This window comes from Pelodiscus sinensis, unplaced genomic scaffold (assembly GCF_049634645.1).
Source record: "Pelodiscus sinensis isolate JC-2024 unplaced genomic scaffold, ASM4963464v1 ctg40, whole genome shotgun sequence".
In the NCBI taxonomy this organism is placed as follows: domain Eukaryota; kingdom Metazoa; phylum Chordata; order Testudines; family Trionychidae; genus Pelodiscus; species Pelodiscus sinensis.
This window is the reverse complement of record NW_027465932.1, coordinates 1,301,402-1,355,137: the sequence shown is the minus strand read 5'-3', so window position 1 is coordinate 1,355,137 and position 53,736 is coordinate 1,301,402. Positions and strand designations below refer to the sequence as shown.

At 49.8% G+C, this 53,736-nt stretch overlaps 1 protein-coding gene and 1 pseudogene across 4 annotated transcripts; one reads left to right on the top strand and one right to left on the bottom strand.

Annotated features, from left to right (window-relative positions):
* The first annotated feature begins 5,526 nt into the window (after positions 1-5,526).
* Positions 5,527-7,709, top strand: LOC142825175 (GTPase IMAP family member 3-like; annotated as a pseudogene).
* A 15,958-nt stretch (positions 7,710-23,667) lies between these two features.
* Positions 23,668-39,783, bottom strand: LOC102446835 (GTPase IMAP family member 2-like). Of its 4 annotated transcripts, none has more exons than XM_075916905.1 (5): positions 38,918-39,783; positions 37,493-37,563; positions 33,698-33,754; positions 25,505-26,401; positions 23,668-24,863 (listed from the first exon to the last, which is right to left on the bottom strand). In XM_075916905.1, exons 4-5 carry the CDS (start codon positions 25,566-25,568, stop codon positions 24,079-24,081), a joined length of 849 nt encoding a protein of 282 aa, XP_075773020.1. In that variant the 5' UTR covers positions 25,569-26,401; positions 33,698-33,754; positions 37,493-37,563; positions 38,918-39,783; the 3' UTR covers positions 23,668-24,078. The 4 variants fall into 4 exon arrangements, with proteins under 4 accessions (XP_075773020.1, XP_075773022.1, XP_075773021.1 ...); XM_075916907.1 differs by having other exon boundaries at positions 26,365-26,401; positions 38,918-39,781; XM_075916906.1 differs by lacking the exon at positions 33,698-33,754.
* Positions 39,784-53,736: the final 13,953 nt, after the last annotated feature.

Below are 53,736 nucleotides of genomic sequence, written 5' to 3'. Positions count from 1 at the left end.
CAGGGCCAGAGGCACGGGGTTCCTCCTGCAGCCGCTAGATGGTGACGCAGCCTCACACTTCCCCTTTCTCCTCATACAATTTTTGTTTTCATAATGCCCCAATTTCCTATGACCAATGGGGCTCTGCTGTGTAACAGGTGGAATGGCCAATTGTGTTGGTATTTATAGTGTTTAAATCATTAATAGGAACAGCTCTTTAGCCCAGGCTGAAGCATCTTCTCTAGCTTCTGAATCACCGCATCGCGTACGTGCGAATTGGGACTCTGGCTAGATAAATCAAAGATAAATCGGAACTTCCAAAAGAGACTGGGGCGGCCATTTTACAGCTTCCCCGTTAGTCACTGGGGAAAGGTTCAGCCTGCCTTCTCCCCCAATACTGCTGCTAGAAACCTCCCCCCACAGCCGCAGCCCCTGCCTTGCTCTGGCTGGGTGCAGTGTGTGTGTGTCTGTGGGGAGAGTCTGAGCATTTGAGCTGTGTCCCAGGGGGACTGAGAGAGGAGTAATTTACCCTCACCATTGTGCCACACAGCCCTGAGAAACACGGCAGCCATACAAAGCGTGACCATTGTGCCACACAGCCCCGAGGGAGAGGGAGTCCATACAAATCACTGAATCATAGAATCCACTTCTTGTCAGTTTCCTTTCTATGTTTAAGCTCGCCAAGGATTTCACTGCTAAGCCAAACTGGTCACCTGCCATATTTGTTTCTCCTACTGCCCATCAGGATGTTGGCTCCTGTGGCTTCAATAAGGCTTCTTAATACTGCCAGCTCTCCTGGACTCCTTTCCCCTTCATGGGTATGTCTACACTAGCTTGTTAATTCAAACTAGGTAGGCAAAGCAGACGACTGGAGTTGCAATGAAGTCCGGGATTTAAATATCCTGGGCTTTATTTGCATGTTCCCGTTTGGTCGCCATTTTGAAATTCCACTAGCCCGAAGTAACTGCCGTGCGGCTACACGCGGCAGGGAAACGGTAAATCGAACTAAGTCCTTAGTTCGAATTAACTGTTACTCCTCATTCCATGTTACTCCTCATTCAGCTGTTACTCCTCTTTCCCTATTTAAATCCCGGGCTTCATTTGCAACTCCCGTCACCTGCTTTGCCTACTTAGCTTGAATTAACGAGCTAGCGTAGACATACACCTTGTTAGCATCCCAGGGGATCCTGCCCATCAGTTCTCTGAGGGAGTCACAGGCTGCTCTTCTGAAGTCCAGGGTCTGTATTTTGCTGCTCTCCTTTCTGCTTTTGGTCATGATCCTAAAATCTACCCTCTCATGATCACTGCTGCCAGGGCCGTAACAAGGGTGGGGCAAGTGGGGCACTCTCCCCAGTTCGAACTAGGAGGGTAGTGTAGACATACCCTAATAGATTAGTAAGACAGGATTTCCCTTTACAGAAACCATGTTGATTTTTTTCCAACAAATTATGTTCTTCTACATGCTTCACAATTTTATTCTTTACTATTGTTTCCACTGATTTGCCCAGTACTGAAGTTAGACTTACCGGTCTGTAATTGCCAGGATCACCTCTAGAGTCCTTTTTAAATATTGATGTCACGTTGGCTGCCTTCCAGTCATTAGGTACGGAAGCCGATTTAAAGGCTAGGTTTCAAACCACAGATAATAGCTCAGCAATTTCCCATTTGAGTTCTTTTAGAACCCTTGGATGAATGCCATCCGGTCCCGGAGATTTGTTAACATTAAGTTTTTCTATTTGTTCCAAAACCTCCTCTAATGACACTTCAATCCAGGACAGCTCCTCAGATTCATCACCCACAAAGGATGGTGCAGATTTGGGAATCTTCCTAACATCCTCAGCCATGAAGACTGAAGCAAAGAAATCATTTAGTTTCTCCGCAATGGCTTTATCGTCCTTGATTGCTCCTTTTATCTCTCGATCGTCTAGGGTACCCACAGGTTTTTTAGCAGGCTTCTTGCTTCTAATGTACTTAAAACAACATTTTGCTATTTGTGAGTTTTTGGCTAGCTGTTCCTCAAAATCTTTTTTTGCTTTTCTTATTACATTTGTACACTTGATTTGACAGTGTTTATGTTCCTTTCTATTTATCTCGCTAGGATTGGACTTCCACTTCTTAAAAGATACCTTTTTGTCCCTCACTGCTTCTTGTACGTGGTGGTTAAGCCATGATGACTCTTTTTTAGGTCTCTTGCTATGTTTTTTAATTTGGGGTATACATTTAAGTTGGGCCTCTATCATGGTGTCTTTAAAAAGTTTCCATGCAGCTTGCAGGGATTTGGCTCTAGTCACTGTGCCGTTTAATTTATGTTTAACTGTCCTCCTCATTTTTGTGTAATTCCCCTTTTTGAAATTAAATGCCAGGGTGCTGGACTGCTGAGGTGTTCTTCCCACCACAGGAATGTTGAATGTTATTATATTATGGTCACTATTCCCAAGTGATCCCGTAACGGTTATCTCCTGAACCTGATCCTGTGCTCTCCACTCAGGACTAAATCGAGAATTGCCTCTCCCCTTGTGCCTCCCTCCTTGTGCTGGGATGGCTAGAAGGGCAGGCTGAGAGGAAATGGCCATTTTGTTCGGGGTGACACATAAGTAGGTACGTTCCTGGCCGAGTCTCTGGCCTGTTTCTAGCTGCAGTATGAGAGCTGCGGGAGGGTGGTGGTGGGGGGAAACGGGGGGGGGGGGGGGGCGTGTTACCAGCATAGTGCTGGTCTCTCTTGGCCTTCCTGTGTGTGCAACTGTGATACATCCTTGGGAACAGATGTGACAAGTTGTGGTCACCAGCCCCTGCTGCTGAGGTTTCTGCTCCCTCCCCCGAACCAGCTGTAACAGTTGGTCTTGCTGTTTCTGATGCTCAGAGAAGTTTTCAAAACCCATAAGGGTGTGTGTATGTGTATGAAATCTGTAGGGTGTTTATGTGAATGCGTTACCCACACTGAAGCACACTGTGTCTTTCCCGCACTGTCTCTGTACGGGAACCATGCAGTCATTCCTTGAACATGGGGTTTGGTTTCTCCTCAGCTTAGCAGCTGCCTCCTTTGGTCTCCATGCGGGTTCTGCAAGAATTGTAGTTTGGAGTCAGTGTCGCCCCCAACATGAGCTTCAACCTGAGTCCTCCATCTTGGTCAGGTCCCCTCAACTCCCTAACAACAGCCCCCTGCCCCCCTCAGCTGCCCTTGGAATGCCCCTCGGCCTCTCAGTGTGGGTAACACACACACACGCACAAACACGCACACGCATGCGCACAGCCTGCAGATTTCGCCAGTGCTGCAGACAGAGAGAGGCTAGTTTCTCTTTCTCTTTCTGAGAGTGGGACACAGCGAGACCGGCAGCAATGGCTGGTTCAGGCGAGGGAGCAGAAACCTCACAGAAGGTGGTGAACACAACGTTTCACAGCTATTCCCAGGCATGTATCACAGTGACACACACAGGAAGGCCCAGAGAGGCCAGCTCAGTGTGAGTGACTCGCTCACCCCCCACGCCCACCCCCACAGCTCTCACACTGCAGCCAGAGACAGGCCAGAGACTCGACCATAAACATACCTACCCACGTTTCATCCCAAACAAAATGGTCATTTCCTCTCAGCCTCCCCTTCCAGACACCCCAGCTCTCTTATGGCAGGGCAGTTCTGATAATGGGGCTGATGAGTCTGAGGGGACCCAGTGGGTGGGGTGGGGTGAAGAGGCGTGAGAATCTGGGGTGTCTGAGGGGGTCCAGTGAGATGCTAACATGAAGGGGAAAGGAGTCCGGTAGAGCTGGCAGTATTTTAAAGAAGCCTTATTGAAGCCACAAAAAGAAACCATCCGGATACGTAGCAAGAGAGGCAAAAATGGTAGGAGACCGGATTGACTTACAGGGGAAATCCTTGGTGAGCTTGAACACAAAAAGGAAGCTTATAGGGAGTGGAAACTTGGACAGACGACTAGGGAGGAGTATAAATACTTTGCTCGAGAATGCAGGGGAGTTATCAGGAAGGCGAAAGCACAATTGGAATTGCAGCTGGCAAGGGATGTGAAGGAAAACAAGAAAGGTTTCTACAGGCATGTTAGCAATAAGAGGGTGATCAGAGAGGGTGGGGGGCCCTTACTGGATGAGGGAGGCAACCTAGTGACAGATGATGTGGGGAAAGCTGAAGTACTCAATGCTTTCTTTGCCGCTGTCTTTACGGACAAGGTCGGCTCCCAGACTACTGGACTAAGCAGTATGGGGAGGAGGTGAGCAGCCCTTGGTGGGTAAAGAACAGGTTAGGAACTATTTAAAAAAGCTAAACGTACATAAATCCATGGGTCCAGACTTAATGCATCCGAGGGTACTAAGGGAGTTGACAAATGTCATTGCAGAGCCTTTGGCCATTATCTTTGAAAACTCGTGGCGATCGGGAGAGATCCCGGATGATTGGAAAAAGGCAAATGTAGTGTCCATCTTTAAGAAAGGGAAGAAGGATAATCCAGGGAACTACAGATCAGTCAGCCTGACCTCAGTCCCCAGAAAAATCATGAGGGGATCCTCAAGGGATCTATTTTGAAGCACTTGGAAGAGGGGAAAGTGATCAGGAATAGTCAGCATGGATTCATGAATGTCAACTCGTGCCTTACAAATCTGATTAGCTTCTATGATGAGGTAACTGACTCTGTGGATATGGGAAAGTCAGTGGATGTGATATACCTTGACTTTAGCAAGGCTTTTGATACGGTCTCCCACAATAATCTGGCCAGCAGGTTAAGGGAGTATGTTTTGGAGAAATGGACTGTAAGATGGACAGAAAACTGACTAGACTGGTGGACCCAATGGTTAATGATCAATGGCTTAATGTCAGGTTGGTGGTCAGTTTCTAGCGGAACGATTCAAGGATTGGTTCTATGACCAGTTTTGTTCAACAATTTTATTAATGACTTGGATGAGGGGATGGATTGCACCCTCAGGAAGTTTAAGGTGACACTAAGCTAGGGAGAGAGGTAGATACCTTGGAGGTCAGGGATATGGTCTAGAGTGATCTAGACAGATTAGATGATTGGGCCAAAAGAAATCTGATGAGGTTCAACAAGGACAAGTGTAGAGTCCTGCACTTGGTAAGAAAGACTCCCAAGCATTGTTACAGGATGGAGACCGACTGGCTAATTAGCAGTTCTTCAGAAAATGACCTGGGGATTACAGTGGATGAGAAGCTGAGTATGAGTGAACAGGGTGCCCTTGTAGCCAAGAAGGCTAACGGTACATTGGAGTGCATTAGGAGGAGCATTTTCAGCAGATCTAGGGAAGTGATTATTCCCCTTTATTCTGCACTGGTGAGACCACATCTGGTCTCAAGTTACAGTGGGAAAGGTCTAGGTTGGACATTAGGAAAATCTATTTCCCTAGGCACGTGGGGAAGCACTGGGATGGGTTTGCTAGGGAGGTGGTGGAATCTCCATCCCTAGAGGTGTTTAAATCTCGGCTTGTCCAAGCCCTGGCTGGGATGATTGAGTTGGGATTGGTCCTGCTTTGGGCAGGGGATTGGATTTGATGACTCCTGAGGTCTCTTCCAGCTCTATTATTCTCTGATGTTATGAATCCAAACTGGGAGCCCGGGCAGTAACAAGAGTTTGTGGATCTGGCTGAAGGGACTGTGAGGGGAAGAAGATTCTGGTGATTGATACGCCTGCAATTTTCAATCCCTGGAACCATATCATGGAAGCTTATAGAGAGATCGGCGGCTGTATCATGCTCCCTGCCCTATGCCCCCACGCGCTGGTGCTGGTGACCCAGCTGCACTGTTACACTGCGGAAGACCAGGAAACCATGAGGCAAGTACAAGAGATTTTTGGAAATGAGGCCATGAGGTACATGATCATCTTGTTCATCTGGAAGGAAGATTTAGGGGTGGTTCACTGAGTGACTATGTGATCTACTCGGATAATAAAGCTCTGCGGACTCTGATTCAGCAGTGTGGGGGCCGATACTGCACCTTCAATAACAAAGCATCTGGAGCAGAACAGACAGAGCAGGTCCATGCGCTGATGGAAATTGCTGAGAGGATGGTGAGGGAGATTGGAAACGCCTATTACACAAGTGAATTATACGTTAAGGCCGAGGTGATGCTCCGTTATGACAATGGAAACTCTGAAGAAAAATGCAGAAATTTTGGAGAAAAAGTGAAACAGCACATGAAACCCCAAAAGAAATGCAAGACACGTGGGGTATTAAAGAGCATGTTGTAGGCTTACAGCTTACCTGTGGGAATTTGTGATGTTTGTGATTAATGTATTTAGGAGAGGATGGAGGTTGCTGTCTAGGCCACAGATGGTCTTACTCGAAGCACATCGCCATCATCTGATCTGAGCCCTTCTCTCAGGGCTGTTTCCCAAGTGCAGAAGTGGGGAACCACAAGAGACCTTAAAAATACCCTCTCTATAGGCTTTGACTTAAAAACTCCCCCAGGTCACAGATTTAATGACTTTGGGAGGCAGCTGCCACCATCAAGTGAAACAGAAGAACCCCTTTTTTCTTGCACCCAAGAAGAAGCACTTGGGCTTAGAATCATAGAATCACAGACTCATTGAATCCCAGGACTGGCAGAGACCTCAGGAGTGTAGCCAAACAGGAACCCCCCATCACATCCATCTTGCTTGCCCCTCTCAGGTGCCTGGGGCACACAAGACACAGAGAGCAATACAATCAGTATAGTCTTTGATGCCTTGATAGAAGCCCCGGATATGCTGGCTCATCATGACCCTGGATAACTGTCAACATGGTCAGCGACTGGCTCGATCACCCTCTTATCTAAGAGACCGCAGAAACTGCCCTTGGCTGGCACCTATGTTGATACGATCACACAACCGTCCTGGGAGAGGAATCTCCTGCTGAGTAAAGCATGTCCAGTACTCCCAATTTAGTTATCTCTCTTATATGTGTAAATTACGTTCACAACTCCCTTGTAAGAACTGGTGTCACAGAGATGAACCAGCATAGTTTGGCACCATAGATAAGAAAGAGAGTATGTGACCCAATGGGTATAATGATGGGCCCAGCAGCACACTCACTCTGAGCATCAATCTACCATCTACCTGCTGGTCAGGTTATGTGATTGACTCCTGAGGTCCACACGGGGATGCCCAGCCTCGTATTCGTCTTTCCGAGGAATTGAGTGACCGATCCTGGCCTGAAACGCTGGAATCAAGAGATGCAGAAGGGGGTAAAAATTTTACCTGTATGTGTCCTTTGTCTTAGTGCACGCATAGACTTAGAGCTCTTTAAAGATTAAGCTGTCACTTGGTACCATTATTTTGTTTTCTTTCCTTTGTAACCGTTCTAAAGATCTGTATTTGCTAGCAGTTAAGAAATAGAACAATAGCCATTGTAACCGTATATTTTATAAATTTCTTTAATAAACCTGTAACTGTTTAAGCTTTAACCTGACTCCTTCAGTTGCTGTAACAGAACCAGACACAATTAAAAGAACTATAGCCGGTCAGGGGTAGATACAGTAAGAGTTGGGCGTTGGGTTCTGCCGCCTCCACGGGGCAGAACCTTGGGGCACCTTTCAGCCTTCCTGGCTGCTCGCTGCGAAGGGACTCTTGTCCTAGCAGCTAAAGACTTGGGTGTAATGAGCTCTCCTTGCACCAACTTGGGGCACCCATCAGCCTTCCTGGCTGCTCGCTGCAAGGGAGTCCTAGCAGTTGAAGACTCAGGTGTTTAATAGGGCTCACAGACCACTCACTGCCCTGGCCACCAGCTGACAGGGAGTCATCGAGTCCAATCCCCTGCCAACTGCAGGACCAACCCCAACTCAATCAGCCCAGCCAGGGCTTTTTCAATCTAAGACTTAAACACCTCTAGGGGATAGAGATTCCACCTCCTTCCTAGGGAACCAATCTCAGTGCTTCCCCATCCTCCTAGGGAAACAGTTTTTCCTAATATCCCACCTAGATCTCCCCCACTGTAACTAAAGACTATTGCTCCTCATTTTGCCATCTGTTCCCAATGAGAACAGCCTCTCTTCAGCCTCTTTGGAACCTTCCTTCAGGAAGTTGAAGGCTGCTCTTAAATCCCCCCTCATTCTTCTCTTCTGCAGACTAAACAAGCCCAAATCCCTCAGCCTCTCCTCTACTTCTTCCAGAGAGGTACCCTCAAGCTCTTTTACCACAAGAGATCTTAGGAGGAGGGGAAAAGAAAACAAGCTGCAGGCTCTAGTAGCTGACCTCTCAGTCTTAGGCAGACATAGAGAGACCTCCTTTTTCCTTCCAGGGCACAAGAATCAAATCATTGCCTAAAAAAAGTTGATTTGATTAACAAAACAAAGGATATACTTACTAAAGCCTACTTGGTTGCTAGGTGTTATAGCGCAGCTGAGTAAAACAGCTCTTAGACTGCATCCCTTTTCCATAAAAGGGATGCAAATTAGACATATCGCAATTGCAAATGAAGCGGAGATTTAAATCCCCCCCGCTTCATTAGCATAAAAATGGCTGCTGCTTTTTTCTGGCTTGCAGCTTTGCTGGAAAAAAGCGCCAGTCTAGCCGTGGATCTTTTGGAAAATAAAGCCTTATCCCTCTTAAAATGACTCAGCTGAGAGTGTGGCACATTCAACACCCCCCTCACCATCCTCCCCTCCGCACAAGAGCTGCAGGCGAAGGCAACCCTGTGACGGCCTGGTGTGGGAACACATCAAGAGCCTCCGTTCCTGGAACAGAAACTGCTCCTATCAAGCAGTCCACTAACCATCCCCCCTGGAACTACTCCCCCAACTCCCAGCACCGGCACCTGCACCTGCATCTGCCATCCTAGCTTCTCCTCCAAGTCCTCCCAGGGGCCACCAGGGCCCGCAAACACGTGGTGATGGAATCTCTCGAGCAGCTGGAGGCTTCCTGAAATACCCAAGGCAGGCACCAGTCCCAGACCCACACCTGAGCCCCTCTTCCCTCTCCTCCCTTCTCCTCCAGCCTCCCAAGTTTCTTCTCCAGTCCCTCCCCTGCAGGAAGGCATCAATAGCCTTCACCACCTATAGAATCATAGGAATATAACATCCTAGAGCTGCAAGAGCCCTCAGGAATTCCCCAAGTTCAAGCCACTGCCCAAAGCAGGATCAACCCCAGTTCAATCATCCCAGCCAGGGCTCTGTCAAGCCAGGACTGGAAACCTCTAGGGATGGAGATTCCACCACCCCGATAGATGTCTGTCCAACCTGCTCTTAAATATCTCCAGAGATGGAGATTCCACAATTTCCCTAGGCAATTTATTCCAGCATTTAACCATTTGGACAGGAAGTTTTTCTGAATATGCAACCTAAACCCCATTTGCTGCAATTTTTGCCTATACTGAGAGACCATGAAGAATAATTTTTCTCGCTTCTCCTTGTATCACCCCATTAGGTACTTGAAAACTGCTATCATGTTCCCTCTCAGTCTTCTCTTTTCTAAACTACACAAGCCCGATTCTTTCAGTCTTCCCTCATAGGTCATGTTTTCGTCATTTTTGTTGCTCTTCTCTGGACCCTTTCCAATTTCTCCACATCTTTCTTGAAATGCGATGCCCAGAACTGGACTCAATACTCCAACTGAGGCCTAACCAGTGCAGAGTAGAGCGGAAGAATGACTTCTCGTGTCTTGCTCATAACACACCTGTTAATGCATCTCAGAATCATACTTGCATTTTTTGTAACAGCATCATATGGTTGACTCATATTTAGCTTGTAGTCCACTATAACCCCTAGATCCCTTTCTGTCCATACTCCTTCCCAGACAGTTGCATCCTGTTCACTATGTGTGAAACTGATTATTCCTTCCTAAGTGGAGCACTTTACATTTGTTGTTATTAAACTTCAAGCCCTCAAGAGCACGGACGGAGGGTTTGGGACTGTCTGTAGCAGAAGGGGCGTAAGCATTGGATTCTTTTGCCTGCTGGCTTGCTTGATTCGCTGCTTGTTTCTCCGCAGTGAGAGGCACAGATTTATTTACTCATGAAGGTTGTGAGGCGTACTATGTCTGGGCAATAAAACCCCTTCTATTTATTCTCCCAGTGTGGCTTCATTGAGTGGATCCAAGCCTTCTGTTACAGTGACGGCGGCCTGGGCAGAAAGGAAACAGCTGGACAGGAGTGTGTGCTCCCAGTGCAGAGACAGCAGGGACACAAACGCCAGCTCAGTGAGGGTCTCTGCTCTGTCTCTCTCTCTCTCTCTCTCTCACACACACACACACACACACACACACACACACACACACACACACACACACACACACACACACACGACAGTGACAGGAGACGAAAGAGAAACCCGCCTGCGGGGGGCACTCAGAGCCTGTAGCTGCTGCTGAGGCAGAGCCCGGAAGGGAGAGGGAGCAGAAACCGCAGCAGAGGGCAGTTGGTGACCCAGCCACTCAGAGACGTGTGTGTTGTGCACGATACAGATACAAAACCAGGAATGGAAAGTGGAACTAGCACAGTGTCGCTAATCACCACCCTTCCGGTGTCGCAGTGCAGGCATCCGGGCAGGAGAGACCTGACTATGTAGCACCATGTAATTATGCACAAATCTTTGGGTGCTTTTTAACTGTCCCAGCACATCAGACCCTGTGGGCGCATGTCATGTAACACAATGGTGGTGTGTAGTGTGTTGTTCCTGCAGCTCCCCCACAACACCCGGCAGTTAGGAGAGTGGGACGCTGCTGGACTGTGGTGTGATTCCAGCTGGGAACGCAGGCAAAGTGAGCTAGGTAGAAATATGGGGAACCTACAGCTACAGTGTCCCCAACGTCACACACCCAGCAGCAGGAGTCAGGCCCTAAAAATCCAGAGACAAGTGACTTTTGGGGTCTTTTCATTTTCTTCCTGGGTGGTTTTATTGCGATTGTTTCCTATTCGTGGGGCTGGAGCACCTCAGAGCCCAGGGCCCCATTGCGCTAGGCCCTGCACGGACAGCACAACATGGTGCCCCTGGCGCAAAGGGCTCTCGCTGTATCTCTACATCAGGACCCCAGAGGTGGCTACAAACAGCCCAAGGGGAGCATGTGCCAGGCAGGAGGCAGCTCTGACTACGTGACCGGCAGCGGTTAGGGTTAGGAGACCAGCGCCTTGCCATGGTCCATATGTAACTCCTCTTATTCGCTAGCCTAGTGTGAGGTGGGTCAGCACAGAGGAAGCCTTGTGAGTTCTTACACAGCTGTGGGAGGCGAGGCCTGAGGCTCCTTGTGTGCTGTGCGTTGTGTGTTTTGTGTGTGTGTGCACCTCAGCCCAGCCCCACTCTCGCAACACCCCGGAACAGGCTTTATTCTCCCAACATGCCGGTGTGTAGCCCACAACTTGTCGCTCCAGGGCTGCTGCTGAAGCGCCCGGGGCCTTGGGCTGCACCTTCCCCCACTTACTGAAAGGGCGACCTCGTCCCTTCCCTCAGTGAGAAAACCCCTTCAGCTGAATGTTACACGCAGCCTCTCTTTCCATACGTTCGTATTTCCACGAGCTTCCCACGGCAGCTGTGGCCAAGCCCCCGTCTCTACTCTTCTTCCGTCAGGCAGCCCTCTGCCCCAAAATGAGCCGGGCAGGTGCCCTGTGCTGCCTGCCACGGAGCTGGTGGGTTCGCTCTAGGCACTGCTTCGGTCTGGTCCCTCTCAGTCTGTCCTTCTCCAGTCCAATTCAGTTCATCCAGCCTCTCCTCAGTTTGGTCGGCCTCTTCTGCTGCCCCCATGGCCTCGTCAGGTCCTCCAGGTACTTGGATTCTGAGTCAAAATGGGCTGTGTCTGGGGATTCACTGCAGTGTAATCCTGGCTCCCCTTCATTATACTGCCCATCCTTCAGGTATCCCCCGCGTACGTCATCCCCCTATGAGTTTTCTTTCCGCTGTAGCCTCCTGGCCTCTCTATAGGGCCTCCAGTATGTTCCATTCCTGCCCCTGCCTCCAACGGGAGGCTTCCCTTAAGTTCTGGCAAGGTTCCCTGCATGTCGTCTTCCCTGCCAGCTGGTTGACTGACTCCACCGGTAGGTAGAAATAGGTATGGTGTAATTCGGTTACAGTATAGAACCAGATTCCCCACACACACACCCACTTCTGATTCTGACTGCACTACATACACAGGCAAGTCCCCTTGTCTTCTTATCACGATATAGGGAGTTGGTTCCTATCTGTCTCCCAGTTTCTCTCTCCCTTTGTTTCCCTGTCTACTAGCACCCAGTCTCCAGGAATCAATGGGGCTTCTCGTGTCTGATGGTCATAGTACTTCTTCTCCGCAGTGAGAGGCACAGATTTATTTACTCACGAAGGTTGTGAGGCGTACTATGTCTGGGCAATAAAACCCCTTCTATTTATTCTCCCAGTGTGGCTTCATTGAGTGGATCCAAGCCTTCTGTTAGAGCAGGGGTCTCCAAACTACGGCCCGCGGGCCGGATGCGGCCCGCGAGACCCTCTCATCCAGCCCGTGGAGACCTTTTTGTCTACGGAAAAAAAATTACGGAAATTTACGTGTATCCTGCCAAAATCAGCCACCGCTTACGTGGACGTTATGTTTTTACCGAATTAAAATAGAGGCACGCAGTAGTGCGTTATGTTTTCCAACTAAGGGCTGGAAGTCATTGAGTTGCAAGCAAATGACCTCCTTAGGGACAAGTTCAAAATAGGACTGGTGGGTTTTTACCAGTTTTTGCCCAAGGAAGACTTTCCTAATGTCAAAACTTTTGCATCAAGGTACCTTTCAATCTTTGGAACAACATACCTGCGTGAACAAACATTTTCAAGAATGAAATACGTGAAGAACAATTTGAGAACAAACTTGTCCAATGATAATCTCAGGTCACTGTTGATGTTAGGGACAACAAATCTAAAACCAGAAATGTCTGTTATTTTGGCATCCAGGAAACAATTTCACCATTCACACTAATACAGGTGTTCATGTGTAGTGTATCAATGTGTTATTAAATAATAACTGAATAAAATAATATTAAATAAATAATTAAAAACAACATCCATGTTTTGATTGTTTTTTATTTGGACCTCAACTGTGTAGTCGGCCCCCGAACTGCTGTTTGATAGTTAATGCGGCCCTCGGGCTGAAAAGTTTGGAGACCCCTGTGTTAGAGCGACGGCGGCCTGGGCAGAAAGGAAACAGCTGGACAGGAGTGTGTGCTCCCAGTGCAGAGACAGCAGGGACACAAACGCCAGCTCAGTGAGGGTCTCTGCTCTGTCTCACACACACACACACGACAATGACAGGAGGGGAAAGAGAAACCCGCCTGTGGGGGGCACTCGGAGCCTGTAGCTGCTGCTGAGGCAGAGCCCGCAGGAGAGAGGGAGCAGAAACCGCAGCAGAGGGCAGTTGGTGACCCAGCCACTCAGAGACGTGTGTGTTGTGCACGATACAGATACAAAAACAGGAATGGAAAGTGGAACTAGCACAGTGTCGCTAATCACCACCCTTCCGGTGTCGCAGTGCAGGCATCCGGGCAGGAGAGACCAGACTATGTAGCACCATGTAATTATGCACAAATCTTTGGGTGCTTTTTAGCTGTCCCAGCATATCAGACCCTGTGGGCGCATGTCATGTAACACAATGGTGGTGTGTAGTGTGTTGTTCCTGCAGCTCCCCCACAACACCCGGCAGTTAGGAGAGTGGGACGCTGCCGGACTGTGGTGTGATTCCAGCTGGGAACACAGGCAAAGTGAGCTAGGTAGAAATATGGGGAACCTACAGCCACAGTGTCCCCAACGTCACACACCCAGCAGCAGGAGTCAGGCCCTAAAAATCCAGAGACAAGTGACTTTTGGGGTCTTTTCATTTTCTTGCTGGATGGTTTTATTGCGATTGTTTCCTATTCGTGGGGCTGGAGCACCTCAGAGCCCAGGGCCCCATTGCGCTAGGCCCTGCACGAACAGCACAACATGGTGCCCCTGGTCCAAAGGGCTCTCGCTGTATCTCTACATCAGGACCCCAGAGGTGGCTACAAACCACCCAAGGGGAGCATGTGCCAGGCAGGAGGCAGCTCTGACTACGTGACCGGCAGCGGTTAGGGTTAGGAGACCAGCGCCTTGCCATGGTCCATATGTAACTCCTCTTATTCGCTAGCCTAGTGTGAGGTGGGTCAGCACAGAGGAAGCCTTGTGAGTTCTTACACAGCTGTGGGAGGCGAGGCCTGAGGCTCCTTGTGTGCTGTGCGTTGTGTGTTGTGTGTGTGTGCACCTCAGCCCAGCCCCACTCTCACAACGCCCCGGAACAGGCTTTATTCTCCCAACACGCCGGTTTGTAGCCCACAACTTGTCGCTCCAGGGCTGCTGCTGATGGTCATAGTACTTCTTCTCGTAATGCTTGGCAGCTTTGGATGGTACATTGTCTTTAGGCATTCTCTGAGCGGGGAGACATACTCCTTTGCCTTTAACCCCTCAATTCCTCAGTGGGGGAGACCCAGAGCCAGAGCTATCTTCAGCTTTGGGTGCTGGCCAAACATCAAGAAGAATGGGGAAAACCCAGTAGACTCAAGTCGAGTGCAATTGTAGGCACAGTGCTACCACTTTGCCTTTTGCTCTGGTCACAGAGTTTCCAGCATACTCATGAGTGTTCAGTTGAACTGCTCAGTAGTCCCATTCCCCTGTGGGTGATAGGGTGTGGATCTGCTGGCAATGCTCCTCTTAATGTAACCTAATATGCCATTAAACTTCTTGGCTACAAGATCACATTGTTGACTCATATCCAGCTTCTCATCCACTGTAACCCCAGGTCTTTTTCTGCAGAACTGCTACTTAGCCAGTAGGTTCCCAGCCTGTAACAATGTTTGGGATTCTTCCATCCCAAGTGCAGGACTCTATACTTGTCCTTGTTAATCCTCATCAGATTTCTTTTGGACTAATCCTCCAATTTTTCTAGGTCACTCTGGACCCTATCCCTGCCCTCCAGCATATCTACCTCTCTCCCTAGCTTAGTGTCCACTGCAAACTTGCTTACGGTGCAATCCATCCCCTCATCCAGGTCATTAATACAGAGGTTTAACAAAACCGGTCCTACAACCGATCCTTGGGGCACTCCGCTAGAAAGCAACAGCCAACCAGACTTCGAGCTGTCAATCACTACCCGCTGGGCCTGACCTTCTAGCCAGTTTTCTATCCATCTTACAGTTCATTTATCCAATCCATACTCTGTTAAATTGCTGGCAAGAATATTGTGGGAGAACGTATCAAAAGGTTTGCTAAAGTCAAGGTATATCACATCCACTGACTTTCCCATATCCACAGAGCCAATTACCTCATCAAAGAAGCTAGCAAGATTTGTCAGGCATGACTTGTCCTTCGTGAATCCATGCTGACTATTCTTGATCACTTTGTCCTCCTCCAAGTGCTTCAAAATGGATTCCATAAGGATCCCCTCATGATTTTTCCAGGGACTGAGGTAAGGATGTCTGGTTTATAGTTCCCTGGATTGTCCTTCTTCCTTTTTTAAAAGATAGGTAGAATCATAGAATCATAGGCTACGTCTACATTGGCCGCCTATTACGGAATAGGCATGCAAACGTAGAACTTTGGAAGAGGCAAATGCGCGGGGGATTTAAATATCCCCCACGGCATTTGCATTTTCATGGCCGCCGCTTTTTTCTGGCTGGGAGATAAGCCGGAGAAAAGCGTCCAGACTGGCGCAATCCTCCGGAATAAAGCCCTATTCCGGAGGATCTCTTATTCCTACTTGCAAAAATTGGAGGATTAGTCCAAAAGAAATCTGATGAGGATTAACAACTTACGTTTGCATGCCTATTCCGTAATAGGCGGCCAATGTAGACACAGCCATAGAGTATTAGGACTGGAAGGGACCTCAAGAGGTCATTGAGTCCAGCCCCCTGCCCTCATGTCAGGACCAAGTACTGACTAGACCATCCCTGATAGACATTTATCTAACCTACTCTTAAATATCTCCAGAGATGGGGATTCCACAACCTCCCTGGGCAATTTATTCCAATATTTGACCACCCTGACAGTTAGGAATTTTTTCCTAATGTCCAACTAAACCTCCCTAGCTGCAGTTTAACCCCATTGCTTCTTGTTCTATCCCCAGGGGCCAAGATGAACAAGTTTTCTCCCTTCTCCTCATGACACCCTTTTAGATTCCTGAAAACTGCTATCATGTTCCCCCTCAATCTTCTCTTTTCTAAACTAAACAAACCCAATTCTTTCAGCCTTCCTTCATAGGTCATGTTCTCTAGACCTTTCATCATTCTTATTGCTCTTCTCTGGACCCTCTCCAATTTCTCCACATGTTCCTTCAAATGCGGTGCCCAGAGCTGGACACAATACTCCAACTGAGGCAGAGTAGAGTGGAAGAATGACTTCTCGTGTCTTGCTCACAACACACCTGTTAATGCATCCCAGAATCATGTTTGCTTTTTTTGTAACAGCATCATGCTGTTGACTCATATTTAGCTTGTGGACCATTAAAACTCCTAGTTCCCTTTCTGCTGTACTCCTTCCTAGATAGTCGCTCTCATTCTGTATGTGTGAAGCTGATTGTTCTACAAAGGTACTATTGTCACGTTACGGGATTTTGAGGGGAGCAGCCAGATCACTGATACACCCATGGGGGGTGTTAGCCCCCAAAAATGGTATAAAAGGGGGCCATGTGTGGTGTTGAATAGAAGCTCACTGTCTGCTAATCCTATGTGCGCTAGTCATGTGAGTGTATAATGTCTGTGTGTGTAGTTAGGAATCTGTAATCTGTGTGGATACTGAATATTTACCTGCATGTGGTTGAGCAGTGGGCAGAGCCCGGCCTATGGACATGCTAATCAGCGAGGCCCTGTGGGACAATGGCACTCAATGGGCCAAGGACACACCTAAAGAAGGAGTGGTGACTCATTCCTAAAGGCTTCCAGTAGGGAACACAGGAATGAGCCGTGGGCCAGGTGACCTGCTGTAGCCAAGAGGAGAACAGGAAGGAGGGATAAATAGGCCATGTGGTGGACTCCATCTTGGTCTTCAGCTCAGCACTTCATCCCAGAGGCAGCAGTGCAGGGATCGAAGAGCCCGGAAGAACTGTGGACCCATCCTGATTCTAGGATGTGCAACAAGGACTCTTAAGCCAGCAGCTGTAACATCTCTGCTAGAGCCTGCATCGAGAACTGGGAGATTCGATGCATGTAATGTACTATCCTTTAACAACCTTACTCTCATGCTTTTCCTTCTCGTGGTAATAAACCTTTAGTTGTTAGATGCTAAAGGATTGGCTCAACGTGATTTGTGGGTAAGATCCAGAGGGTAAATTGACCAGGGATCTGTGGCTGGTTTCTTGGAACAGGACAGAACTTGTTTGGGGTAGGTAGGATTGGTTTCTAAGACACCCCCCCCCCCCTCGGTGTATAGGCCCGGGGCCAACTGGGGCACGGATATTGCTGGGGTGTCGGAGGGGTTTTGCTTGTGAGGCTTCAGGCAGGCAGCTGAAGCGCTCTGTGGGACTGGTTTGTGGCCTGTTTGGAGAGGTCACCAGTCTGGGCTGGGAGCCCTGAAGTTGAGCAATTCACCCTGAGCAGACGCCCTCAGCTGTGCCCAGACATGGCCTGGTCCATCACAACTACATTTTCCAATCATCCGGGATCTCTCCCCATCTCCATGACTTTTCAAAAATAATGGCCAAAGGGTGCTCAACGACATTTTCCAAATCCTTCAGTACCCTCGGATGCATTAAATCCAGACCCATAGATTTGTGTATGTTTAGTATTTCTAAACAGTCCCTAATCTGTTGGTTCCTCACCACGTGCTTTCCACCTTCATCCCATATTACGTCACTTAGTGCATTAGTCTGGGAGCTGACCTTGTCTGTGAAGACAGACGCAAAGAAAGCATTGAGTACTTCAGCTTTCTCCACAACATCTGTCGACAGAGCCATGTAGATGAGTATACTCGGCAAAGGGAAGTGAAGCGGTGATTTAAATAATCGCTGCTTCATTTACATCAAAATGGCTGCCACGCTCTTTCGATCATCTGATTGTCGGCACAGCACGGTAGTCTAGATGCGGATCAGCCAACCCCAGATCCCTTTGTCATCAGATCCTTTATGCCTCGTGAAAAAGCGCTCATCCGCAAATATGCAAATATGCAAATGAAGAATGAGATATTTAAATCTTGGCTTCATTTGCAATTTTGAATGTTTACATTTGCATCCCTCTCTCAAAAGAGGGTGTGTGGCGGGGCAGCCCCACCCCTCCCTGAAACCGCCGCGTCCCCGCGATAGTGAGGGGACAGAACCCCCCCGAAGGAGGGAAGCATAGCCGCCCGCGTCCCAAGAGCGAGGGCGGAGAGGTGCCGGCCGGGTGACGAGCCGGAGCAGACGAACCGCGGGGGCAGAGAATGGGGGGGGGGGGAAGAGAGTGGGTGATGTCACTGGCGCGCCGGCTCGAAGAGTCGCGGGAAGATGACGCGGGCGGTGACGTCATATGCCTGCGGCCGGCGGGCAGTTTAGAAGGGAGCCCCGCGCCAACAAAAGAGGATGGCCCGCGGGAGACGGGGAGTCCACCGCAGATTGTCGGCAGACACCGGTATTGGAGACCCTGGGTAGGGCCGCACCGGGAAGGCTTTGGGTGAGAGGCAGCCTAGGACTGGGGAAGAAGTGGCCCAGGGCGGGGACGTGGACCCCAAAAACGGGGGAGTTTAGGGTTCTCGACCCCCCCCCCCGTTAGGTGAGGATATTCGTCCTGACCTTAGGGCCCTGGGCCGGGGTTCGGAGCGAGGGAGGGCCCGGACCCCCTTTCACAGCAGGCAGAGAGCAAGATTACCTAAGCGCCAGAGGCTGACGACTTAGGCACAGCAAGAGGGGAGGTGGCCCCAACCAGGACAACGGGGCACAGCCAGGAGAGGAGGAGCAGACAAAAGCGTCCCAACCCCCACAGGGTGCAAGTATAGACACCCCCCCAGTCTCCCATATTGAAGTTCATGCTGTAAAAAATGTTTTTTTCTTTCTTTAAAAGTATGGTTTTTTTCTCTCTTTTGTAATGAAGCTTTCTGACTCAGGGAATTTTCTCTGAGTATATCAGTTGGTGGTTCTTACCATCTAGCCACCTCAACTATGCTTGCAACAGATGTTTTGTTTTGATAAGAAAAGTTTGTTTTCTTTTTCTTACTAACCAGTACTGGTTCATTTCTGTGTCTGACTAGGAGTCAGCTACCTCAGACTGCAGCTTATTTTCTCTTTTCTCTTTTCAAGATCTTTTGGGGGGAAAGAGCTTTGGGTGCCCCTGGGGTTGGTGTCAAGTTTCCACCCCATTTGTGGGTTCAAAAGCACTTGACAATGGCAGCAGATATTCCCCAAAGTCTGGGTATTAAGATTTTGGGGGGAGTTTTTATACCAAAGCCTGTAGAGATCAGGTTTGGGGGCTTTTTCAGGCCTCCAGTTCTGCATTTGTTGTGCCAAAGTGGGAACAGCCTTGACACTCCCAGGCTGTGTCTACACTGCACCCCTTTTCTGGAAAAGGGATGCAGATGAGACAAGTCGGAATTGCAAATGCAGCGGGGATTTAAATTTTCCCCGCTCAATTTGCATGAACATGGCTGCCGCTTTTTTCCGGCTCGGAGCTTTGCCAGAAAAAAGCGCCAGTCTAGACAGGGATCTTTCGGAAAATAAAGCCTTTTCCGAAAGGTCCCTTATTCCTGATTCCTATCAGAGAAAGCTATCAGATTGGTTTGACATGATTTGTTCTTTACAAATCCATGCTGGCTGTTCCCTATCACCTTGCCACTTTCCAAGTGTTTACAGATGAATTCCTTAATTACTTGCTCCATTATCTTCCCTGGCACAGAAATTAAACTAACTGGTCTGTAGTTTCCTGGGTTGTTCTTATTTCCCTTTTTATAGATGGGCACTAGATTTGCCCTTTTCCAGTCTTCTGGGATCTCTCCTGTCTCCCATGATTTTCCAAAGATGATAGCTAGAGGCTCAGATACCTTCTCTATCAGCTCCTTGGCTACGTCTAGACTGGCATGATTTTCCGGAAATGCTTTTAACGGAAAAGTTTTCTGTTAAAATCATTTTCGGAACAGAGCGTCTAGATTGGCATGGACGCTTTTCCGCAAAAGCACTTTTTGCGGAAAAGCATCCGTGGCCAATCTAGACGCGCTTTTGCGCAAAAAAGCCCCTATCGCCATTTTTGCGATCGAGGCTTTTTTGCGGAAAACAAAACTGGTCTGTCTTCACTGGCCCTTTTGTGCAAAAGTTTTGCGCAAAAGGGACTTTTGCCCAAACAGGAGCAACATAGTATTTCCGCAAAAAGCACTGTTTTCTTACAGTAGGAAAGCGGCTGATTTTCCAGAAAAACTGGCCAGTCTAGACACAGCCCTTGAGTATTCTAGGATGCATTTCATCAGGCCCTGGTGACTTGCAGGCATCTAACTTTTCTAGGTGATTTTTAACTTGTTCTCTTTTTATTTTATCTTCTAAACCTACCTCCTTCCCACTACTATTCACTATGTTAGGCATTCCTTCAGACTTCTCGGTGAAGACCGAAACAAAAAAGTCATTAAGCATCTCTGCCATTTCCAAGTTTCCTGTTACTGTTTCTCCCTCCTCAATGACCAGTGGGCCTACCCTGTCCTTGGTCTTCCTCTTGCTTCTAATGTATTTATAAAAAATCTTGTTTCCTTTTATTCCCATAGCTAGTTTGAGCTCATTTTGTGCCTTTGCCTTTCTAATCTTGCCCCTGCATTACTGTGCTGTTTGCCTATATTTATCCATTGTAATTTGTCCTACTTTCCATTTTTTATACGACTCCTTTTTTATTTTTAGATCATGCAAAATCTCATGGTTAAGCCAAGGTGGGCTTTTGCCATATTTTCTATCTTTCTGATGCAGCGGAATAGCTTCCTTTTGGGCCCTTAACAATGTCCCTTTGAAAAACTGCCAACTCTCCTCGGTTGTTTTTCCCCTCAGTCTTGATTCTCATGGGACCTTACCTATCAGCTCTCTGAGTTTACCAAAATCTGCCTTCCTGAAATCCATTGTCTCTATTTTGCTGTTCTCCCTTCTACCCTTCCTAGAATTGTGAACTCTATGATTTCATGATCACTTTCACCCAAGCTGCCTTCCACTTTCAAATTCTCAACCAGTTCCTCCCTATTTGTTAGGATCAAATCTAGAACAGCTTCCCCCCAGTAGCTTTTTTAACCTTCTGAAATAAGAAGTTGTCTCCAATGCAGTCCAAGAACTTATTGGATAGTCTGTGCCCTGCTGTGTTACTTTCCCAACATATATCTGGATAGTTGAAGTCCCCATCACCACCAAATCTTGGGCTTTGGATGATATTGTTAATTGTTTAAAAGAAACCTCATCCACTTCTTCCACCTGGGTAGGTGGCCTGTAGTAGACTCCTAGCGTGACATCACCCTTGTTTTTAACCCCTTTTAGCCTACCCCAGAGACTTTCAACACTTCTGTCTCCTTTGTCCATCTCCACCTCACTCCAAGGCTACGTCTACACTGGCCCCAAATTCCGGAAAAGTCACGCAAAGCAGGTAAGTCAGAATAGGGAAATCCGCAGGGGATTTAAATATCCCCCGTGGGATTTAAATAAACATGTCCGCCGCTTTTTTTCTGGCTTGGGGAAAAGCCGGAAAAAAGCATCTAGACTGGCGCGATCCTCCGGAATAAAGCCCTTTCCATTTTTCCTTGAAAGTAGGAATAAGAGATCCTCCGGAAAAGGGCTTTATTCCGGAGGATCGCGCCAGTCTAGACGCTTTTTTTCGGCTTTTCCCCAAGCCGAAAAAAAAGCGGCGGACATGTTTATTTAAATCCCGCGGGGGATATTTAAATCCCCCGCGGATTTCCCTATTCTGACTTACCTGCTTTGCGTGACTTTTCCAGAATTTGGGTCCAGTGTAGACATAGCCCAAGTGTGTTCATTTTTAATATATCAGGCAATACCTCCTCCCTTTTTCCCCCGTCTGTCCTTCCTGAGCAAGCTGTACCCTTCCATACAAACATTCCAATCATGTGTATTATCCCATCAAGTTTCTGTGATGCCAACAATGTCAGAATTGTACTTATTTATCAGCACTTCCAGTTCTTCCTGCTTATTACCCATACTTCTTGCATTTGTATTTAGGCATCTAAGATACTGATTTGACCTTGCCTCCCAGTTTTGCCCTGACCCTCCTTTCTCTCTGCCATTATAGCCCACGCTCCCTCCCATTTCCAACCCATGTCCCAGGTCTCCATGTTCTCCACTTACTTGTGGGTTTTGCTTACATGTCTCCATCGAACCTAGTTTAAACGGGCTTCATTTGCATGTTCCTGGGCACTGCCATTTTTAAATACCTTGTAGTTTGAACTCCCTGCCCATGGGTACACAAGTCACGGACTCGGTAGTTCAAATTAAAGCTCCTAATTCGAACTACCGTTACTCCTCATGGACTCTGAGTGGACGCTGAATCACATTTAAGGCTGTCTGGAACCAGGTCCCGCAGGGCATGAGGTCAGGAGTTATTTTGTGTGGCTGCTGCCTGTGGCTATCTGAGGTCTGTGCTTAAAGGGACCCCCCTGGACAGCTGGTTCTGAGGTTTCCCTGCTTGCTTGCCTACCTCGCTGAGGGACAGCAAAGCATTTTGTCTCTGCATGCTCTGGTAGTCCTAATTCGGGACACCACAGCACTCTGCAACATGGAACCAGAGCTATCCCTGGGCACTCTGGTGCTTCTCATGGACGTTTTGCTGTGAGTCTGGTTGCACTTTCTGCAGGCTGCCATCTGGGAGGTCCATTGGGGGGCTATTAGTATCCAAGAGGCCCTGCAGGAGAGCTTCCACCTGTAGAAGAGCTAAGAGCCTTCCTGGTCTGCCCCACTGAGGACTTGTGCCTCATTCCTCCCTCACGTCCTTCCATTTACCCCTCCCTAACCCCCCTTCCTGTTGTCAAATGTATTTTCATGAACACATATTTTCATGAACACAAACTCTCTTTATTCAACAAAACTGGGGGGGGGGGGGATGAAACTCTGGTGAGCCTGGGGAATGGAGATGGCAGAGGGGAGCAGAGAAGGTGGGAGAGGTGAGGGGGAAACCTGGGAGGAGGGATCTGGAAGGGGGAAGCAAGGGGAAGAAGGGGGAGGGGAAGCTCAGGGCTCATGGTTGGGGGTCTTGCCAGACCAACTTGATTTTCATGCGAAACTGCTCCTGGGTTCTCATGTGGCCTTTGGTGGCCAGGCTGGCAGGTATCCTTCCATAGATAACCGCGTTCTACCATCTAGTATGGAGATCATGGACGTTGGGGGCATCCCCCCCAAACCTGAATAAGGTCCATGATCTCTGCCCTGGACCAGGAAGGCAGGCTCCTGGGAGCTGGTCCAGTGGCTTGCTGGCTCATGTTTTGGGGCCACTGGGTCAGGGGCAGTGACTGCTGGCTCTGGGCTGGCAGGCTTGGAGCTGGCACAGGCACTGTGGCCAGAGTCTACCTCTTCAAAGGCTCTGGGGGGGGGCAGTGTGGGAGAGGAAACCAGGACATCCTGGGAAGGGCTAGGGGCCCCCTATTTTGTGTCTACACAGCACTTATTTCAAAATAGCTATTTCAAATTTGGCGCTATTCCTCATGGAATGAGGTTTACCAAATTCGAAATAAGTGCTGCACTATTTCAAATTAAATTCTAAATAGCATTTTTGGCTGTGTAGATATGCCCTTATTGTAACTCCAGGAAGGTCGATAGAGTCTTGCCAGCTTGCCCTTTGCCTGAATTTCAACCCAGGAGGGTCTGCGACTGTGTTTTTACTACCATGGTAACTATGTGTGAGCTACTGGATGTTGACCTGGGAGCTGAGTAAGTCTCCCTGCTCTAGACAAAGTGCGAAACACATCTCTCAGTCACCTGTCAATGCAGCATGTTCCACTGCCGCTAAGGGAGACACACCGTTACAGATGCAGGCTGAGAGCTGTTATGTGATTAAGCCCAGTCGGCCATGCTGAAATCAATGGAATTAACCCATTCAAAAACCAGAGTAACTGAATGTAGAAACTAGCTTAGCACATTAAATTATTTGAATAGATTTTGTTAATAAAGAACAGCGGTTACAGAGTTTGTTCGTGCTTTGTATGAACGGGCGTCAGTGGAGAGGGTGCGGGTGCTGAGAAGCTGAGGTGCGAGGTTTGGGTAGCAGTCAGGTTTGGTTGCACTGAGACTCTGTCAGTGGCTGTTAGTGACTGAGGAAGATCACAAGAAGCAGGACGATAAGAACCCCCACAGCCGCCACAATGCCCCAAATCACTTTCCTGTACTTGATGTAAACAGCTTCCACGGTTCCCAGCCTGGTTCTCTTATTGAGTCCAATGTAATATCTCACTTTCTGCTCAGTTAAATGGGGCTCCAGGTACATCTCATTGGTGTAATACCAGCCCCCGTTCTCCTGCACCATTCTCTGGATCACTTCCACCAGCTCCGAAACCTGCTCCGTCTGCTCTGCCCCAGTTGCTTTGTTGTTGAAAGCGCAGTAGCGGTTCCCGCACACCTGAATTAGCCCCTGAAGATCTTTGTTATCTGAGTATCTCACATAGTCATGCAAGGAGCCGACCGCTAGATCTTCTTTCCGGGTGAACAGGACGACCGTGTGCCTCATGGCTCCATCTCCAAAGATCTCCCAGACTCGCTTCACGGCTTCCTTGTCTTCATCAGTGTAACGGCCCAGCTGGGTCACCAGCACCAGCGCGTGGGGGCCTGGGGCGGAGAGTGCGACACAGCGACAGATCTCACTACATGTCACTGTATCACACACCTTTCGGTCAAAGATGGCAGGTGTGTCAATCACCACAAGCTCCCTCTCGTTCCAGCTCCTTCGCCCCTTTTCACAAGTCAGAGTCACTGGCGTTGCTCGGAGTTTAGACTCAAATGTTCGTTCGCCAAGGATGGTGTTTCCCGTGGCACTTTTCCCAGCACCGGTTTTGCCAACGAGGATGATTCTGAGCTCCGATATCCCACCGTTGTCTGCGGGTTGAACAGTCAGAGCATCATTGCACATAAATAAAAGATACAAGTCCTACCCATGTACTATTTATACACCTGCTAATTAATGCACACAGCGTACCCTGGGGCCGAGAGGCCCAGAGTAACTAATGTCCATCCCATCCCACATCTCTGCTTGTCTCTGTCCCCATGGATTTCCTGACAATGACCAAACCTGAGCCCCTTCTCCTCTCTCCTGCATCTTCTCCTCTTCCATCTTCCTCTGACACTTTTCTCAACACCCCCATTCTTGCCACCCCTCAGCCCTGCAATCTGGGGGCAGTTGTTGAGCCCTCTCTCACCTTCACCCTGAGCATGTCGGCCACATCCAAATCCACCCTGTTCTTCCCCCTCAGCCCCTCCAGGAGCTTCCTTCCCTCTCCAGCCCGACCTCAGAGTTCCTTCCCAGAGCCCATGTGTTCTGCCTGGATTATGCACCGTTCTCCTCTCCGGCCTCCCCAACAACCCCCCCCCCCAGGGCCTCTGTCCAGTCACAACATGGCCCCTGAATGTGTCTCCCTCCCTGGTTGGCTGAGCCTGCAACTTCTCTCTCTAGTCTGCCTTGGCCCCTGGCCAACAGGGCCGGTTCTTACACCGCACTCCTCACTGTCCAACTACAGCACCTGTCTCTGGTGGGACACAGACACACCCCGGTTTCTGAGAGTCAGACGAGAACACAAGACGCATCCAAAGAGACCCTTGTTCTGCTCAGGCCATGTCCTCCTGCGGACGGAGCTCAGCCTCTCAGACCTCTGAGCATTTCCCCAGGGCGTTTCCGCTCCTTCTCGCTACCTTCCAAAATATCTGCACCAACACTCCTCACATGTGATTAGTGATTATTGCACAACCATCCTGGGCCCTCCTCTTTCAGGCGTGGCCTTACTGGGCTCCCTGCCAAACCCCTGCCATGCCCACGCCAAAGTCCCCTGCACAGCCCACTTGTGTGTGCTGCACCCAGGGAGCCAGGCCGTCTTGGCTACAAATTGCCTCCTGCTCTCCCCTCACACTGCGGAGCGGGGCAAATGGTCCAACCTGCCTCACACACGTTTGTTTGCACGGTGCAAGGCTGCAGTTTGCCCAGGTTGGCAGAAATGCCTGAGGGAGCTGGGGATGGGGGATGGGGTGTGCGTGGCGCACGGACTCTCCCTGGACTGGAACAAGGCCCTGCCCTGCCTCCCCTCTCGTCCCCTTTCTCAAAAGCTAAAGGGGCTGGTACAGGTGCAGCTCCTGTGGCAGCCCAGCATATAGACGGAATGACGGACCCTGGGAAAGGTTTTCTCTGCGGGGGTTGTCCCTGCAGAAGGCAAAGTTGCATGGGACACGTCACTGCCACCCCCTGGAATGGATACATGATGCTGGGTGACCAGCGGTGTCCTCAGAACCTGCCTCAGTCCCCGAGAGCTCATGTGGCTCACTTGTGTATGCCAGGGCTGAGCAAAATCTAGGGGTGAGGCCAGAATAGGGCCCCTGGTGTCCCTCTTACCAACATCTCCTCCCGGCATCCTCCTGTCCATCTCGCTCTGAAAGAGGTGCAGTAAAATGTGTTATTTAAACACGTGTTACCCAAGGAACTCAGCAGATAAAGAAATACCCGGCTAGACAAACCCAGCAATAGAAACAATGGGCAGTAGCATGGACAAGTGCTGCTACCAGTGTGATCATGGGCGAGATGGGAGTTTCGGAGCAAGTCACCTTGAGGTTTCGTGTTTAACCACAGTCAGTGCATCTGCTTAGCTCTGAGTGCTGGGGGAGTTCTACTGACATCCAGAGAGTGACTTAGGTGCCATACGCACACATATGTTGGCCGCCATAGGCCACAACAGCTGCTCTAAGTACAACTAGCTCAGAAAATCAGTCCTGTTATTGCAGCCTCGTGCACACAAATGTTTTCATCAGCAATCGAGATTCTGGATTCGAGAACTGAGTCAGCAGTTTGACTTGGTCCATGAGGCAGAGGGAATGCCGCTTGCACTTCAGCACCAACTCGGCCTTTGCATACCCACTGGTACAAACCAGGCATCTGTTTCTGGTCCAGCCCCTTTCCCCTGGAAAATGCAAAATTGCATTGACCAAAACATGTTGCGAATTTGAGTTGAATTTGCCAATGTATTGGCCTGGAAGAAAGTTCAGAAAAAGTTGAAATATGTCTTGTCAAGTCATTCAATAAGAAATGTTTAGATTTTCTGTTCAAATGCCTTTTTATTTTGAAATTGGCCTTGACTTTACTCTAAAAAAAAGTAAAAAGTAAAAAAATCCCAAATGAAACAAAATGCTTTGTGTTGGGTCAAAGAAAACTTTTTAACCCAAACATTTTTTTCTTTTGCCATTTGCCAAAGAAAATAGATTTTTCCCCAGTTCGATGTGATTTGTTTAAAAAAATTCAGTCCCACCACTGAATCAAAACCCTGGTTACTTGCACAGCTCCAGTCATATCCTCCGGATTGAACATCATGTGTGTGTATTGGTAGCGCACTGAGCAACCTGCTGTTTGAAACTGGGAGAGGTGAATAGCTGCAAATTCATTCTTATCCCCATTCTGCCCCCTCGTGCAACTCAGCACTGCTGTCCGGGGGAAACCTTCCTGGTTTCTCAGCCAAATCCTTGGTGGAGGCCACTGGACTCAAGAGAACAAATTCCACGGGCAAAACCAAAGTGCTCGGTTGTGCCAACTTCAGGGTATGTCTACACTACCCTCCTAGTTCGAACTAGCGGGGTAATGTATGCATACCGCACTTGCTAATGAAGCCCGGGATTTGAATTTCCCGGGCTTCATTAGCATAAGCGGGGAGCCGCCATTTTTAAATCCCCGCTGCTTCGAACCCCGTGCAGCGCGGCTACACGGGGCTCGAACTAGGTAGTTCGGACTAGGTGCCTATTCCGAACTACCGTTACTCCTCGTGAAACGAGGTGTACCGGTAGTTCGGAATAGGCACCCTAGTCCGAACTACCTAGTTCGAGCCCCGGGTAGCCGCGCTGCACGGGGTTCGAAGCAGCGGGGATTTAAAAATGGCGGCTCCCCGCTTATGCTAATGAAGCCCGGGAAATTCAAATCCCGGGCTTCATTAGCAAGTGCGGTATGCATACATTACCCTCCTAGTTCGAACTAGGAGGGTAGTGTAGACATACCCTCTGACAGCCCAGCATAGGGGCAGAGCCCAGTAACACCCCCTGTCCCTCTCCCTTCCCTCCTCATCTCCCCCCTCTCTCTCTCTCTCCCTTCCCTCCTTGTCTCCCCTCTCACTTCCTCCCTTCCTCCCTCTCCTTTCCCTCCTCGTCTCTCCTCCCTCATCTCTCCTCCCTCCCTCCCTCTCTCCCCCCTTTTCTTTCTCCCTTCTCCCCTCCTCTCCCCCTTCTTCTCTCCCTCCCTCCCTCCCTCCCTCCCTCCCTCCCTCCCTCCCTCAGACATTGGCCAATGTTGGAGATAGGGCATTGTTTAAGATGACACTTGGCTCTATGGGGAGGCAGGTTAATTGGGCAGGTCCCAGTGAGAAAGGGGACTGGTGGGAAGGTGACACTTTGGAGTGACAGCCTGAGGGGAAATGACGGGAAAAACATGCACCTGGCTCTGTAGTTACTGCCTCTTGGCAGCCCTGGGCCAGGCCACTCAAAATGCTGCTGGAGGCTCCTTTTTGCCCATCTCTGAAATCCCGGGGATGCCCCTCCCTTTGAACGCATTCTGTTCACAGGCCTTGGCTTCATCCCCAAGGCCCTTTGAAACTCGCCCCTTCCTCTTGTGCCCTGCAGCCTCGGCCAGCAGCGTCCTTCCCCCTAGAGGAGCCTTTGGTGCATTTTCCCAGCCCTCTCTCCCAGTGGCATTGGCCCCATCAGCAGACGCCGTCTCCAGTCCCATCCCACCAAGGTGCCCACAGGCAGGTCGCAAAGAGGGCAAAGGGGGCAGGTGCCACCAACTGAAAAGGGCCTGGGGCTCCCAACTTCTGCTACTGCTACTGGGGCAGAGGGGGCAGCCAGAGCCCTGAGTCTGTAAATTGCTGCCAGAGCCCAGCTTGGTGCTTCCCAGGTAGGGCTAAGAGCTGGAGGAGGGTGTGTGTGTGACAATACAGAAGTCACTATGGACTGGTAGAGGGTGTGCGTATGTGTGTGTGTGTGCCAGTGTGATGCACTCCAAGTGGTGCTAGAGGAGTAGCTGAGCCTCTAGCTCTCATTTTTGGAAAATCATGGGAGACAGGAGAGATTCCAGAAGACTGGAAAAGGGCAAATCTAGTGCCCATCTATAAAAAGGGGAATAAGAACAACCCAGGAAACTACAGACCAGTTAATTTAACTTATGTGCCAGGGAAGATAATGGAGCAAGTAATTAAGGAAATCATCTGTAAACACTTGGAAGGATGGCAAGGTGATAGGGAACAGCCAGCATGGATTTGTAAAGAACAAATCATGTCAAACCAATTGTATAGCTTTCTCTGATAGGATAACGAGTCTTGTGGATAAGGGAGAAGCGGTGGTGAGGCATTGTCGAGGATTATCCGGCCCTCTGACTACTACCCCATGCTACTCATCCACGTGGGCACAAATGATACTGCCAGGTGTGACACTGAGCGGATCAAGTGTGACTACAGGGCTTTGGGAGTACGGGTGAGGGAGTTTGGAGCGCAGGTGGTATTCTCTTCTATCCTTCCTGTCAAAGGTAGGGGCCCGGGCAGAGAGAGGTGCATCCTGGAGGTGAATGCCTGGCTGCGACGATGGTGTCGCCAGGAGGGATTCGGCTTCCTTGATCACGGGGTGCTCTTCCAGGAAGGACTGCTTGGCGGAGATGGAGTTCACCTTTCCAGGAGCGGGAAGGCCTTGTTTGGACACAGACTGGCTAACCTTGTGAGGAGGGCTTTAAACTAGGTTTGTCGGGGGCAGGTGAGCAAAGCCCACAGGTAAGTGCTGAATGTGCGGGACTGGGAGATGGGTTGGAAATGGGGGGGACTACGGCCTATAATGGCAAGGAGAAAGGAGGGTCAGGGCACAACAGGGAGGCAAGATCAAATCAGTATCTTAGATGCCTATATACAAATGCGAGAAGTATGGGTAATAAGCAGGAAGAACTGGAATTGCTAACCAATAAATACAACTATGATATCATTGGTATTACAGAAACCTGGTGGGATGGGACACATGATTGGAATATTGGTATGGAAGGGTACGGCTTGCTCAGGAAGGACAGACAGGGAAAAAAGGGAGGAGGGGTTGCCTTGTATATTAAAAATGTACACACTTGGACTGAAGTGGAGATGAACGTAGGAGATAGCTGTGTAGAGAGTCTCTGGGTTAAGCTAAAAGGGGTAAAAAACGAGGGTGATATCATGCTAGGAGTCTACTACAGGCCACCTAGCCAGGTGGAAGAGGTGGATGAGGCCTTTTTTAAACAATTAACAAAACTATCCAAAGCCCAAGATTTGGTGGTGATGGGGGACTTCAACTATCCAGACATATGTTGGGAAACTAACACAGCGAGGCACAGGCTATCCAATAAGTTTCTGGACTGCATTGGAGACAACTTTCTGTTTCAGAAGGTTGAAAAAGCTACCAGAGGAGAAGCTGTTCTGGATTTGGTTTTAACAAATAGGGAGGAACTAGTTGAGAACTTGAAAGTGGAAGACAGTATAGGGGACAGTGATCACGAAATAATAGAGTTCATGATCTTAAGGAAAGGTAGAAGGGAGACCACCATAATTGAGGTTATGGATTTCAGGAAGGCAGATTTTGATAAGCTCAGAGAACTTGTAGGTAAGGTCCCATGGGAAGCAAGACTGAAGGGAAAAACAACTGAGGAGAGTTGGAAGTATTTCAAAGGGACGTTGTTAAGGGCCCAAAAGCAAACAATTCCGCTGTGTAGGAAAGATAGAAAATATGGCAAAAGACCAGCTTGGCTTAACAAGGAGATCTTGCATGATCTCAAAATAAAAAAGGAGTCATATAAAAAATGGAAACTAGGACAACTAACAAAGGATGAATATAGGCAAGCAACACGGGAATGCAGGGGCAAGATTAGAAAGGCAAAGGCACAAAATGAGATCAAACTAGCTACAGGCATAAAGGGAAACAAGAAGACCTTTTATAAATACATTAAAAGCAAGAGGAAGACCAAGGACAGGGTAGGCCCACTGCTTAGCGAGGAGGGAGAAGCAGTAACAGGGAACTTGGAAATGGCGGAGATGCTCAATGACTTCTTTGTTTCGGTCTTCACCGAGAAGTCTGGAGGTGTGCCTAACGTAGTGAATACAAGCAGAGAGAGGGTAAGTTTAGAAGATAGGATACACAAAGAACAAGTTAAAAATCACTTAGGAAAGTTAGATGTCAGCAAGTCACCAGGTCCTGATGAAATGCATCCCAGGATACTCAAGGAGCTGATAGAGGAGGTATCTGAGCCTTTAGCTATGATCTTTGAAAAATCATGGCAGACAGGGGAGATTCCAGAAGACTGGAAAAGGGCAAATATTGTGCCCATCTATAAAAAGGGGAATAAGAACAACCCAGGAAATTATAGACCGGTCAGTTTAACGTCTGTCCCAGGGAAGATAATGGAGCAGGTAATTAAGGAAATCGTATGCAAACACTTGGAAAGTAATAAAGTGATAGGGAATAGCCAGCATGGGTTTGTGAAGAACAAGTCATGCCAAACTAATCTGATAGCTTTCTTTGAAAAGATAACGAGCCTTGTGGATAAGGGAGAAGCGGTGGATGTCATATACCTAGACTTTAGTAAGGCATTTGATACGGTCTCGCATGATATTCTTATTGATAAACTAGGCAAATATAACTTAGATAGGGCCACGATAAGGTGGGTGCATAATTGGCTGGATAACCGTAGTCAGAGAGTTGTTGTTAACGGTTCTAAATCCTGCTGGAAAGGGATAACAAGTGGAGTTCCTCAAGGGTCTGTTTTGGGACCCGTACTATTCAATATCTTCATCAATGATGTAGATATTGGGATAGAGAGTACTCTTATTAAGTTTGCAGATGATACCAAACTGGGTGGGGTTGCAACTTCTTTGGAGGATAGGGACATAATTCAAAATGACCTTAGCAAGTTAGAGAAATGGTCAGAGGTAAACAGGATGAAGTTTAATAAGGAGAAATGCAGAGTGCTCCACTTAGGAAGGAACAATCAGTTCCATACATACAAGATGGGAAGCGACTGTCTAGGAAGGAGCATGGCGGAAAGGGATCTAGGGGTCATAGTGGACCACAAGTTGAATATGAGTCAACAGTGTGATGCTGTTGCAAAAAAAGCAAATATGATTCTAGGTTGTATCAACAGGTGTGTTGTAAGCAAAACTCGTGAAGTCATTCTGCCGCTCTATTCTGCACTAGTTAGGCCTCAGCTGGAGTACTGTGTCCAGTTCTGGGCGCCACATTTCAAGAAAGATGTGGAGAAATTGGAAAGGGTACAGAGAAGAGCGACAAGAATGATTAAAGGTTTAGAGAACATGACCTATGAAGCCAGGCTTCATGAACTGGGCTTGTTTAGTTTGGAAAAAAGAAGATTAAGGGGGGACATGATAGCGGTTTTCAAATATCTAAAAGGGTGTCACAAGGAGGAAGGCGAAAATTTGTTCCTCTTGGTTTCTGAGGACAGGACAAGGAGTAATGGGCTTAAAGTGCAGCAGGGGAGGTTTAGATTGGACATTAGGAAAAAATTCCTAACTGTCAGGGTGGTCAAATATTGGAATAAATTGCCAAGGGAGGTGGTGGAATCTCCCTCTCTGGAGATATTTAAGAACAGGTTAGATAGACATCTGTCAGGGATGGTGTAGACGGAGCTTGATCCTGCCTTGAGGGCGGGGGGCTGGACTCGATGACCTCTCGAGGTCCCTTCCAGTCCTATTATTCTATGATTCTATGATTCTATGATACCTAGACTTTAGTAAGGCGTTTGATATGGTCTCACATGATATTCTTATCAATAAACTAGGCAAATACAACTTAGATGGGGCTACTATAAGGTGGGTGCATAACTGGTTGGATAACCGTACATAGAGTGTACTTATTAATGGTTCACAATCCTGCTGGAAAGGCATAACAAGTGGGGTTCTGCAGGGGTCTGTTTTGGTACTGGCTCTGTTCAATATCTTCATCAACGATTTAGATATTGGCATGGAAAGTACGCTTATTAAGTTTGCAGATGATACCAAGCTAGGAGGGGTTGCGACTAATCTGGAGGTTAGGGTCATAATTCAAAATGACCTGGACAAATTGGAGAAACGGTCTGAGGTAAACAGGATGAAGTTTAATAAAGACAAAAGCAAAGTGCTCCATTTAGGAAGGAACAATCAGTTTCACACACACAGAATGGGAAGCGACTGTCTAGGAAGGAGCATGGCAGAAAGGGATCAAGGGGTTATAGTGGACCACAAGCTGAATATGAGTCAGCAGTGTGATGCTGTTGCAGAAAAAGCAAATATGATTCTGGGATGCATAACAGGTGTGTTGTGAGCAAGACACGAGGAGTCATTCTTCCGCTCTACTCTTTGCTGATTAGGCCTCAATTGGAGTATTGTGTCTAGTTCTGGGCACCGCATTTCAAGAAATATGTGGAGAAATTGTAGAGGGTGCACAGAAGAGCGACAATAATGATAAAAAGTCTAGAGAACATGACCTATGAAGGAAGGCTGAAAGAATTGGGTTTGTTTAGTTTAGAAAAGAGAAGATTGAAGGGGGACATGATAGCAGTTTTCAGGTATCTAAAAGGGTGTCATAAGGAGGAGGAGAAAACTTGTTCACCTTGGCCTCTGAAGATAGAACAAGAAGCAATTGGCTTAAACTGCAGCAAGGGAGGTTTAGGTTGGACATTAGAGAAAAGTTCCTACCTGTCAGGGTGGTCAGACACTGGAATAAATTGTCCAGGGAGGTTGTGGAATCCCCATCTATGGAGATATTGAAGAGCAGGTTAGATAAATGTCTATCAGGGATGGTCTAGACAGTATTTGGTCCTGCCATGAGGTCAGGGGACTGGACTCGATGACCTCTCGAGGTCCCTTCCAGTCCTAGTATTCTATGATTCTAAGGGCTGATGGCGGGTGGGGGGTCTGTGTGTGGGGCACACTCCAAGAGGTGCTAAGGGCTGGCTTCCCCAGTGACACTCCTTCCCCCCAAGACCCCTCCTCTTCCAGTCCCAAAGCTGCCCCTCCCCCCTCCCCCATGCCCAGGGCCTGGCAAGTCTGTCACCTGCTGCCCACAAGGATTCGCTGTTTGATAATGTCCAGGGCAATGGTAGGCATGATACGGTCCAGGGGCCAGATCCGGCTGACAAGCCTTTCAGTCCCACCCTTGGCCCACCCCACTGCAGCCACAGGCAGGGAGCAACCGCAGGTCTCTGAGTGCCTGGTTGCTGCATCTGCCTCTCTGCACCAGGCCTGCTGCCAGCGCCCTCCTTGACCCAAACTCCCTCTCACACCCCACACCCTCGCCTGCAGCCCAATGCCTCCCTGAGCTCCCTTCTGCACCCACCTCCGTCCAGACCCCACGGCCCTCCCTGGAAAAGTGCCCCCCCCCATGAAAAATGATTGCCCATCCCTGGTGTAGGGGAAAGTCCAGTGAGGGGGGTTTGGGGTTTTTGTTGTTTTTGGGGGTGGGTTATTTCTTAACATTTAGAGGAATTAGAAACTCAAGTTGTACCCAGCCCTGGCCCACCTACCCAGATTCTAATTGCCGTTAGCTTTGTCTTCCTGTTTCCTCACTGATAGTCAGGCGGGTTCTGGTCAGTACCAGACAACAGATCTCTTCTTTCCTCCCCTACTCCACCCTCCCTCCTTCTCTTATTCATTCTTGGATCTGGACCCAAGGGTTCTTCTTTGACCGCCCCCATCACAAAATGTCTAACTGTTTCACTTGGAAATACCAAAATGAAGAGTTACAACATTTATGGGGAAAAAATCTTTTCTTCTTCAGACCAATGCAAGTTACCCGAATCCACCAAAGGTTGCAAATTGTTTCCGTCAACCCAATTTATATTTTATAGCTTAAAAAGCCCACAGGATTTGCCCCAGAAATGTCACCTAACTTTAAAGGAATCCTTGTCTGTTTTCTGGTGCAACTTCGAGACCTACTGCCCAGTGTGATATTAGACTCCCCCAGATTCCCTGTTTTTGTGACCTCAGACTGCAAACAGACAATGGAAAAGATGGAACAGGACGGACGTGTGAAGCTGAATAGCCCTTGAGGGCACATCTACACTGCCGGGCAAAGTCAAATTAAGCTGCCCATCTTCAGCTACGTCGAAAGAGCTTCATTCTGCTTTTGGCTCTATCTGCACAAGGCAAGAAGTGGAAGGGAGAGCACTCTTCCTCCGACCTCCCTTACTCCTTGTGAAATGAGGGTTACAGGAGATGGAGTGAGAAGTCCTCCAGCTCAGCATTGCAGTGTGGACGCGCACTCTGTTATTTCAGACTAGCGCTGCTGTGTAAACGTGCCCTGAGAGACACTTAGTCCAATCTCATGCAGTCCAGGCAGAACTGCACAGGAACTAGCCAATTCCTAAGAGGTGTTTATCCAACCTGTTCTTAAGAAATGCCAAGGACAGAGGCTCCACAAGTGCCCAAGGCAATTTGCTCCTCCGCCTACCTATCCTGACAGGAAGTTTTTCCAAATGTCCAATCTAAAGGTCCCTGGCTGCTGTTTAAGCCCATTGCTCCTTGGCCTAGGGTCAGAAGTCAACAAGAATATTTTTTTCCCCTCCTTCTTGTAACACCCTTTCAGGTCCTTGAAAGCTGCTCTCCTGTCCCTTCTCAGTCTTCTCTATTACAAACTAAACAAGCCCAATTCCTTCAGCCCTCCCTCATGGCTCACGTCTTCCAGCCCTTTCATCACTCTTGTTGCGTCTCTTTCTCCAGTTTGTCAACATTTTTCCTGAAATGTGGCCCCTGGAACGGAGATGGTTTTCCAGCTGAGGCCTTATCCGCATGGATTACAGGGGATACAATCATTCCCTTTCCTTTCAAACAGCCCTTCTCACCCATCTTGGGCCAAGGGTCTCCTATTCCAGCAGTGCTGGACACTGGACCGGGGAGCCAGGAGGATGGCCTGGCCCCTGGGTAGTGTGCGGAGGAGCGCAGCTCCCTTTTCCTGAGAGGAGCAGGGCCTCAAGCAGAAGGGGCTGGGCTGTGGATGCGGATGGTGCCACTCTACCCCCCGTCCTGCACTCGGAGCAGCCCGAACTGGGGCCCTGGAGTGCACTGCCCGGCAATCCAGCAGCGATTCTAAGGGGCCCAGATCTCTCGTTGGTCACCACCCTTGCTGCAGTCGCAGAAGCCAGGAGATCCGGACCCTTTAGAGTTGCTGGGTCCCAGGGCAGTTGTCCCCTCCTCCCCACATGGGTGGGCCTGCTGGTGATCCATGATAACCATCAGATCCCTTCCTGCAGCGCTCCGCCCCCGGCAGCCTGTTCCATTGTGGGCGCACACAGCTGGTTCCCTCCTGAAAGCAGCACTCGGCATGTGCCCTTATTGAATTTTAGCCTCTTCGCCTCACACCATCTCCCCCACTTGTCCAGCCTCTTTTGAATATTCACCCCATTCTCCAAAGCACTTGCAGCTTCCTTTCCATGGGAAGTTATAGGGTCCAAAAAGAATGGGATTTATTCACAGAGAATAGGCCCATCGATGTCTATAGGCCAAGACACCATGCTTGGGGTGACTCTAAACCTCCATCTACAAGAAGCCAGAAGTGGAAGATTTTCCTTTTCTGGTCTGGGCCACTGTCAGGATATGTCTACACTAGCCCCCTAGCCCCTAGCCATACCCTGACAGTGGTATCCTGTTTCTTAGGCTATGTCTGCACTAGCCCCCTAGTTCGAACTAGGGAGGCTAATGTAGGCATTCAAAGTTGTAAATGAAGCCCGGGATTTAAATATCTCGCAATTGATTTGCATCTTTCCATCAGTTCACCAATTTTAAATCCCCTTAGCCCGAAGTAAGTAACAGTTAATTCGAACTAAGGACTTAGTTCGAATTACCGTTTCACTGCCTTGCATAGCCGCAGGCAGTTACTTCAGGCTAGTGGAATGTCAAAATGGCGACCGGACGGGAACATGCAAATGAAGCCCGGGATATTTAAATCCCAGGCTTCATTTGCAAGTTCGAATGCCTACATTAGCCCCCCTAGTTTGAACATAGACTAAGAGATGTCTTACATACTGGGCAAGAGGGACCATGATCTGACCTAGTTAGGGGTCCTCTGTGTGTTTGCCCGTGTCCCAGCAGGGATTCAAGAAGGCAGAGAAAGATTCAGAGGCAAAGGCAGGTTGTGGGCAACATCTGACATTACCATCCTAGGCCTCCTCCCTCTATTTCTCTGAGTTTTACTGTTCATCCACTTGCTGCAAGCTGAGAAGATCTGAGGCCTGTTGTTCTCTATAGCAATCTATCCCCAATGAGCACAGGGTGGGGCAGGCAGTTCTGGGTCCAGGGATGAGCAGCGGGGGGCTGCGGTACCTGTGGCTGTGGCAGGCCTCGGTCCTAGCCTCTAACCAAACACACCAACCTGTGTCCGTCACAGAAGGGCCTGTTCCCATGAGCTCACAAGTCTGGGGTCTCTGTCCAAGTGGGTCTGATCCACAGGGGCCAGGTCTGAGAAGCTCTGTGGATGTGTTCAGGGCTGGTACTTACCCGGTCAGTGGTTCCAAGTGATTGATAGGCGGCCATTCCTCCTCTGAAATGGGGATTGGACACAGCGTCTCCTGAAAAATCAGTGGTTGAGGTCACTGCAGGAGAGCCAGATCCCAGCCGGTCGGTGTCCCCTGGTTCCTGTGCTTTGCCTGTCAATAGTGGTTTGGTGCAGAGGGTGCCATAGGTGTGTGTGACATATGACCCGAGGAGAGGACACTGGGGCTAAGTCTACACTACATGCTTCTTGTGCAAGCCACCCAGCTCTTCCAAAGGGATCTCCTTCCTCGCTGGATGCTCCTGGCACAGGCACGACGGAGGCAGCAAGGCCCAGATTTATCCGGGTATTTCGGGGCGTGAGAGCAGACAGGCGCCGAGTGGGATTTGCAAAACCTGCCATGCAGGCTGGTGCCTGAGGCCCACTGCAGTTAGTGAAACTGCTTCCAAATGTGGGAGTGTTTCCCCAGACACAGGTGCTGACCCCGCGGTGGGCCTGGCTGCCCTGCAGGAGCTGAGGAAAGTCTGCGCTGCTGGGCCCTGGTGGAGTCAGCGACAATCCCACGTTTCCGTTGTGCTTTCCCCACCTGGCCTGAGGATTTGCCGTGCGCTGCTGGGTTGGATCCCCTGGGCCTGAGCGCTGCAGGGAAGGGTTGGGGGCCCTAGGATGCTGCACCCAGCTGAGCTAGGGACTGGCTGGGGGGAGGCGGCTTTATAGAGCGCTGGGTACTCGTCTGCCTTGGCCTTTCAAGTAGGAATAAGAGATCTCCCGGAAAAGGGTTTATTTTCCGGAAAATCGCGTCTAGACTGGCGCTTTTCTCCAACGTAACCCCGAGCTGGAAAAAAGTGGCAGCCATGTAAATGCAAATGCCGCGGGGGATATTTAAATCCCCTGCGGATTTGCAATTCCAAAGTGTCACATTAGCATCCCTTTTCCGGAAAGGGATGCCAGTGTAGACACAGCCCGAGTGTTTACTGTAAACATCTGTAAACATCACCGTGTTCCCTCCCCCACCCCATGCTCCCACCCCGGGTGACTTTAGGCTCCCAAATATCAGAGACTGCGGCTTGTCCCCTGCTCTGCCTGCTGCGCACTCACCAGCATTTTCACTTGGAGGGCTTTGGAGGCCGTTTAAAATACCCCAACCCTTGCCAGCCCTCCCCTGGGGACTCAACTTTCCCTCACACACACACTCGCACACACACACTCACACACACACACACACAGACCGACTGACGCATGCACACACAGACACAGACACACACAGACACAGACACACGCAAACAGACAGGCACACACTCGCAAACACGCAGACACATGAACTCATACACAAGCATGCACACACACAGACACACTCAGACACATACACATACATGCAGACACACTCACACACACACGTTTCCAATATCAGCTCAGTTTGGAGCCCAAACCTGCAATGTCTCTTCAGATGGGGCAGATGTTTCCAGCCTCTGCTCAGTCCTCCCAGCTGGTGTTGTTACACCAAAATGTCGGCAGCCGCCTGGGTTCTTCTTTCCCACAGCTGCTTTATATGAACAGCTCAGGCAACTGGTCTGCAAATGAACCAGCCAGGGATCCAACTTTCTCAGTGAAGGCAGCAGAATGAGCTGCTGCCCGGACTGAGAAACGCTTTGTGCTGAAGAGAGAAGTCTGATTGTACAGGAAGTGGCTTTGTGCAAGTAATGGCTGAAAACCCAGCCGGACCCTTGTTCCCTGGTACAATCCCAGCTTTCGGCCCTGAGCGTGGGACACGTGTGCAAAACGTGACTCCTGGTGCTGACTCCCTTTGTGGCTGTTGCCGTTATTGTGTGTTTGCCCACAGGGATCGTTGGGGGTGAGTTGTTTCAGGCGTTACTGCTGCTCTGCACCAAGGCACTTCCTGTGCAATTCCGACTTCCTTCTTACAAAAATGGCACCGAAAATCTTATTGATACTCTGAGAAAAACCAGACAGATGTAGCTGTAGGTATTGGTCTGCGCACACACACGTGTATAGCTCTTGGATTAATCTGTCTGTGCATCTTGCCTTGTTTCTCATACACACGTAGATAAGCCTTTGGAGACTCTGAGAAAAATGCCTGTGAGAAAGGAGACAGAAAACTTGGGCTGCGATGTGTTTTCCATGAGGACACACTGTTGCCATTACTGATTCAGGATCATCACAATTCTCTGTGTGTTATTTTGGCACCATGTAGAGGCATCAGTGGGGACCCATCACCAGAGTAGTGTTCAATCCCAGAGAAGACACAATCCTGGCTCAAAAGGGCGCACAGGGCAAAGACACAAACCAGTGAACAGTGGGGGATGGGAATAAAACACACACACACACACGCGTGCACACACACACACACACACACACACACACACACACACGTATCTCATGAAGTACTGGGAGGCACTAAAATTATGCTTGATTTCTCCATACAGAAAACATACCAATGATAACAAAGACTCTGTCCAAGGGGGGGATACTGCATTGGACCTCAGCTTGACAGGAAAGGAAGACTTGGTCACTGATTACTGATCTGAAAGTTAATACTAATGTAGGTGCAAGTAATCTTTTCTAAACCTTTTCCAATTTCATTATATGGTTTTTGAGGTGGGGAGGTTCAGGTACAGGTTGATGTGTGGTGTGTGGCTGGGGGGGAGAGTGCAAGAGGAGGCTACAAGTAATCTGAACGGCATGGTGACAAACTGAAATAGGCCAAAGGGCAAATGCCGTCTTTTCTTTTGACGCGGGAGCTAGCGGGATCTGCCAATAACCTTTGGATTGGTTGATGGTTGACAAATATTTGGCCTGTCCCAATCGTTCTAGGAGCTCTTCGACTCTCGGCATGGGATAGGCGTCGAACTTGGACACTGCATTTATCTTGCAGAAATCAATACAAAAGCGCATGGTCCCATCCTTTTTTGGGACTAATACGATTGGGCTACGCCAGTCGCTTCTCGACTTTTCTACCACCCCCCACCGGATCATATCCTGCAGTTCCTTCTGTACGGTGGTCCATAGTTTTCGGGGGATGGGGCGTACCGGGTCTCTTACTTTCTGGCCGGGGTCGGTGTCGATTTCGTGGCATGTCAGGGTCATCCTTCTGGGTTTGCTCGTTAGATTGGCCGCCGAGCGTTGTAAGATCTCCCACAGTTGCTCCTGTTGGGTACAACTCAATTCTGCCTCCATGGGGCTGGCTGTCCATATTACCTCTTCCTCCCCCCACAGCCCAAACTCGATATCGGCGCTAAGGGCCTCTACCAGGGATGCCTCCTGCGTTACCCAGCATTTTAATAAGTTTACATGGTACACTTGGCTCTTGCGCCGTTTCCCCCCTACCTGCACTTCGTAATCCACTTCCCCGATCCTCCTCAACACCCAGTAGGGTCCTTGCCACTTGGCTAATAGCTTGGAGTCCCCCACGGGTAATAACACTAAAACTGGGTCCCCTGGGTTAAAGGTTCTTGTTCGCGCCCCTCTGTTGTAGTAGCGGGCTTGCGTCTCCTGTGCCCACTGCAAATTTTCTTGGGCCCACCGCCCTACTGTCCACATCTTATTTTGTAACTTAACTATATATTGGACAGCCCCTAACGCCGACGAGGTTTGCTCTTCCCACCCCTCCCTTACCAGGTCTAAGATCCCGTGGGGCCGCCGCCCATATAGCAGTTTGAATGGGGAATATCCCACCGAGGCTTGGGGCACTTCACGCATCGCGAAGAGCAGGGGCGGTAACAGCTTATCCCAGTCTCATGGGTCGTCTTGGGCCAGCCTCCTCAACATTGCCTTCAGTGTTTGATTGAAACGTTCGACGAGCCAGTCCGTCTGGGGGTGGTATGCTGCTGTGTGGATCTTCTTCACCTGTAACCATCTACACAATTCGGTCATCAATCGGGATACCAGATTTGGACCCTGGTCCGTCAGGATCTCTTTGGGGAGCCCGACCCGTGCGAACATTTTCATCAACTCGTCCGCGATCGTGGCCGCACTAGTCTTATACAAGGGGACAGCTTCAGGGTAGCGTGTGGCATAGTCTACCACCACCAATATATACTGGTGTCCCCTCCACGTGCGCTCAAGGGGCCCCACGAGATCCATACCCATGTGCTCAAAGGGCTCCGCCACCAGTGGCATGGGGATCAACTCTGCTCGTGGCACCCTTGCCCCTGCCGTCCGTTGGCACTGCGGGCAGGAGGCACAAAAGTTCTTAATGTCCTGATAAAGACCGGGCCAATAAAAGCGTTGGAGTACCCGTTGTTGGGTCTTCTCCATCCCTAAGTGCCCCGCCCATGGGTTATCGTGTGCCAGTTCCATTATCCGCCATCTGTAGGCTCTAGGCACGATCAGCTGGGCGTCCTCTTCTCCCAACCCTGCGTCCCCCCGGATTCGGTATAACTGATCCCCCTGGATCTCGAAATACGGGCCTTGCCTGCGTTCCTTGCTGGTTCCTCCGCCCTCTGTCGTGAGGGTCTGCACATTCTCCCAAGGATGCCGGAGTGTCGGGTCCTCCCGCTGTAGGATCAGGAAGTCTCCTGAGTCCACTTCCAGGGCTGTCGCGGGCTTCCACCTCTCCGGTTCTCCTGTCCTTTGTTGGGCTGGGTGCGCGTCCCCCTTTTTCTCAGCCACCCACACGTTTTCCACCTCCATTCCCCGGGTGCAGTGCCCTTCTAGCAGGAGTTGCTTAAATCCCGGCCTAACAGTACTGGACAGGGTAGCCGCCGTGCCACCGCCACGCACAGCGGCCCCCTTCTCTGTCCATCATGCAGGCTTACTTGTACCATCGGGTAGGGCCGTGCATCCCCATGCACGCATCTAATCCACACCTGGGCTTGTGTGGGCCGGCCCCCTTTTAAGTTATTCCCCCTCACCAATGTCTGCCCGCACCCGGAATCTAATACGGCCTCCACCGTCTCCCCATTCAGGCATACCCTCCTCGTAATTCGGGTTCGGCTTACCTCTCGTCGTGGGTCCCTCCTGGGTAGGGGTTGCCCGTACATACAATCCATCATAGGACACTCTCTGCGGAAATGGCCCTCTTGTCCGCACTGGAAGCAAACCCGTCTCGCTGGGGGCATTGTCTTGATCTCTGGGCCCCTTTCTGTGTTGCTCCGTGCCTCCTTTTCCTCCTTCCTCTCGTGGCTACGCCACACCGGGGCTAGCCATCGTTCGGGGCCCCGTCCCGGGACACCCCTGGGGGCTGCCCTTCCGTTGTGGTGCCCCTCCTTTCCCCGGGTTCCAGGGCCTCTGCGCTGTACCAGGCTGGCCCTATTATGCTCTTCCAAGCCTTCTGTGGTCATAAAATGTTCCATTAGTGTTACTGCCTCTTCGAGCGTCCCCGGCAAATGGCGGTGGACCCATCGTTGCCCTTCGGGGGGGAGCACCTGTTCATATTGCTCCAGCACCACCAGGTCGGCCACCTGGGACGCTGTCTTGGTGGCTGGTTCTAACCATCTCAACCCCGTTTCCATCACCTGTTGGGCCACCGCCCGTGGGCATTCGCCCGACATATACCTGGCTGCTCGGAACCTTTGGCGGTAGGTTTCTGGTGAGATCCCCAATTGGTCAAGTATTGCCTCTTTTACCTTGTAGTAACATAGAGCGTCCCGGTCTGCCAGGCTCTGGTAGGCCAGCTGTGCTGGGCCGGACAGGTACGGGGCAAGTATTGTGGCCCAATGCTCCTGCGGCCATCTGGCTGCCGTCGCCACCCGCTCGAATGTCACTAAGAATGCTTCTGCATCGTCCTCGGGCCCCAATTTGGACAACCTGATCGGGAGGCGGGGGCTTATGGTCCCGTCGTCCTCGCTGCTGGCGGGTCCCGGCACACCCCCTCCGTCCCTCAACTCACAAGCCAACTGTTGCTGCTGCTCCCGAAATTCGGACATTAGCTGCCTTAATGACTCGGTATGTTGCTGTTGCAACTGGTGCTGACTGCCCACCAGCCACTCCACAACTTTATCCACCTCCATCGCTCTCGTGTCTTTAAACAACAAATTCTGCTACCACCTTGCCGCTGGTCCCTAGTACAGGAACCCGATCGCTGCCCACATTCTCCACCACGTGTCAGGTGGTGGGCCCCCCCATCCACCTTTATGCCCCCACTCCAACGATTATAGCCCATGTTAGCAGGGTGAGGGGTCCGGGCCCACCCTCCCTCCGGACCCCGACCCAGGGCCCTAACGTCAGGAGCGAACCTCCTGACGGTAACAGGTGGGGGTGAACCCCAAAAACACACCCGTTCCCAGGTTCCACGGCCTGCCCTGGGTCTGGTTCACCCCGCCTGGCCATTACCGGCCAGCCTCTTGGCTCGTGTTCTCACCCTCCTCACCTCTCGTGGCGCTTCTCCCTACGCACCCCCTTCTGTCTTCCCCTGGGTCCTTTTTATCCGGTTCCTCGCCGGCCCCGCCGGATGCCCTCACTTCTGGATGCCCCTCCCTGCTCCGCTCGGGTGCGCCTCTGACATCGGCGCTCCCCCCGGGCGCTTCTTGAAGATGTGCCTTTGTCTCGGGTCCTAGCCACCCCGGAGCGGCTGCGGCCACGGCGCTTGTTCCTTCACCATCCGCCGTGGCTTGTGGCGTTCGCGAGTGGTGGGGTTGCTTCACCCTGTCACAGTGGGGTGTCTGGCCAGTGGGGATGGTACAGATATGGGCTGGGCATAGGGAGTGTGGCTGGAGGGAAGGCGCAGGAGCAGGCTGGGAGTAGGGTGTGAGACTGGGGGGGGGGGGGTCAGGTGCAGTTGAAGACTGGAGGTGGAGTGTCTGCATAGAATGGAGGGTGTAGGTACAGGCTAGGGGTAGGGAGTCTGTCCATGGGGGCTGGGGCAGGAGCAAGGGAAGGTGCAGAAACAGGCTGAGGGTGGTTTGTCTGGCCAAAGGGGATGGTGCTGGCACAGGCTGGGTATGGGGTGGCTAGTGGTGAAAGTATGAACTAGGGGTAGGGAGTGTGGCCGGGCGAGGGTGTAGGAGCAGGTTGGGGGTGGAGTGTCTGGTCAGGGGGGAAGGTGCATGTTGTAGTAAGTTGATGCTTGTTACATAAAATCAGGAGGCCTGAATAAAGGCCTATAACACAAAAACAGCAGGCCTGAAATCTACTGAGCAAAACTCTGGCTCAGTAAAACTGTAAGCAGGAAATTCAGGGGGTAGCCGAGTTAGTCTGTTAGGGTATGTCTACACTAGCCCCCTAGTTCAAACTAGGATGGCTAATGTAGGCATTCGACCTTGCAAATGAAGACCTGGATTTAAATATCTCGGGCTTCATTTTCATGTTCCTGGGAGCCGCCATTTTTAAATCCCCTTAGTTCGAACTGACTGCCCGCTGCTACATGCTACCCATTAATTTCATTTGGTGTCCTCTAGTTCTTCTATTTAGGGAACTAATAAATAACTTTTCTTTATCGGCCCTCTCCACACCACTCATGATTTTATAGACCTCTATCATATCCCCCCTCCATCTCCTTTTTTCTAAACTGAAAAGTCCCAGTTGCTTTAACCTCTCCTCATATGGGACCAGTTCCAAACCCCTAATCATTTTAGTTGCCCTTTTCTGAACCCTTTCCAAGGCCAAAATATCTTTTTTGAGGTGAGGAGACCACATCTGTACACAGAATTCAAGATGTGGGCGTACCATAGTTTTATACAGGGACAGTAAGATATTCTGGGTATTATTTTCTATCCCTTTCCTAATAATTCCTAGCATCCTATTTGCCTTTTTGACCGCCGCTGCACACTGCGTGGAAGTGGTCAGAGAACTATCCACGATAACTCCAAGATCTCTTTCCTGATTTGTTGTAGCCAAATTAGCCCCCATCATACTGTACGTATAGTTGGGGTTATTTTTCCCGATGTGCGTTACTTTACACTTATCCACATTAAATTTCATTTGCCATTCTGTTGCCCAATCACTCAGTTTGGTGAGATCTTCATGGAGTCCCTCACATAGAATCATAGAATCATAGGACTGGAAGGGACCTCGAGAGGTCATCGAGTCCAGCACCCCGCCCTCAAGGCAGGACCAAGCTCCGTCTACACCATCCCTGACAGATGTCTATCTAACCTGTTCTTAAATATCTCCAGAGAGGGAGATTCCACCACCTCCCTTGGCAATTTATTCCAATATTTGACCACCCTGACAGTTAGGAATTTTTTCCTAATGTCCAATCTAAACCTCCCTTGCTACACTTTAAGCCCATTACTCCTTGTCCTGTCCTCAGAAACCAAGAGGAACAAATTTTCTCCTTCCTCCTTGTGACACCCTTTTAGATATTTGAAAACCGCTATCATGTCCCCCCTTAATCTTCTTTTTTCCAAACTAAGAAGCCCAGTTCATGAAGCCTGGCTTCATAGGTCATGTTATGTAGACCTTTAATCATTCTTGTCGCTCTTCTCTGTACCCTTTCCAATTTCTCCACATCTTTCTTGAAATGTGGCGCCCAGAACTGGACACAGTACTCCAGCTGAGGCCTAACAAGTGCAGAGTAGAGCGGAAGAATGACTTCACGAGTTTTGCTTACAACACACCTGTTGATACAACCTAGAATCATATTTGCTTTTTTCGCAACAGCATCATACTGTTGACTCATATTCAACTTGTGGTCCACTATGACCCCTAGATCCTTTTCCGCCATGCTCCTTCCTAGACAGTCGCTTCCCATCTTGTATGTATGGAACCGATTGTTCCTTCCTAAGTGGAGCACTTTGCATTTCTCTTTATTAAACCTCATCCTGTTTACCTCTGACCATTTCTCTAACTTGCTAAGGTCATTTTGAATTATGTCCCTATCCTCCAAAGAAGTTGCAACCCCACCCAGTTTGGTATCATCTGCAAACTTAATAAGCGTACTCTCTATCCCAATATCTACATCATTGATGAAGATATTGAACAGTACGGGTCCCAAAACAGACCCTTGTGGAACTCCACTTGTTATCCCTTTCCAGCAGGATTTAGAACCGTTAACAACAACTCTCTGACTACGGTTATCCAGCCTATTATCCACCCACCTTATCGTGGCCCTATCTAAGTTATATTTGCCTAGTTTATCAATAAGAATATCATGCGAGACCATATCAAATGCCTTACTAAAGTCTAAGTATATGACATCCACCGCTTCTCCCTTATCCACAAGGCTCGTTATCCTATCAAAGAAAGCTATCAGAGTAGTTTGGCATGACTTGTTCTTCACAAACCCATGCTGGCTATTCCCTATCACTTTATTACCTTACAAGTCTTTGCATATGATTTCCTTAATTACCTGCTCCATTATCTTCCCTGGGACAGACGTTAAACTGACCGGTCTGTAGTTTCCTGGGTTGTTCTTATTCTCCTTTTTATAGATGGGCATAATATTTGCCCTTTTCCAGTCTTCTGGAATTTCCCCTGTCTGCCATGATTTTTCAAAGATCATAGCTAAAGGCTCAGATACCTCCTCTATCAGCTCCTTGAGTATCCTGGGATGCATTTCATCAGGACCTGGTGACTTGCTGACATCTAACTTTCCTAAGTGATTTTTAACTTGTTCTTTGTGTATCCTATCTTCTAAACTTACCCTCTCTCTGCTTGTATTCACCACGTTAGGCACACCTCCAGACTTCTCGGTGAAGACCAAAACAAAGAAGTCATTGAGCATCTCCGCCATTTCCAAGTTTCCTGTTACTGCTTCTCCCTCCTCACTGAGCAGTGGGCCTACCCTGTCCTTGGTCTTCCTCTTGCTTTTAATGTATTTATAAAAGGTCTTCTTGTTTCCCTTTATGCCTGTAGCTAGTTTGATCTCATTTTGTGCCTTTGCCTTTCTAATCTTGCCCCTGCATTCCCGTGTTGCTTGCCTATATTCATCCTTTGTTATTTGTCCTAGTTTCCATTTTTTATAGGACTCCTGTTTTATTTTGAGATCATGCAAGATCTCCTTGTTAAGCCAAGCTGGTCTTTTGCCGTATTTTCTATCTTTCCTACACAGCGGAATTGTTTGCTTTTGGGCCCTTAACAATGTCCCTTTGAAATACTTCCAACTCTCCTCAGTTGTTTTTCCCTTCAGTCTTGCTTCCCATGGGACCTTACCTACAAGTTCTCTGAGCTTATCAAAATCCGCCTTCCTGAAATTCATCTCCACTTCAGTCCAAGTGTGTACTTTTTTAATATACAAGGCAACCCCTCCTCCCTTTTTTCCCTGTCTGTCCTTCCTGAGCAAGCCGTAGCCTTCCATACCAACGTTCCAATCATGCGTCCCATCCCACCAGGTTTCTGTAATACCAATGATATCACAGTTGTATTTATTTGTTAGCAATTCCAGTTCTTCCTGCTTATTACCCATACTTCTCGCATTTGTATATAGGCATCTAAGATACTGATTTGATCTTGCCTCCCTGTTGTGCCCTGACCCTCCTTTCTCCTTGCCATTATAGGCCGTAGTCCCCCCCATTTCCAACCCATCTCCCAGTCCTGCACATTCAGCACTTACCTGTGGGCTTTGCTCACCTGCCCCCGTCGAACCTAGTTTAAAGCCCTCCTCACAAGGTTAGCCAGTCTGTGTCCAAACAAGGCCTTCCCACTCTTGAAAAGGTGAACTCCATCTCTGCCAAGCAGTCCTTCCTGGAAGAGCACCTCGTGGTCAAGGAAGCCGAAGCCCTCCTGGCGACACCATCCTCGCAGCCAGGCGTTCACCTCCAGTCTGCTTCTGTCTTGACTATCCTAAACAGTTTGGTATCAACTGCAAACTTTACTACCTCACTGCTTACCCCTTTCTCCATATTATTTATGAATAAGTTGAAAAGGATTGGTCCCAGGACTGACCCTTGGGGGACACCACTAGTTACCTCTCTCCAATCTGAAAATTTACCATTTATTCCTACCCTTTGTTTCCTGTCTTTTAACCAGTTCTCAATCCAAGAAAGGACCTTCCCTCTTATCCCATGGCCATGTAATTTACACAAGAGCCTTTGGTGAGGGACCTTGTCAAAGGCTTTCTGAAAATCTAAGTATACTATATCTACTGGATCCCCCTTATCCGCATGCTTGTTAACCCCTTCAAAGAACTCTAATAGATTAGTAAGAAAGGATTTCCTTTTACAGAAACCATGTTGACTTTTGTCCAAGAAATTATGTTCTTCTACATGCTTCACTATTGTTTCAACTAATTTGCCCGGTACTGAAGTTAGACTTACCGGTCTGTAATTGCCAGGATCGCCTCTAGAGCCCTTTTTAAATATTGGTGTCACGTTGGCTACCTTCCAGTCAGTAGGTACGGAAGTCGATTTAAAGGATAGGTTACAAACCAATCTAGGGAGCTAGTGTAGACATACACTGAGGCATCACCTCCTCCCTTTTTAATCCTGCCTATCCTTGCTGAGCAAGCTGAACCCTTCCATACCAACATTCCAATCATGTGTATTATCCCACCAAATCTCTGTGATGCCAATTGTGTCATAGTTGTGTTTATTTATTAGCACTTCAAGCACTTCAATTTCTTCCTGCTTATTTCACATACTTCTTGCATTTTTATACAGACATCTAAGATACTGATTTGGTTTTGCTCCCTAGTTCTGCCTTTTCCCTCCTTGATCTCTGCTATTATAGCCCACACTCCCTCCCCCGATTTCTCATCCTTCTCCCAAGTCTGCATATTTTTCATTTACCTGTGGGCTTTCGTTACCTGCACCTGTTGAACCTAGTTTAAAGCCTCCTCACAAAGACTATGTCTACACTACGTGTTTTGTCAGAAGAGGCAATGCAAATGAAGCACTGATTAGCATTTTGTCATGCTTCATTTGCATAATCTATTCTCATCCATTTTTGCACAAGAGGTTTTTGCTCAAACACATGCAGTGTGGACGTGTCTGTTTTGCGCAAAAACACTTTTTATGCAAGATCTCTATCCCTCTCTGGGAGAGATCTGGAGATCCCATGGCTACGTCTACACTGGCCCCTTTTCCGGAAGGGGCATGGTAATTTTTGAAATCGCAATAGGGAAATGCGCGGGGGATTTAAATATCCCCCGCGGCATTTAAATAAAAATGTCCGCCGCTTTTTTCCAGCTTTTAGAAAAGCCGGAAAAGAGCGTCTACACTGGCCCCGATCCTCCGGAAAAAGCACCCTTTTCCGGAGGATCTTATTCCTACTTCAAAGGCGCTTTTCCCTCCTTTGTCTTTGAGCCAGTTTTTTCACTCTCTAGATACTGAGCCTAGGTTAGCCAGTCTGTGTCCAAATACTCTCTTCCCTTCCCTTTCCTATCCCTGCTGAGCCGTCCTTCTTCCTGGAACAGCATCCCGTGGTCAAGGAAGCCAAAGCCCTCCTGTCAACACCATCTTTGCAGCCAGGCATTCCCCTCCAGCATGCACCTGTCTTGGCCTGGGCCCTGACCTTTGACAGGAAGGACTGAGAATACCACCTGCGTTCCAAATGCCTTCAGTCCTAGTGTCACTCTTGATCCGCTCAGTCTCACACCTCACAGTATCATTAGTGCCCACATGGATGAGTAGCATGGGGCAGTAGTCAGAGGGCCAGATAATCCTCGACAATGCCTCCGTAACATCTCGGATACAGGCCCCCGGCAGACAGCACCTCCTGAGATGACACATCAGGGTGACAGATGGGCGCCTTTGTCCCCCTCAGAAGGGAGTCTCCAACCACCACTACCCTACGCTTACTTCTCATGGTAGATGCTGATCTCCCAGCCTTGAGGTATGAGGCTTCTCCTCTTAGCAGAACAGTGTAACTGGTCTCAGAGAGTAGTTATTAATGGTTCTCAATCCTGCTGGAGTCATACCAAGTGGGGTTCCACAGGGGTCTGTTTTGGGACCGGCTCTGTTCAATATCTTCCTCAATAATTTAGATATTGGTATAGAAAGTACGCTTATTAAGTTTGCAGATGATACCAAGCTGGGAGGGGTTGCAAGTGCTCTGGAGGAGAGGGACATAATTCAAAATGATCTGGACAAATTGGAGAAGTGGTCTGAGGGAAACAGGATGAAGTTTAATAAGGACAAATGCAAAGTGCTCCACTTAGGAAGGAACAATCAGTTCCATACATACAAGATGGGAAGCGACTGTCTAGGAAGGAGTATGGCAGAAAGGGATCTAGGGGTCATAGTGGACCACAAGTTGAATATGAGTGTAGCGGCTTCCCGCTCGCCACAGCGCCACCTGCCGCCGAGTTGGGGAATTAGCACTGCTGGCAGGTGGCCGGATCCCTTTCAGGACACTGCCCTCCGGCAATGTCCGCAATAGCCTGAGCTTCCCCCCTCCCCTTCCAGGGGAGATTGGGTTTGTGATAGGCCGGTCGGCCTTCAGGAGACGGCTCCTCTGCCTCCTGCACAGTGGGAGACGTGCCTGCCTCCCTGCGTTACCGCGCCTTACAAATAGTCCAGGTGGGCGAGTCTCTTCCCGGCCTTGCTTCAGGTCCGGGCCGTAGAGGAATAAGTCCACCCTTTTCTCAGTCTCTTATTCTACAGTTCTGGGCAGGGCAATGGTTCTAGTCCTGCCCCTTTAAGAGTCCCCGCCCGATGCACGGACAGTCCCAAACACCCCTAGGGAAGCCCCGCGCTCACGAGCAGGGCAGGCAACAAATACATTCTACGAGGCCCGGCTCCCGAGTCGGGCGGGCCAACCGATATCCAGCCAAACCCAGGCCCTAGCTCCAGGCGGGCAGCAAGCAGCGGCCAGGCCCTAAGGCAAGGCGAGGTTGCAGACAAACACCAGTCTGTAGACGCTCCTCACCCAGGAACGAGGCTGGTATGGCACCTGCAGCAGCGGTGAGGGGGAGACTGCCACCCGGTAAGGGGGTGGCGGGGGGGGGGGGCGCAGGCCCTCCCACCTCACTGTGCCCCGGCCCAGGGGCCCTGAATGCAGCCGTGCAGCTGCGCCTGGCTCAGCAGGGCTCCGGCCCATAACTTGCTGGCCGCGGGCAGCTCTTGGCCAGGGCTACCCCTGAGCCACTTCTCGTCCCCCCCCTTCCCAGGTACCGTAGCTCCAGCAGGTCCGTCAGGGAGTCGAGGCGCTGTCGTCCCCGCAGTGTCCGGCCAGCCCGATCCAGGGTCAAGGGGTTGGCGCTCGGCAGAGTCCCACACGCTCGTCCGGCCCGGCATTCCAGTACCCATCGGGGGTTCAGCTGGTCCACCAGGTCGTGCCCGTCCTCCAGGTCCACGGGAGGTTCTGCTAGCAGGCTTGGCCAGGCCTCAGTAGCCCGGGCCGGGAAGCCCTGGCCGGCCTCCGGGGAAGCACCTGAGGGCGGCCTAGCCCAGGTCTCAGCCTCCCCCAGGCAGGAGCTCCAGACAAGCCTCCAGCTCCTTCAGAGGCTGGGCCCTGACTGAGCTCCCTGGCAGCCTTCTTATAGTCCTAGCCCCGCCCTTTGACTTCTGGTCAGGTGAGGGGGCGGGGCTAGGCTGGGCCCAACATGGCTCCCGGAGGGGTTCCTCCACCTCCAGCTCAGTGGAGGACCACTCTACCCCACTACAATGAGTCAGCAGTGTGATGCTGTTGCAAAAAAAGCAAAGATGATTCTAGGGTACATTAACAGGTGTGCTGTGAGCAAGAGACGAGAAGTCATTCTTCCGCTCTACTCTGCGCTGGTTAGGCCTCAGTTGGAGTCTTGTGTCCAGTTCTGGGCACCGCATTTCAAGAAAGATGTGGAGAAATTGGAAAGGGTCCAGAGAAGAGCAACAAGAATGATGAAAGGTCTAGAGAACGTGACCTATGAGGGAAGGCTGAAGGAATTGGGTTTGTTTAGTTTAGAAAAGAGAAGATTGAGGGGGGACATGATAGCAGTTTTCAGGTATCTAAAAGGGTGTCAGTAGGAGGAGGGAGAAAACTTGTTCATCTTGGCCTCTGAGGATAGAACAAGAAGCAATGGGCTTAAACTGCAGCCAGGGAGGTTCAGGTTGGACATTAGGAAAAAGTTCCTAACTGTCAGGGTGGTCAAACACTGGAATAAATTGCCCAGGGAGGTTGTGGAATCCCCATCTCTGGAGATATTTAAGAGTAGGTTAGATAAATGTCTATCAGGGATGGTCTAGACAGTATTTGGTCCGGCCATGGGGGCAGGGGACTGGACTCGATGACCCCTCGAGGTCCCTTCCAGTCCTAGTATTCTGTGAGTCTGATTCTATGAGAACCATGGTGGGAGGGCGGTGAGCAGGGAGCAGGGGTGGAGCATGACCTGCTGCCAGAAGTTACCAGCTGCCAGTGTCCCCCCAGAAACAGAGCCATCTCCTCCATCTCCAGTGATGGGCCTGCAGCCCTTTGTAGCTGGAGAGCTTCCTTAGTTTCAGCTGTCTCCACATGGACACTCTCCAGGAATTCCTCCTGCCGCTCTCCCACCTGCTACCTGAGAGATTCTACCAGCAGGCACCTTGCACACTGGAGGGTTCCCCCAGGCTGGATTTCTCTAAGTGGGAAATGTGACCCACAGCCCCTCTGGGTAGAGTCATCTGTGGTCAGGTGGTCTGTCTGGCTACATGCACAGGTGGAGGACACAGAGGATGGTGACAGTTCTGGGGCCCCCAGTATAGAAAGGATGTGGACACATTGGAGAAGGTCCAGCAGAGACCAAGCAAAATGATTCAGGGGCTGGTGCACTTGACCTATGAGGAGAGGCTGAGGGATTTGGGCTTGTTTAGTTTGCAGAAGCGAAGAGTGAGGGGGGATTTGAAAGCAACCTTCAACTTCCTGAAGGGAGGTTCCAAAGAGGCTGGGGAAAGGCTGTTCTCAGTGGGGGCAGAACAAGGAGCAATGGGCTCAAGTTGCAGTGGGAGAGGGCTAGTTTGGATATTAGGAAAAATTATTTCCTTAGGAAGGTCAGGGAGCTCTGGGATGGGTTCCCTAGGGAAGTAGTGGAGTCTCCATCCCTGGAGATTTTTAAGTCTCGGCTTGACAAAGCCCTGGCCGGGTTGATTTAGTTGGGATTGGTCCTGCCTAGAGCAGGGGGCTGGACTTGATGACCTTCTGAGATCTCTTCCAGCCCTGGGATTCTCTGATTCTCTGATCATTTCTGTACTGGGGGCCCAGAACTGGATCCACGTCACCTCACCCACAGACACAGGCCTGAAAAGGTCAATCTGCTCTCACAGGCCCCGTGCCAACCAGCGTGCCATCACCTTGTTCATTGTCTCCTTCGGCTTGTCACCCTGCAGGCTGCTTTGCTCTGTCAGTTGTTGTGTCCTAAGCACCAGTCGGTACCTAAGCATGGGAGAATGGCAGGTCCCCCAGTGAGACGGGGAAGGACAAGAGACTGAGAGCCCAGACAGGGGGCAGACAGGCAGCTCAC

Bases quoted from the DNA above. Each gene is read 5' to 3' on its own strand.
- LOC102446835 (XM_075916904.1), bottom strand. From the start codon at position 37,528: ATGGCCGCCTATCAATCACTTGGAACCACTGACCGG. The intron at 26,402-37,492 runs GTAAGTACCAGC...CACCTCTTTCAG, and splicing joins CACTTGGAACCACTGACCGG to AGCGAGATGGACAGGAGGAT. The intron at 24,864-26,364 runs GTAAGAGGGACA...TTCAACCCGCAG, and splicing joins GATGCCGGGAGGAGATGTTG to ACAACGGTGGGATATCGGAG.